General features: G+C 37.8%; 1 protein-coding gene across 1 annotated transcript; it reads right to left on the bottom strand.

Moving 5' to 3' along the window:
* Positions 1-14187: 14187 nt before the first annotated feature.
* LOC135084807 (uncharacterized) lies at positions 14188-58963 on the bottom strand. Its single transcript, XM_063979546.1, has 5 exons — positions 58545-58963; positions 16639-17134; positions 16473-16551; positions 15384-15608; positions 14188-14334 (listed from the first exon to the last, which is right to left on the bottom strand). The coding sequence occupies exons 3-5, from the start codon at positions 16533-16535 to the stop codon at positions 14188-14190; spliced, it is 435 nt and encodes a 144-aa protein (XP_063835616.1). The 5' UTR covers positions 16536-16551; positions 16639-17134; positions 58545-58963.
* Between the last annotated feature and the right edge of the window lie 5281 nt (positions 58964-64244).

The following is a 64244-nucleotide window of genomic DNA, read 5'->3' as shown; positions in this document are numbered from 1 at the left end:
TTAGTATTAGTTATTTTAATAAGTAACTAACCTTAAAGAAATTTATTTCAGCATAAAGTAAAGTATATAAAAACCATGCCTTTTTGTACGGCTTGTTCAGCACGTGTAGACAATACGCATTGGGTAGGGCATTTGCGGAGTAACGCGCATAAGAACAAATGCGCAGCTCCGGTAGAGGACGGCGTAGTTAAGATCTCCTCTGCCTTCAGAGGCCGTATCGCTTCGTATAGGATACTAGCGAACGCGGGAAACGAGTCGACTTTACCTGAGATATTCTTAAATAGTATACGTTCTAAGTTGCTCGTTCTTATAGAAAAATCTTTAAAGCAATACATTAGTTTAAAAATTAATTTAGAGTATTTTGGTAATTTTATTTTGTTAAAAAGCGATACGCAAGATATAAAATCATTCGCGACTAAGAATATGATTATTCATCGCAACTTTAATTACGACCAAGTATTTAACTCCGTCGTCCGTACATTGTGTAAAAAAGTCGAAGAGTTTCAGGATCGTGACAGTGGCTGGGGATTTTTAAATAACATATATGTTGAAATCAATATTAACAAGTTTGATCCGTTAAGTGGAGCAGGTTCAACCTATGTGGATTTACCACTTCATTTAAAAAGGAAAAAAGCTTGTATCAACGTTAAAAACGCTGATAACTTTTGCTTTTTGTGGAGCATCATTGCAGCGCTTTATCCAGCTAAACGCAATACTGATCGTACAGGTTCGTACCCTCCTTTTGAAGACGTGTTAAACGTGCATGGGTTAAACTTTCCTGTCACTTTTACAGATATTAAAACATTTGAAAATAATAATAGATTTTTAAGCATCAATGTATATTCCGTAAAGAATAAGCGCATTGTGGGGCCAATTTATAGATCAGAATTTAAAAGGAAAACTAGGATTAATTTATTACTTCTTGAAAATGGAAACAAATCACACTATGTTTTGATAAAGAATTTGTCACGTCTTGTACGAGCTCAAATAACAAAACACCATAATAAGATATACTTCTGTGACGATTGTTTACTTTTCTTTGCATCTGAAGAAAAACTTGATGGTCACGTTTGTAGCGGCGTAACCACTGTGCTACCGGAACAAGGTAGTTATCTTAATTTTAAAAATTTTAATCGGAAACAAGATATTCCTTTCGTTGTGTATGCTGATTTTGAAACTCTTCTTAAACCGATAGCAACTTGTGAACCGAGTCCCTCTTGTAGTTTTACTTTAAATCAAAAACAACACATTCCAGCGGCGTTTGCTTATAACGTAGTGTGCTCGTTTGACGAAAATCTTAATAGTTTTGTTTCGTATCGCGGACTTGACTGTGTTCATAAATTTCTTAAAAGTCTTTACAAAGATATAGAAAAGATTTATGACATTTTGAGTGTCGATGTGCCAATGGTGTTCGATGAAAACGATGCTAAAATACATGCTGAAGCTGATGTGTGTCACATTTGTAATGGTTTAATACTGTTTGATAAAGTAAGGGACCACTGTCACTTGACAGGCCGCTACCGGGGTGCCGCTCACCAACACTGTAATTTACAGTACAGCCTGCCTAAATTAATTCCCGTCTTTTTTCATAACCTAGCGGGCTATGACTGTCATCTATTCATTAAAGAATTGGCTGAAAGTTCGGGTCCCATAAAAGTAATACCGAAGAACAAAGAGAATTACATTTCTTTTACAAAATTTTTAAAGATGTCTGATAGTAAATTTGCCCAAATAAGATTTGTAGACTCTTTTAAGTTTTTAGGGACAAGCTTAGAAAAATTGGGAAACGGTCTACACAAATCCGATTTTGTTCACTTAAAACGTTGTTTTACCGAAGATAGAGAATTTGAATTATTAACCCGTAAGGGTGTTTATCCTTACGATTATATGAAATCTTGGAAATCGTATTCTAAGAAACATCTGCCCTCTAAGGAAAGTTTTTATAATACTTTGACTGATGAGGGCATTAGCGATGAAGATTACATGCACGCGAAATTGGTCTGGAATACTTTTAATATTTCTAATTTGGGAGAATATACTGATCTTTATCTTAAAACCGATGTTTATTTGTTGACAGATATCTTTGAAAATTTTAGAGCGGTATGTAAAAGAAATTATCATCTAGATCCAGCTTTTTACTTAACAGCACCAAGTTTATCATTTGACGCGATGTTATTGAAAACGGGCGTAGAGTTGGAGCTACTGTCTGACTTAGAAATTATACGCCTCGTACAGAAAGGCGTGCGGGGTGGGATTTGTCTTTGTTCTACCAGGCTAGCTAGCGCGAACAACATTTACATGGATAATTACGATGAAACTAAACCAGATTCTTTTCTCTTATACATCGACTGTAATAATCTATACGGTTACAGCATGTGTCAGTCCTTGCCAGTAGCTAATTTTAAATTTCTTGAACAACACGAAATTGATAGATTACATATTACAAACGTTTCAGACGATGCAGAATATGGATTTATACTAGAAGTTGATTTGTTGTACCCCGAAGAGTTGCACTGTACTCATAACGACTATCCATTTTGCGCGGAGAAATTTATACCTCCAGGAGGTACAACTTCTAAATTAGTGCCGAATTTATACTCAAAATACAATTATGTAATTCATTACGTACATTTAAAAACGTGTTTAAATCATGGTTTGATTTTGAAAAAAATACATCGGGTAGTTACATTCAAGCAAAGTAAATTCTTAGCGGAATATATTAATCTTAACACCGAATTGAGAAAGAAAGCAGAAACACCATTTCAACAAGACTTATTTAAGCTCATGAATAATTCTGTCTTTGGAAAAACCTTAGAAGATACTGAGCGTAGAGTAAACGTAAAATTAGTGAATCAATGGCAGGACGATACCAATCGAACGAATCGATCTATCTCTGCGGCAAAGTTAATTTCACGACCAAATTTTCACAGCGCTACCATTTTTACTGAAAACTTAGTAGCCGTTCAAATGAAACCGGAAAGAATTATACTCGACAAGCCGATTTACGTAGGTTTTGCTGTTTTAGAGCTTTCAAAAAGCCATATGTATCAGTTTCATTACTCTGTCATAAAGCCTCACTACGGTCATAAAGTGCAATTATGTTACACGGACACTGATAGTTTTATCTATGAAATACAGACTAAAGATGTATACAGAGACATAAAACAAAGGACAATGGGCAAAATGGTACCCGGCTCCAATAGATATGTGTCTAGTATCGTTTGAAAGGTCTTACCAAGATGAACAACTTTTACTATGACCACCAAGCTCAGATCTGGTTGTATACGAAGATATACATACTTTTTTGCAGAATGGTACCCGGCTCCAATAGTTATGTTTGTAGTGTCATTTGAAAGGTCTTACCAAGACGAACAACATTTACTATGGCCACCAGCCTCAGATCTGGTTGCGTTCGAAGATAAAGATACTTTTTGTGTAACCTAAGTATCATACAGTATGAAGGGGGACGCGCTCGGGGCAGGGCACCGACGAGATGGTCGGACGCGGTGAGGAAGACGGTGGGCGGGAGTTTACATCGTGCGGTCCACACAGCTTATGACCGCAGTCTGTGGAGGAACACTATCTGTGGTCGCGATCCTCATCAGTGAGGGACCGAGGATGAAGAAGAAGAAGTATCATACGTGTCCATCGTATGGTACTTAGGTTATGCGAGGCAGGAAGGGTTTACTGCTCCAGCATCCTTCCTTAACTCTATAATTATTGATGGGGATAATTGTGAAATAAATATTTTTATTTACAGAAGTACAACCCCCTTATTAATAAAAAGTTACACCTAGGAAGAACCTTGGATTAAAATGACATTTCCATACCAAATGACAATTTAAGCCAGAGTTCAACTAGGGTGTAACTTTTATTAATAAAGGGGTTAAAGTTTTATTGCTTCTTAATGGTTTTATTATGGGTTGCTAAAGCGAATAAACCCACAAGACCCAATAAGTCCACCCACAAGATGGACCGACGACCTCATAAAGGTAGCGGGAAGGTGCTGGATGCAGGCCGCCACCAACCGGCCATTGTGGAAATCATTGGGGGAGGCCTATGTTCAACTGGACGTCCTATGGCTAAAATGATCATGATGATGATGATGAAAGCGAATAAAGGGCTAATAGCTCGGGTAGTTCATCGTAGGTATAATCCTTTCCTTTTCAATGCTTCTTTTAGTTATATTAATAGATTGTAGTTATAATACATACTAGGTATACATGGATGATTGTGTTATACTTTCATTATAATACTTAGTGGAATTACTGCTTTCAAAACGTGAATTAGAACTGGCCCCATAGCAGACATTTTCCTACATCTAAAGGCCTTTTAAAATATATATTGGTTATGGCTATTGGAGCGGGTACCACTTTCCATACATTTGTGCCCATCATCCTTTCTTGCGATATTTCGACACCAGTAATTACGCTTCGCAAAACCAGCACGATCTTCCGATTATGAACAAAAAAGTACCGGGTTTGTTCAAAGATGAACTTGGCGGACGTATTATGACTGAATTTGTAGGGCTAAGATCAAAACTGTACTGCATTAAAACTGAAACTGATGTAATCAAAAAGGCAAAAGGCATTAGAAAGAATGTTATCAAACATTTGAACGCATCCGATTACAATGATGTATTACTCAATGATAAAATAGTGCGCAGAAAAAATATTCTGTTTAAATGTATTAAGCATAATATTTTCACCCAGACAGTAAATAAAATTGCTTTATCAAATGCTGATGACAAACGTTTCATAATGCCCGACAAAGTTTCCACAAAGGCATGGGGTCATAGTTCCTTAATTTAATGCTTTACATTATGCTGAAATATATTATAATAATCATTTAGGCTAAACTAACTAACTATAGGTGTAAGGTTAATTTTAATTTATTTCATAAATATTGTAATTATTTATAAGTTAATAGAAATAAACATTTAATAATTTACACAATTTATGGTTTTATTTAAACTCATAAAAATCGTCAAATAAGCGTAATCACGCAATATTGTAATTTGCAATACGCTGATACAATACATCCGTTCAGTTTTGCAAATTCAGCGATTTCGTAATAAAGTATCTGTACTAAACATAATTTTTAATAAATATTTCAACACCACGAGAGCTCATTCACTCCATATTATTCCACACCTCCAGACAAGCGAGAGAATACATTTTCGGTAAGTATACAATTTCTAAGGTTTATTGGTATAGGTATTATTGTATTATAATACGAACACTAACAATTGTTTTACTTTTCAGATCATGGAAAACTCTGATGACACCAACATCATGCTGTCCCAGTACACCTGTGATCCCTGGGAAGGGCTCACTCAAGCCTGTCAGGAACTAATGGACAGGCCTGAGACGACCGAGCCCCAAGCCTTGCGGGAAAAGAAGGTTCGGCGGAAGGCTGAGGCCAAGAAAAAGCGACGTAGTTCTGCAAAGTCCTACGTTATCAACAGGGAACGCTCGAGAGGCATTCGACTCATACAAATACGGGTGAGTGACCTAACCAGCGAGCCTTCCTGTTCGACGGCGCGGGACCCGGAGCACAGTGACAGTGAGGACAATGTGGTGCTGAGTGCGCAGTATGTGGTGACAGAACACAATGACGAAATAATGGATATGACTGATAGTGTTATAAGAAAAATTTCAAAAAAGTTGTGTAGTGATAATCTTTAGTTTTAAGTATAAATATGTACTTAGGTTAAATAATAGTTTTATAAGAAAGTAGCAATAAAGTCTAGAAACTAAACGTGTTTATTTTTTCACCACCTCAAATAGGAAACAATTACTTTTACTATTTAGACTTAATTATTTTTTACTTGAAGGATCGATAAATTAAAGACGGTAATGCCTTTTAATAAGTATAGTTTATTTAAAAATCATAAATTAACTTTATTTTCAACACACCATTTCTTTATGCATACTACATTTTTTAATGCACAAATTTTCTTATGATAAATACAATTATATAATGCAGTATTATCTGAACAATACATTTTATGAAGAGTATTTAAGTTAGGAGCACTTAAATTACTTATATCTACAATATTATTTTCTTTTCCACATAGATCCTGCACCCAATTGATCTTTTCGTCTCCTTTTACAAAAATCTTTTTGTCTTTTAAGTAAGGTTTAATAATTCTTTGAAATTCTCTATAGTCTACATATCCTTCACTCCAGCGGTAGCCTCTGTTTCTTTCGATCCAGCGAACCTGCTTTTTCTCTTCAGCGGTTAATGAATTGAACGGATATGGTGGTTTTACCAAAAATATGTAAGTATGCTCTTGGGTAGCCATAGCAAGTTCTTTAACTATAAATTCATTAACACTATTTTTGAACCCTTGAATATCCACAATTGCTGTGTTGATATTCATGATAATTTCTTTACTATATTGCTCAAAGGTTTGTACTCAAATATACAATCGTTTAAAATCAAACAGTAAGCAGCGGTCTGATCGGGTATTTCTTGATCTGTTTCGATTTCAACTCTTACATCGATCGATCCTTTCAAAGTTTCGTGTTGCCTCGAACAGTCGATAACAAATAAGGGAGCCACGTCTCTGAATTCCTTCAAGCTCATCAACGGCTCTGGTCGACGTCCGTGATACGACTGTTGAAATCTTGTGTACTGCTCATATAATAAAGTAATCTTGTCTTCGGAAAAACTAACATTTAGTCCTTCGTATGGGTAATATGACGAATTTAGAAAGACTCTTACATCACGTACATGACAGTGGTCAAACTCAGCCATTGACGAGTGAGCGTTATGTTTGCGGTTAGTTTGTAACGCGATTACAACAAATCGTGGTTTCTCTATTTGCGATGAAGTTTTAATAGACCACGTATGTTTACGAGTTTTAGGTAGTAGTGGATATTCATATAGGTCCCAATTACGATATGCTAATGGAATAGGTCGATCTTTTTCTAAATGTTTTAATAGATTAATTCTTTCTCTATCTGATACTTTAATGTGTGGAACTCGCCAAACTATTTTATTAATTATAATGTCATCTACTATTTCACCTGTATTAAGTTTGATTGCATTGAGATTAGTATTGCTTCTCAGCAATACTAACTCGTGTTTACAGTTAATGATAATTTTATCATAATCTTCTGCAAATCCTAATATCTTGTTTAGCGGAATAGATGCGGAAAATGATCCACCAGCTGCATTGTTTGTGCCCGTGGGCGACCAACCCCAAACTTTTGCACACTTAGACTCATTATCATTTAAGGATAGATAAGATTTTATTGTCGTCGTAATACCTGCATTCTTAACTTTATCTATTTCTACCCCATTTAGTTCGTATCGTATGTCTTGAAATAGAAACAACGCTGGATTATTGACAAAATGTACATTTGATACTTTTTCTTTAGTCGTGCTATTAAAGACGTTCACTTTACCCTCGATGTATAAACTACTGAGTGAAGGCAGCACGTACAGGTCCTGTTGATTGATAGGTATCCGTATTTCATCGTTCTTGTTGAAACTGGTTACGTATGGTTTGTATGAATGGTATTCAAAACTTTCAATACTATTATCGTATGGTGTTTGTTGAGATATATTTAAAATATTCATTTTATTAAACCAACTAGCTTAAGAAATGCTTTATTATTCTTGGTTAGCTTCTTTTTTACTTGAAGGGATGTGTCTTTATGAGGTGTTCTTTTAGAACTGACTTGAGTACTCGAGGTGATTGGGTTTTTATTGAAATTCAACATTTTTTTCTGAAGTGTAAGTACAGTTGAACTTCTTCTCCACGTAAATTTATTTCTTTATTTTCAGCGTCCAACAATCTTATGTTAATAGCACTTATGGAATCTTTGTTAACAGGAAAATAAATTAAGTTTTTAGGTATTTCAATTATTCGATAACCAGGTGGTACATTAGGTACAAACTCGTAAATAATATGACTTGCTTTCCCATTTACAAAAGAACCACTAACTACATCGCATTCGATCCGCACGATGGTTGTTGATACAATGCTGACGGGATACTCAGACTCAGTACTTATATTAGCATTTATCGTCCCCATACCAAATCCTAATATTTTACCAATTGATTCTTTCTTATTGAAGTGAACATCTTTGGAACAACATATATTTGTCTTCAAGGTATTGTTGTTGCAGGTTAGTTTTAATACGGTGTTCTTTATGTTACTTTTTAAATAATCACATATATCCTGAAGCTCGTAAGACCCTTCAGGAATTTTAATGACTTCGCTATCACCATAATAAAATTTATTGTTTCTTTCATCTATGTTAGGAATAGAATTGAAAGTTGAAAAATATATAAGACCGCATTCGTAGTCTCCTCGTAATTCCAACGTTGGTGAATAGTTTGTAATTAAACAGGCTCCTACCCCGGTTATGGACACAGTGAAAGACATTTTTATACTGACAATTTTATTTATTACATTTGTTATATAAATGCTTTATCCAATAGTTTCTTAAAAATTTTAGACATAAGTGACCACAGTTTGTGGTTCCAAACCTTTGATGTTGTACATAATTATAGTTTATTGGTAAGTTATGTAAATACTTAACTAATTCCAACGGCGGTTTTAAATTTCCAAAACTATCATAATATTCTGCGTAATCGTTTTGCTTTACAAAGGCTACCCAATGCGTTCCAGGATTTTTGCTGCTATCCAAATTTAGTATACCACACTCAATCTTTTTGGCCTTCAAAGGTAATTTATCTCTCATAAATACACCGCGAAAGAATGGTATATCACTAGCGTGTTCTAATATATCAAAATTTGTGAGAGCACGTCTGGGTAGCCGTTTGATTAGTTTTTTGAAGGATTTAAGTATAAACCAGCTCCTTTTTTATGCGGTTTTATATACAATCCTTTTCCAAGAGCTACCGCTTCCATCATTCTATTATGGCGTTCAGACTCCTGAAGACTCTTCTGTGCAGCTTTAGAATCATTAACAGCTTTCGCAATACCTGCTGCACCTCCCGCTAGAGAACCCAAGGCTGATAATCCCGCAAATATGGGAATGAGAGGTAAGAGTCCGCCATATTTTGGAATGGGAATACACCGTGGTAATTTTATTCCTTTTTTATTTGAAAATAGTTTTTTTGCAGCAGCATATGCATATTGTATAGTAGAATGTTTGTCCTTCGATTTTAGTTTTTTAATTTGTGTTCGTATTTTTTTAATACCCGACATAAATGATTTTAAACCAGAGCCCGCCCTAATTTTAGCCTTCATTGCATTTTTTACTATCCACGATGCTATCTTTTCTCCGGTTCTGGCATCCTTCGATTTCATTCTCTTCTTAGCCATGTTTAAAAGTTCTACGTCAGCGTTGTGTCGAGCACTAGAATCTTTATTGTTGTAAGCAATATCGTGATACATGCAAGCTTCATCCAATTTGTTTACTCCTCTTTCGCCTCTAAGTAACCGTTTCTGAAGTTTTGTTCCAGGACCACAAAATTGATATCCAGGTAAATGTAACTCGAACGGTAAATTATCTATCAAAGTATTAATAATACCACTGCCTTCCTTCATCGATAAGCACAGAGTGATATGAGATAATAATTATCATCAGGTTTTATATACCTAGACTACTAATTCACTTTTGTCCACCCAGCTGTTCTCCTCATCACTTAAACCTAACCATTTTACCAATAGCTTATTTCCTTTCTTTTTTATTACCTTTTCAATGAGATAAATATCTGGAAGCTTGGTTTTCTGTAATTCAAATCCGTAAAAAGAACCCAGAATATTTAGATTGTGTTTGTCTTCTATTTGATAAGTTTGAGGATTGGTTTTATTTACTTTAATAATGCGAAATATTTCGGTAGACCAATTAGGGGTATAACCTTTATAAAAATCTCCTTTGAATTTACTTATACGAACATAATCACCGACTTGAAACGATGACCTTTGACGTACATTCCGCTTTTGGGATTTAACAATGTTACACCTGACTAATGTCTCATTATTATTGTTAACATCAACCGGCTTGAATTTCGTGATTCGATGTAAAGTATTGTTATAGTAATGCACAGCTGAATTTAAATTATTATGGAACCATTCATATCGTCCGCACAAACTAAACATCTTGTAAAGGTGTGATTTTAAAGTTCTTATTACTCGTTCTACAATAGAAGCTTTTTTAACAGAGTATGTGGAATAATGATTTACGCCATGTTTTTTCATTAACTGCTTAAAAGAAGTATTATAAAACTCTGTCCCCAGGTCTGTTTGCAAGTTTGTAGGCTTTCTTGTCGATTTAGATAATATATTTTGCATTGCACTCGTAACACAATTTTTTGATTTGGATTTCAAAGGTCTAACCCATACATATTTTGAAAAAGCGTCAATAACTACTAAAACATATTTATATCCTTTATTAAATGACGAATATTTCTGTAAATCAATAAGATCAGCTTGCCATAAGTCGTCTATTCCTTTTATAATCGTGTGTCTACGAGAGAAATTTCTTCGTGCTGCTTTGTGAATCTCGTTTACTATATCTTGTTTACTCATTCTTATCAGGTTTAGCTCCAACCATGACATCAATTTCTTGTTTTGTGTAATACAATGTACTTAAATGGTTAGTAGTCAGTTTTTCCAAATTGTTTAAGTACTTTTTGACATTATTTTGTATTGTTTTCATTTCATTTTTCAGTTCTTGAACACACTTATCAACATAATCTTTATTCACAGCTTCATCGCTTTTTTCAGGAGATTGTACACCCAGTAATCTTGATGATTTTAAATCAAAATCACCAGAATTTGTTCTTACTAATGTATCGGTAAGAATGTCAGTAAATTCAGTTAGTCGTAAACGCTTATGAACGTGATGCCCGAATTTATCAATATTCATTGCCGTCTTGTCGGCTTCTGCAATGTAATGGTACTGCTCAATTTTCCTAAGGGAAGCTTATTATATTTGATGTCTTTTATGATACCAGCTTCGTGCAACTCTTCGATAATTGCATAAATTTCATTATGTACTCCAGTGTTACCAGCAGCCCATGATCCAAGTAGCAGTTTCAATCGTTCTACTAACTCATTTGGATCGTTCCAGTAAACTAAATCAGTATCCGTCTTCACTTTTTTTAGAATATCAATACCTTCTCCCTGATGAAGACTTTCTACACTACTTGTATGATTTCTTGAGAACTTAAATAGTGGTTTAATCACTCGCATATATTTTAATCCCTTGTTACTATTGATTGGTTTTGTTGGGTCGAAATTACGTTTATGTGCATTGGTATCGATAAGTAATAATTTATAATGTTGTAAGTCTTCCTGCGTAATAACATCTAAATCTGGTGTCTTGTTATACAATAATTGTTTTAAGCCTGGAGTTTTTTTCAAGGTCCGGTTTCCAATTTTCAGAATCCTATCGTCGTCATAAACACGGGTATTGCCTAGCAAAAGTTTTTTATTAACATGTCTTACACCGTAAGGTACATCTTTTATTGCTTCAGACGATACGGACCATGATAATGAATCGTTGGCAACACTTGGAGAAGACTGCAGAGATTTGAATGAGTTTTCGTGAACATCTTGAACATCAGATGGTAACGAAACGAGGGTTTCGTTAGGTGTTTTGCGATCATCATCATCTGAGACTGCTTCACTATCAATAGGTTCTTCGTAATCTCCAATAGACGTATTTGATGACTCGCTTTCACTGTATTTAGCTCTTTTTACTGTTTCAGTTTGCCTTGATTCATCATTTATTTGACGTTTTTTGTCTGATTCACTGGTTAACAACTTCAGTGGGTTAACGATAGGTTTAAATATAGTTTCTAATGCCATATCATTTTCATTTCTGAAATCTTTTATCATTTCTACTTTTCTTTTCACAGCCGCTGCAGATTTAATAATTTGCTCCTTGAGGTTTCGTTCCATTGTAAAGGATTCCACTCAGTTTGGCTTCCCTGGTGTGATTAATTCGTAAGTAACTCAACAGCTACTTTTATAAAAACTTAGTCCATTATTATGAATGTATCAAACTTCATTCTATAACAACCGTTGTTACGTTCACAGTCCTTATTAATAATAACATAATTATACGGCTTACTCCAAACAGTAGAACACATTTCACGGAACTGAGACCACGTCATGTCAGACCCTACATGTTCTTCGTAAACGTGTTTTAGATTAATGTCGTCTTGCTTAAACAATATTATAAGGTTCGCATTATCTCTTACAAGTTGTTTGGGTATTTTAGTGTAAGTTTGATTGATATAAAAACAATCAATATTCTTATGTCGACCCATCGCAAAATAGTCACGTATATTGTTTTGATTTTCACAAGCAACATCGTCAAATATAATAATCGAGTTAGGCAAAGCCTCTTGTGGACTTAGAACTTCACTATTATGGTTATACTTGTTATAGGTAGTGCCGGCAACGTTTTCTAATACCTTTTCTAAAAAAACGTATTTAGGTTGATATAATGACTTTGAATACACATACAAGTTGCGAAAACGCGGTCCCTTCTGGTGTAGCAGCAGGCTGATAACTAAGTTGGTCTTCCCGCAGTTCGAGGGACCGCAAACAATACTACGTATAGTATTTGGCAACAAGTTTCCATGACGCTTAACCATGTTCGGTGATGTTGGGCAGATACATTCTAATTTCAGAGATTCTTTTTGTTTAAGAAATTTCATATCAGATTTGAACTTGACCGCTGTGGTTGATGTATTACAACTAAATGACGATAATTCTGTCGTTCGATTAAATTAAAAGCTCAAAAATATTTCCTTATGGAATTGGGTCGTTCTAGATCATCTGGAGCGAGCAGCGCTAGCTGCGACGAGCGACGGATGATCTAGAATGCCCAATTCCATACTACTCTCGTAGCGAATGTAGTGGTTTGCAGAAGTCAAAATATGGGTCGGTTTTTTTGTAATTCGCCTGTAAGAAGAATTCGCGTGATGCGAGCTACGTTCACTTTAACCTGACCGCAGAACGCATAAAGTATGGTAAATCCTTTAGACTATTCCTCTCCTGAATCCCCCTTCACATACTCCCGCGAATATCATATGGCGATTAAGGGACAAATATGCGAACATCAGGCCATAGTCGTCCATTCTAGTAAGTTAAAGAAGACCGTGCTCCTGCAATGGAGACTAAATGACCCGATGATGGAAAGGAACGAGCAAAGTATAGGGTAAGGGAAAAAGAGGCAAGACGTAGTATCTACGTGCTCCCCAAGATCCACTTCGTATGCCTCGGACAAATAGAACCTTCATCATCATCATCATTATTTCAGCCATAGGACGTTCACTGCTGAACATAGGCCTCCCCCAATGCTTTCCATGTTGATCGATTGGTAGCGGCCTGCGTCCAGCGCTTCTCTGCTACCTTTACGATGTCGTCGGTCCACCTTGTAGGTGGACGTCCCACGCTGCATAGAACCTTGGATGGGAATAATTGAATGAATGAATGAATGTATTTGAAGCTGTTGCAGGTAGCACGCTAGTGATGACGTTAGGCTCGCTAGGTCGCTGGTGGTGACGTCACGTACCTGCAGTGCGGACACTGTGCGCAGGCGCCGCACACGCAGTGCACGCGCGGGTTGTGCGACAACAGGTCACGTGCTGGCTCCCCCCGCCCGCTAGTGATGACGTCAGCCGGTGACGTCACGTACCTGCAGTGTGCGCAGGCCATCGATGATGTGAGGCTCACTAGTAAGGCCGCACGTACCTGAAGTGCCTCCATGTCTTGTACTTGTGCTATTTCGGTACGGACGGCTGGCGATGACGTACCTATAAGACTCGTTCATAAATGTCTTGTGTTTTGTACTATATTTCACCTTCTTCTTGTCGTGTCGACAACAAACCTACACAGCGTCAGCGCAAAATTCCACCACAAGAGTGGCGTTGTCAGTAGCCTTCATTAAATCTTCCTGCGTGCAGTTGTTTGGGCACGCAGGGCACGACATCATGACCTAATGTCTGGTGTCCCTTCTTTGCTCACCCCTTTTGAGAGATATCGAAGGGATGCACGAAGCCACAACAAGGGCTCTCGCGGAAGACCAGTTTCTTGACATGCCCTTACGAGCATGTCAAGATAAATGCTGAGCGGGAGCCTATTGACACAGTGGCCCACTATTTAACTATATTCGTTTTGTGTTATTATTGTATATAATTTGTGCTTACTGTGTTCATAAAGTCTATTTCTTTCTTTCTTATATCTCACCTGCAGTGCGGGCACTGTGCGCAGGCGCCGCAAACGCAGTGCACGCGCGGGTTGTGCGACAACAGGTCACGTGCTGGCTCCCCCCCACCCCCTCCTGTGCGACGCCTAGCGGGGCTAGCTTCGTCCCAGTGGCCGCTGGTGATCTAGGAAAGAAGATTAGATAGATAACGTTATTTTCCCACCAATATTAACAAAATATAATATTAACCTACTTAATGGCAAATAAAATGATTGAGTTTGAGTTTGAATCCAAGACGAATTCATAAAGTTATCAGTTTTTATAGACAAACATACCGTAAAGTTTTTTTTTTTTTTGAAGGGACGCGTGCTGGTAGCTTGAGGAGCTTTTCCAGCTTCACCCGGCAGAGTGGCAGTACAGAAGGTACTCTAGCCGTTTGGCGATCGTCGGTCGCAGACCGAGTGGCGAACCCAACTAGAGGGTTGCCCTCCGCGGTGTTGGACTAAAGTCCAGCCTACGGCGGGCTCACTCTAGTGGGCCCGATCGAGGGGACTACGGACGCGGCCTGAGGGCGCCACGGTAGGCTCGGACCTCGGCTCAGGCCGTGTCCGGGGGACGGATTGGGGATACCGTAAAGCATCCTGCGTAAAAGCTATAATATTAGCTAAGCTATAATATTATAGTCTTAAATTCTCTATGAATCCTAGACTGAAGACCTCATAAAGGTAGGAAGGCGCTGGATGTAGGCCGCTACCAACCGGTCATTACGGAAATCATTGAGGGAAGCCTATGTTCAGCAGTGGACAGCCTATGGCTGAATGATGATGAGGAAACTCATTATGCTATGTTAACAGAAAGACGCTCACTGATGGGAAAAGGCTTCCACAACGATCGGCCCTAAGCTACCTGCATCCAGGCGCTTTCTGCAACCTTCTCCAGATCTTCGATTCACCGAGAGGTTTGTCCAGTGGCGGATTTACCAGCAGGCTGAGTAGGCTAAAGCCTAGGGCGGCAAATTTTAAGAGGCGGCAGATTTGTCTACAACTACATTTACTTTTCCAATCCGCGATTACCACTCAAGACCTACCCTAGCGGTTATCAGTTCTAGGAGCTGACTCAAAAAGTTTTATGATCCTTTAAGTCAATATTTGGAATTCTGGAGTAATTTGTCGTGCAAAATTAATTAAATCCTCTTATTTTTTATGTCAATTGAAATCAGATTAAGTGCCTTGCCTGTATTTCCACCGGTTGTTTCTTCAGCTCATCACCGTCGCAGCTCGCCACGCTGCAGTCGTCCTTCGCGCGCTCCGCACCGTTATTAATAACGTTATTAGTAACGGTATCGGTACCGGTAACGTTATTCGTTATTTCGACGGGGCACGCGGGTGAGATGGTGCGCGGCGGGGAGGCGGACTCGCGGATCGCTTGGCTGCGCACGAGTTGCTTTGTTTTGAAACTCTGGAATGGGAAAAATTAAAAAGAAAATGAGATTTTGGACCTTAGGTGGAATTGTGTAAAGCAATCGTAATCATTTGACAGTTCATAACGTACGATAAAGTCAGTTAAACAAAGCGTTTGACAGAATAATCGTACGTTATGAACTGTCAAATGATAACGATTGCTTTACACAATTCCACCTCTTATTTGGTACCAATATAGTTTAAAATATGATAGCAAATATTTAGCTAAAACAGATAAAAGTGACGATTTTTTTTTAAATTATGTACCTAGTTGATCTAGAACGATATAAATAAGGCAAGAATCTCAATAAGAAGTCTCAATAAACAAGTGAAGGTAAAGGATAATTTTTGCACCATTTTCTATTGCATTGAGAACGTATTTTTCAACTGAAAGATGAAGAAAAAAATATAGAAGAAAAAAATATGAGAGGGAAATAGTGGAAAATCCAACTCACACTTAGTTGATATTAATTTGACTAAAAATAACTGAAGAATTTTAATGTAAGGTAGTTTTCCATTATGTGTATACTTCCATTTAACATCTGCTGCATCAGATTTTAGTGATACTAAACTATGCTGTAAAATGTGATGGGGATATGGTGTATCTTATAAATAATTTTATAGTTTTGTTTGTTTAGTACATGCTAGCGCTTCCAGTATCAAATGCCATTATCTATAAGATACTAGATAACACCCGTGGCTTCTCTTGCGTGTATTTTTACCTCTCATCTTATCTCACCACGTAGACACAATATCGTATCTTTAAAATAGTGCCTCCTCTGTACTGGTTAATAAATTATTCTGTGGTATTTCACATCACTTAATTTAATGAATTCACTAAAATAGAACTAAAAATACTTACTCTATTTCTATTGAGTTGGCTCCCTTCCTCAGAAGTCGGTTTTTCAGCTTCAGATCGCTCCATTTTTTCTGTTTATGCTCTGAAAAATAACGGTATTTTTAACGTTAGTTAAAATAATATTGCTATAAATATACCGGTATTTTTGTTTAGATAAAATAATACCAACCTTCTTTTCTTACGCCAAATATTTCTTCTAAGTATATCGTATAGATTCTTAACATCAATTTAAAAAAAATGAAAGGGAAAGATTCTTAACAAATTACAAGAATTGGACCAATCACGGTATACTACGACTACAAATAGAAGGCAATTATATTTTTTATAATTACTTGTATCTTAAAAAGAGGTTTTCGTCGAAAAACTTTTTAAAGCTGCAATTGTTTTTTTTTTCTAAAAAGAAAAAATTAAAACCCCGCGCGCGGGTGTTCAGAATAGTCCCCGTTTCAAATTTGAAATATAGAACACATGGTATTCTGTAAGCTCGATGTTTTTTTCTTTTTTTTTGTTGTTTATGGTTTTCGCGTTGGGCTGTATGGATTGAGACAGTGGACGGCGTGCGACGGAGTGCATGTTTCTGACGTTAATCCAAGATGGCGGCGGATGGGGAGGGGGCGTGATATGGTTTGATCCGGTGTTTCTTCACTATGTTGGACGCCATAAATCTGTAACAAGGAAAATAAGACGTTAATTTGAATGAATAAATTAAATTCACAAAAAGGTTCTAGGACCTTTTTGTGAATTCCAAGTATCCAGTAATGAAGGAAAAAATTAACAATGCACCAGATGTCGCTTTCTAATGTATGCTTTTTAACATGAGTTTTAGGGTCAGGCTCAGATATTGGGTAGAATTCTCAGTTAAGAAATAAAAAAATACTTTGCCACGCAATAAATGTCCTTAGTCAGGCTCAGGCATGAAGATTTTCTGAATTAATCTGTCAGTATTGTCAAAGATAGGATAGAAACGGTGGAAATTATTACTCCTATTGGTAGACGGTTTTTATTAATTTCTTCTTAATGCACCTCCCTAGAAACTGCACTGTTAACAGTTCAAATTGCGTTCAAACCTGCCTCTAATAAAGCACAAGACACGTTTAAAGTCAGATCAATTGATACAAACGCAAGCACCTAATCAATTTTAAATTATTTTTTTACTGTAAATTCAAAGTTTAAACCACTGCACGACCACGACTGTTAGCAGTTAGCACACTACCACTCTTGCCGAAGAACTGATAAATGGTTTTAGATATTTTAAATCCCATCTGCATTTCTAAAGCTTTATCGATGGGAACCCCATATAAAATCCCAAGTGAATTCTGCTGTGACTCATGCATGGCGCTTATGTTGTTGCCTTACGAGGTTTGGGGAAAAACTACACATTTAATAATACATAATATGAAATAAAGTAAGATTTACATAATCATTATGTATTAATCACTAAAATAAATAAATAAATCACTATGTATAATATGATGGATTTACAAAAAAAAGTATTTAAGTAAGTTTAAATATCCGTTGTCTAGTACCCATAGTACAAGCTTTGCTTAGTTTGGGACTAGAAGCGTAGTGTAAAATGTCCAAGGATATTTTATCAATAAAAGTATAGTAGGTATGTATATGAATTTTTTGGTGTATAATAGCCAACAAGTAACTGAGTAAGATGCTACAATTTACCTTGTTATGCCATGTATAGGAACAATGTATGTGACTATGTGTATACTAATATTATAAAGAGGAAAGATTTAATTGTTTGTTTTATTGATAAACTAAACAATATTAAATGATGTCAGTGTAGTAAATGATGTTAAATATTTTTTTTATTTTTATTAACTTGATTATTTTCCTTTATAATTTGAAGGAAGTTAACAAAAACTGTACAAGAAAAAAAAGATAATTCATTGAGCAATTAAAACAATATTTGACTTCTTTATCGATATAAATTATTATGATTGATTTGAATTACACACTGCACAGAAAATGCAATAATTTACAGTAAATTAATTCAAAAATAGCCCCAATTACAACTACACAAGAGACAGTGTTTACCTTCATGCGTTCAAAGCCTTATCAATATTAATTAATTGTTTAAGCCCGTTCATTAAATGTCTATGTTAATTTATAGCCAACGCATTATTATCAAATAATTAAAATGCTAATACAATTGGCTGGGCCAATTTGAATTAAAATAACATTTGTAGTATTTCACAGAATAAATATGCAGTGCGTATAGTTTAGTAAGTACTCAATACTCAATAGTTTATTGCTTCCATAAAGTTTAACATCATCATCATCATCATCATCAGATCATTTAATCTCCACTGCAGGAGCATGACCCTCTCTTATTTACCAGAGGCAAATGTATCATCTTTTTGTCCAAAATACCTCAGTGCCTAAAGACGAGTCTTCAATCAGTGTGTTTTACCAGCGATGATATACGGCTCGGAAATGTGGCCTCTCAATATAGTCCTTATAAATATTAAGCTCAAAATTGCACAGCGTGCTATGGAGAGGGCTATGCTTGGTGTTTCTTTACGAGATCGAATCATAAATAAGGAGATCCGTACACGAATTAAAGTCGCTGACATAGCCTAACGGATTAGTAAGCTGAAGTGGCAATGGGCAGGGCATATTGTACGCAGAACTGACGGCCGATGGGGCAGCAAGGTTCTGGAGTGGAGGCCTCGTACCGGGAAGGCACTGGATGCAGGCCGCCACCAACCGGCCATTGTGGAAATCATTGGGGGAGGCCTATGTTCAGCAGTGGACGAGCTATGGCTGAAATGATGATGATGATGATGATGAATTGGAGGATTTGGCCTACACTCCCAACGCTGGCTAGACGGGTTGGGAAGCCAGTTTACAGAATAAATAGGCAGTATAATTTTAAAATCATCATCATCAGGACATTTAGTCTCCACTGCAGAAGCACGACCCTCTCTAATTTACCAGAGGCAAATGGAGGATTTGGCCTACACTCCCCACGCTGGCCAGACGGGTTGGGGAGGCCTGTGTAAAAACAGATTTTGTTTACATAAGAATGTTTACATGTAATACATCAATTATTTCGATGTATACCAATACTAATTATTACGATTTTAATTAATATCCTTAATAATTGATATTACAAAAAAACAAACTTTTTCTTCATTGCCTAATTTCCAAACAAAATAAACAACACATATTTACTAGAGTTACCAAGTCTTAGAAGTGTGTTTCCATTGTAAAACACGTCAAGATTAGAATAATCCCTACCACCAGCCAAACCAGGGATCTCTTAATAAAAAGAAGAGTAAGAGAAAAAAAAAAGAAAGATAAAGAAAAGAAAAGGCGGCTGAATCACTAAGGCCCGATTCGACCAAACTTTTATCGGAGAATAACTCCAGGTATAACTGGCACATTGACAGTTTCAGTACGGGAAATAATATGTCAAAATGACAAGTTTTTATTTACTCTTGTTTGTATTCTGAGATTAATATTTACTCTTGTTTGGTCGAATCCAACCTTAAATAGAGAAACAAAACATACCTACCTACTTAGTAAAAAAATATTACTGTTTCGGATATCGTGTACAGGAGTTTAATAGTCAACGGAAACGCGCGTAGGCGCCATGACCCAATGCCCTTGCAAGTTCAAAGTCTATGTACACAAACGCTTGCATTTCCAACTCTATCACTAACAACGTAAGGTTAGATTTACATTTGCGATGGCTTGTTAGGCCTATGTAATCGGACGCTTGTATTTTCAACTCTATTTTTAGAGTGGTAAGGTTTACTTTGGAATTGGGGGTCAGTGCTAGGGTTTTAGGTAAGGGCATAAAAATTAGGCTAGATTTTTATCGCATGGGTCTGAATGGAAAAGGTTAATCGTTAGGAATGAGTCACTTTACGTGATTGGGGATAATTCTCAATGTATTTTACTTGTTTGATGTTTCTTCAAAGCTTTGGTTTAGTCCTTTAAAAGACAGTGGGAATATATTTCCCACTATATTTTGAACCTTATTCGCTTGTCTTAAGGTCCAGGTACCGTAGTGTCTCAAGACAAAAGATTTTGACCAGTGTGTGTTGCCAGTGATGGTAGGTATATGGATCTGAAACGTGGTCGCTTAATATGGGCCTCATAAGAAGGCTCAAGTTCACCCAAAGAGCGACGGAGCGGGCTATGCTCGGAGTTTCCCTGCGTGATCGAATCAGAAATGAGGAGATCCGGAGGAGAACCAAAGTGACCGACATAGCTCGCAGAATTGCTAAAATCAAGTAGCAGTGGGTGGGGCACATAGCTCGTAGAGACGATGGCCGTTGGGGCAGAAAAGTTATCGAGTGGCGACCACGGGCTGGAAGACGTAGCGTGGTGCCTCCTACTAGGTGGACCGACGATCTGGTAAAGGTCGCGGGAAGAGCCTGGACCGTCAATTTGTGGAAAACCTTGGGGGAGGCCTTTGTCCAGCAGTGGACGTCATTTGGCTGAAACAAACGAACGAAGGTCCAAAAACGATGAAAAAGAGCTTTCTCGTTGTAGATAAAAAAATAAGTTGGAAAACAACTCAACAAGGACTAAGGTGACAACACACCTCGGTCAAATATCTGCATTCTGGAAAACCTAGGGTTTTTTAAATAATTTGCAAAATGGGAAATCCTGCGTGGATTTTCAATTGGTTTTTTAAAGTTTCTGCTACGACGTAAAATACACCAATTTTTATGGAATATGCGAGTATAATAATAAGAAAAGTAGAATCCATCCTTTTTGTTCGATCAACTATGCATAAAAAAACATCCCGTATTCTACGTTATTTATGTAGGTACTTCATCGTCGATATACGATTATTTCCTTATGGTGATAATACATATAATAATTTGTTACATAAGCACAGGCATACCACATAATGTTGTGTGAAGGAAATAAAACAGTTATGTGTTATTGAATTATAAGTATATCTATGTTTTGTATCTACAGTCAGCGTCGAATAGTTTGTGACACCCGAAGTGGCCAAAAATTGACAACACAACCTTATTCCAATTGTAACAAGGACGTGTTGCGAGCTTTGACGCTGACTGTACAGTGTACAGTCGACAGCATGTCAAGTTGAACACTGTGACATATTTATTATGTAATGGTAATAACATGACACATGAATATGAACAATGTGAGCATTTATTATGATCATGAAATCACGTTATTAATAAATAATGTTTTACATTCTACGATAATGCTAATAATATTGCTAATATCGTACGAGTACGAAAAGGATTTAGTAAGAAAAAGAAAGAAGTAAGAAGAAAGAAGCACATTGAAAACATAGTTAGCAACCTAAAATCTTTCAACAATTAAAATTCTAAATCACGTAGGAGAGATCTGATAATCAAAATGCCCAAATTAAAAAAAAAAAAAAAAGAAGAAAGAAGAAAGAAAAAATATTTATTTGACAACTAATAAAAAAAAGTACAAAAACAATGGAGAGAAAAGAGGACAAAAAAACTAAAACATTTAGACTTTTTGCCCGATATAGGAGATAAAATTAATAAAGTTATTATTTTACTATTGACACAGAATACATAAACTATTGATTAGTTAAGTAAGATTGAGGTAAAAAACGCACTACTAAAAAAAAACAACATACCATTCCACCAGGTCCTATGAGGAAAATTCCTCGCAAATCTCCAGTAGCTATAGCTAAGCCTCTAATAACTCCATCATCATACCAGTTCCTTATTTTACTCTAATCTAGGAAAAACAGCCAGTAAATACTTATAATTACGTCTGAAAATGTCAAGAAAACTAGTCAAGAGTCTTCTAGCGACTTGGCCCACTTTTGGCTTGGTCCACGGGCCAAGTCGCGGTTTAAATTTTTAAATATTTTTTCTTCCATGAACTGGGACCACCTTCAATGTTTTATTAATACAGAACCAGCACTGGCGCATTTATTGTCCTGAAGCAGTGGTAGGGTTAATACTGGGTCGTGTAAAAGTACTTTTTAAAAGCCTACTTGCATAAATAAATGAGTTTTATGAGTGGGCCATCTCGCTGGAAATCTCCTGGTCAATGGGGACGGCCAGTGGGCCAGTGGGTTATGTGGGACTCTCCCAGGCTGGTCAGTTTGCTCACTAAAGGCGGGGCCTACCCACTGAAACCCGACGGTGTCCACCGGAGACCAATGAAACGGAGCCGTGAGTTATTGCCTAACTTGGACATTCGTCCGCAGCTCCGTCTCAGGCTAGAGTCTCGCTCTCCAGCGAGCCTCTCCAACAGTCAGAACCCAGAACAGTAAATTATTCTTCAGTGATTCATTGTCCAAGCTAGGACAATAACTCGCGGCTAACGGAGCCAGCTTTGGGCACCGGTGGACACTGTCGGGTTTTAGTGGGTAGGTGGGTAGAGTCCCACATAACCCACTGGCCGTCTCCAACGACCAGTGGGTATGCGCAAAGCATTTTCAGACGTTAAAAAAAGGCCTAATCTTTCATTTGCCTCGGGAACACCGAAAAATCGATAAAAATTATAAAGCAAATGTATAAAACTTAAGTTCAAAACGAAAATCTGAAATGAGCTGTTCGTTACACCCGGGCTGTGAGCAATCTGAACCTGTCTAACAATCATCATGATTGCATACATCTGGATGATTACTATAATAATTAGCTGACTGAACTGACCACAGTTACCATAGTCTGTAATACAATAATTTTGTACTGATGATGGTACAAAGCAAACTCAACACTATGGCACTACGTAAGTGTAGTATCAAAGTCAAAATGTGTTTATTGAATTTCCTGAATATTTACAAGATGAGGTTATCAAAATATCCAGTTATCCTTTTTAGATGCAGTTTTGCAGCAAAAATGTGTAGTTTGACTAAATTCCTGTCGACTGTGCCTTATTAAATGATAGCGCAATCTACTTTAAAATTAAGGTACGGTATGCTCATTACTAGCACGAAAGCATGCCACTATTGAGTTTAGTAGCATCTGCGCCGAAACATTGCTAATAAATAAGCATGCTATTTTGAGTTGTTCGAGCACGCTTGTTTAAAGCAATGCTAATTGTAACTGTACCTTTAGATTAGATGCACTGCTGTTGTTACAACAACGTTAAGTAAACAGTCTTTTGGGTAACGTGATTCGGACTTCTATAGTTCGAATTATGTTTCAAATGTGCTCTGATTTCCAAGCATCAGCACATTAGGGCGTGGTGCATCCCAGTGACCTAGATAGCTGGCCCGGCCTTTGCCCTAGGTAGGGAATAGGGATGAGGGAATGTGACGTCATCATGATCTGTTCGTTCGTTTCAGCCGAATGTTCATGATCTTGTACCACAGTTAAATATCGGCCAAAAGATACTAAGGTTGGAGCTATTTCGCAACAAAATGTTTAGTTTCTGACCTATTTTAATCATTACGAACAAGTTTTATTGCAAACGCTTGGAACTCTAAAAATGAAATGGAAAAAATTATTCATAGGAGAAGGGGAAAGGGAGTCAACACGGACGTAACAGGTACAGACAGAGTATTCAGGACTAATCCTACTTCTCGTTCCAACCACTGCAAGTCCTGTTAGAAAGGATCTACATCTACAGCTTGGCTACTAACAAAACCAAATCAAGAACGTCGGAAAGATCCGAGGATAGCTATTTTAGTACCCACAAGACTGTAGAACGAGTTCGAAATACAACATCGACTTTCTTCTGTTGTAAAGAGGAGAGATGGCTGAAAATGTATTAAACCTTTCTAAGAATGCAATGATTTATAGATCACTTACAAATGATAGCATCTGAGGGCGTGGTTATCAGTGCATCCTAGTGACCTAGATAGCTGAGGTCCCCAACCTCTGCCCTAGCAAGGGCTGGGAAACTATGACGTCATAGCAATCTACCTCCTATCCTAAAATCCTTGAAGTAAATTGTTTCAATAACAAAATAGTTACTTTTTCGACGTGTAGTTTTGTGATTTGGTTAGGTTAGTACTTCCAATTTGTTTGAGGAATCGCCCAATACCAAATCAGTGCAGTATACTAATAAACAGCCAGACTGAACTACCGGCCGATTGTAGTGTATGGGAATCGGAAACTGTAATTAAAACCACATAATAATAATCGCTAAAACACCAAATAAGTATACCTATTGATAAAAAAACCTAGGTTCCGTAGTTTCAATAGATCCTCATTTAACCGCTTGAGTCCCAGACGGAATTAATTAATGTCATAACAATTGATTTTATCTATTGTGTCTAGATTCGCGGAGCTTGAAGGATTAATCGCTGAATGCAGTCATCATCATCATCAGCCCTTTACAGTCCACTGCTGGACTATGAGCCTCCTCCACTATAGTGGAGGGTTTTGCCATAATCTCCACGCTAGGCAGGCGGGTTGGAGATCGCAGTTTAAAAGATTGATGTTTTTCAGAGAGCGCTGCTGCCCATTCTCTGTTTGATGTGTAGTCCCTAAGTCGCCTCTTACGACACCCGCGGGAAGAGTAGGGGTTGGTGACAAATGTATTCTACTCTGCCGTCACCACACGGCTTATTGCATGCAGTGCAGTTTGAATGCAGTGCTTCTATAATATTTTATTTAAAATTATAGTTTGGAACAACTTTCGTCGTTGCAAATGTGCACGCTTCGTTCGTTCTTTTCAGCCAAATGACGTCCACTGCTGGACAAAGGCATCCCCCAAGGATTTCCGTAACGACCTGCGCTGCCCGCATCCAGGTTTTTCCATATTTTACAAATCATATATTTTTGCCTCTTTATAAAGATTACCCAAAAGGGTTTAAATAGTCCAATCAATGATAATATGTCCGACAATGCAATTGTTGAAGTAGGTTAGGCATAAATACACTGTATCGACCCATAGACAAGTTTGTACTGAGGCTGTGCATCCCGGTGACCCGGTTACCCGGGTCGATGACCCCGCTCCCGGGGTGAACTTACGGATCCCTGGACTTGGAGCTTTGTTTGGGTTTAAGGCCTTGTGGAAGGCTGTATTAATAAAATAGCTGAACGCCACTTCCACAGCATGGAAATGGGTCTGTCACATTCATCCCCATTTGTACAAAAAAACTGTAATAGTTCGCTGAAACTTTTGCCAATTAGTTTTAAAATCTGTAACATTCCATTTTAGGGGCTTTGAAAACAATAATAGAAAGTCCAGTAGGTAAGAGAAAAATAGCTGACAGTGGCTAAATAAAAAAGGAGGACATCGTGTTTTGTGGTGTTCCTTGGAGAAGGTCCAGCATTGGACTGCGACGTTTGAAATGACGATCTTTATTCCGGATAATCGCATATTTTTCCCTTAGTCCCCTTTTACGACATCCACGGAAAAAGTGGATATGATGGTCAGAACCACAAGGGAAATGCCAACTAAGAATAATTTGACTTTACGTGCACTTAATAACGCAGAGTTATCGATGCACACAGCGGATGGGATGGGAACTTGGGCCTTAACTGAACAACAACAAAATAAATTTAATATATGTCAGAACGGGATAGAGAGAAGCGTTCTAGGAGTGAGAAGAAAGGATAAAATGCAATTAAAAAAGATCAAAGGGAAGACAAAGTTTGGAAAAGTACAATCATTATGCAGGAACTTAAAATGGCGCTGGACAGGACATATGTTAAGAGAAATGAAGAGAATAATATATATGTTGTTGGTATGCCATATAAATAAATAAATAAATAAATAAAAAGAAAGAGAAATGGACCAGAATAATTACGGAATGGTACCCTAGAGAAAGCAGAAGAAGTAGAGGAAGACAACCAAAGCGATGGGAAGACGATTTGAAGCAAGTAGCTGGGCCAGAATGGTTACGTACAGCAAAGGACAGAAACAAATGGAAATCCTTAGAGGAGGCCTTTGTCGAAAGAAAAGCTGTTAAGAGGAGAGATAAGCCGAATGCCGAAAATACTATTTTAGTTTAAATGAATTTTTTCTTACCTCTAGTTATAATTTGTAATATTATGTATAGTGAAATAAGTTAAAAAAATTAACAGCAAAAAGGCTTATTTTATTTTTATACCTAACGCAGAGTATCGACGTAAGGTGCGCACATCTTCGCGCTATTGTATTAGTGGCGGTCTCTGATTTACCAGACTTGTGGGGTCTGCCTGCTATTCGCATATTTGTCCCTTAGTCGCTTCTATCTCATCCACGGGGAGATGGTGACCTTATTGTCTCCTGTGGGAAATTCTCTATCCAAACCATCTCCACTCTTCAGATGGTCAGAACTCAGAACCCGACAAAAGGGAACTCACTGAGAGTAATTGATTTTACGTGCAACAACGCAGAGTATCGACGCACGGAGCGCGCATCCCCCGCGCCTGTACCTGTGACCCAGTGAACTCATTCCGGACGACCTGTTACCCGTTTTGTGTTTTTGGCTCGAAATGGATGCATCCAGTCCATGGTAAGGCTTTGGAAATTAGAATAGTAGGTAGGCTATCGAACTCGATCCGTGAATCTCTATCCCGTAAAACTGAAAATAGTTAATAATAACCATCGAGACAATAAGACGATATTAGAAATCCTCAGGGGCCAGCTTCACCGTATGCTGATAGATAATCTGCAATCAGTATCCGACTGTCTATATCTGAGATCAATGTCTCTCTGACACCAAGTCTCCGGTAAATAGATTTTAACCTGTCTATGTAAGTTAGTATGCTTCTGTTAGGAGTAAGTTCACCATAATACCTACCTCAACGGTCGACATGGATCGAACTACCGGTTTTCGAATCGGTTAGCTGAGGTTGTAAGGATATTGACTGGGTGTTTTCTATATAATAAGTATGTATTTACAAAAAAAAAGTATTTAAGTATGTTTATATCCGTTGTCTAGTACCCATAGTACAAGCTTTGCTTAGTTTGGGACTAGAAGCGCAGTGTAAAATGTCTAAGGAAAATTATTTATTTATTGTCGCGTAACCATTCTCTTTAATCACAACGAGGAAGCTCTTAGCCTGGATCTCATTGGATGGAGGATCTGGAAAATTTTGCCCGGAATCTCAACACAGATAAGGTCTATATTTTCAACTGCCGAAACACAATAATGCTGCTAACATTTATTAGATTAAACTGCCAAAAACCTGTAAAACTGCTCCTAAACCTTCCCTCCACGTGTACCACCATAGCTGACTAATCTCACTCACCCTGTACATCAATCACCGTTATCAAACACCATGCAGCATTACTCACCCCATCATCAAGCCATAAGTCTTGGCAGAAGGCTGAGCTAATAGCACCTTTAATACCTACGCTGGAAGGTCTAGGCTGGCTGGTGGTATCCAGGAAGTGGCCAAGCTAATGCCGGCTTTATTGCCTAGGCTACAAGGCCTAGGCTGATGGTATCAGCCAAGGTCGGTGGTGAAGGTCACTGCGGTAGTGGTATAAATCTTGTGCGGACAGACGGGATGCTTTTGTTGGGGTGACTCATCGTTTTTTGGTGGGCAAGAAATGCAGAAATCCTTGGTATGGAGGTAGCATTTTTTTCAGTTTACTTGAAACTTTATTCGCCTGATTTACGTTTCGTGCCACGATAATCTTGTTTTGATTACGTTATGGCGGTGCATCTTCTACAATCTTTTTGCATGATAACCGAACGATGAAAGGGGACTAGCCGACTCGAAATCCGAGGAACGCGGGTTCGAATTCCGAAGCCGCTCGACTATTGTGGTGAGCCCACTTGTAACACAAGCATATTTTGATTAGTACAGGGGGGTAACGGGATTATTAATTTGTGCAATAAAATCTACTAAAGCTTCTTCAAATATTAGAATTGGGGTAGTTTTTTTTTCATATTCCCTAACAAAAGTTTTCAGGAGCTTTAGCTGTTTTTATACTCAGGATGCGTCACCAGTTTTCTAATTATGTATTTATTTATTTGCATCTTGGAACAGTTGCAATCAATGCATTCATCATGGGTAACATCGGCCACAGTGTTAACTATCCATTTCGGTTTTGCTCTCGCTCTCATCAAATGATGATTCTTTGCGATAGAACGAGACAACAATACCGGCAATGGGTAGTTAACACGGTTGCCGATAGTACATAGAAAAAAACCGAATTGTCAACCTCCTCCTTTTGTAAAAGTCGGTTAAAGAGGCAAGCAATAAGTAGTATGAAGAAATATTATATCCCACCTGAGCCATGCAACATAAATGTTTCTCTAACACATGCTACTTGAAAACCATATCCTGTCTTCAAAAATAGAGTTATTTCGTTCAGTACTTTATATACTGATCAATCGCAGATACAGTCCTTATTTTAAAACCAGAGGCATTTGCCGGCTCAAAAATAGCTAGTGACGTAAAAGTCGCTCGTCTGCACCGCACGCTTGTCTGTTCACCGGCGCATTTGTAGGGGCGTCTGCGATTCGTCTACGGTGGTAACGTGATGTAGGCCGAAGAGAACAGCGAATCAACTTTTTTTTTGCCTTTTTTGTTATCTTGGTGTTTTTCTTTGGTACCTATAAATTAATGTTTTTTTTTTAATTTGAATAAAATAAAAATGAAATTTCATTGGAAGAAATAAAAATCATCCATTAAAAACTAAAAAGTTTAAAAAGAAAACAACCAGAGTAGGCGATGCACAAAGGCAAAATAATAAAAAAACTATTCATCATTACTATCATAGTTGACAGAAAATTGGACATAAAAAGCTTTTTGCTCTAATTGAAATCTGTGCCTCTATCTTCGCGCTTTTTATGCCTGTTTTCACTATCAATCCCTAATTTTTAAGTGACGCATTTGAAAACAAAATTCCTGTTATGTTTTACCACCACATTTAAAAATTAAGGATTGATGGTGAAAACGGACATTAGCCAACCAAAATTTGGACTGCATTGTCTGAGAATAAAAAATAATTTTTATTTATTTAGCATTTCTGTACGAAGTGAGCTGTCTGTTCTCTCTGAACTATGCCGAGGTGGTCGATCTAGCTCGCGTAATCACGTTAGTAATCACGTTCCTTCGCAAATTATTTACTTAAACCTGAAAAATGGCCGAATCACTGAAAGCAAGATTTTCATGTAACTTCTTAAAATCTTCTTATAGACTTCAAAAATATGGTTTTTAAATGACTTTGTTAGATTGTTTTCAGTTTGGTTGGTGACATTGCAGTTTGAATGAATCCCTAATTTTTAAGTGACCCCTATGGTAACACATAACAGGAATTTTGTTTTCATAGGGGTCACTTAAAAAATAAATATTGATGGTGAAAACGGGCATTAATGTCCTATTATTTAAGTTTCCTATTACAATGTACCAACAATGAAAAATCACGAAAAATGTTGCGTGTAACAGGAAAAATATTCACGCGTATGAAGTCACGGGCACATGATAAAACAAATACATAATAGGAACCTACTAAGCGAACTGCGAAGCTATGGGACCGCAGTATAGTCGTAATAGGGGACCGTTACGTCGAATTAGACCAAATGACCACCTCTTTATGGCTGGACAATCTCGATCTGAACTAGGAAGTGGGAAAAGTGGATGCGGCAAATTACATTTCAAACATAAACTTACAAGGAGCTCAGACTCATATTCGGCTTATTCCACTATTCCCCGTTGGATTAACACCAATTGGAGCTTATTTTTAACGTAATGGGGATTAATGAAATAGTTCACTAATATAGTACTAGGGAATAGTGGAATAAGCCTCATATCATATTCTACGTTTTTCCCATATTATTTGTCACGTCTTCGATTTACGTTCACCAATAAGAATAAGAATAGCTTTATATTAACTGTTTTTACTTGGAATAATTTTCGATTGGTTATTGAAACACCAGCTCTCCTCTCCGCTTTGGTGGAAAATGGGCTTCAACCCATATAATTATATGCCCAGAACTATTTATGTCTCAGATTTTAATGTACTTTGGCATATTTACAGTTTTTTATAGGCATAAGAAAACATGTAACATTGGGTCGTTTTCGTGCCTCTGCCTGGGCATTTATGGAGCACATTTTTTGCATCAGCTTTCCAGTCCAATGCCCAAACGCCGCGTCCAATTTTCGCACATCTGTTAACCCCTGACCGCCCTTGGAACTAAAAATACCCTTACATCATCCGTATACCTAAAGTACTTCTTATGTAGCTATATTAGGGTTCATTTTGCAACGACAATGTATAGTCTGATAGAATACCGTTGAAGGGTTGGAGCGGACAAGAGCGAGTCAGCCCTTGGTTGACGGTTGGACCGGGACCAGTTTTAAAGGTAAACCAGGCTCGTAAGGATAACCAGATGGGGTGGCTATGGGAAAGGATGTTGGTAATCCCATAATTAATTATGAATGCGATAGTAACTGTCTCAGTTGCCTTGCACGACTAAACTACTGACGATTTTGATGTTTGGATGAATTTGAGATCCAGCTAAAAACATGAGCTTTTATCTCATAAACAATAGAAATGTTATGGCGCTTCTTCTCAGCACTTGCCAAATGGTTGTCTCTAAGCACAGGTAGGCAAAAGAATATTCAAAAGCTCCTTATGAGCTTCCTTTTAGATTTTGTCTTAAAGCTTTGGCGATTTGTAATCGATTAGTTCACTTTGATTATAAATCGTGTAATCTGCGTTGCCCGCATCCAGGTTCTTCCCGCGACCTTTACCAGATCGTCAGTCCACCTAGTAGGCTTGCCCACGCTACGTCTTCCAGCCCGTGGTCGCCACTCGACCGTTCATTATGGAAAACCTTGGGGGAGGCCTTTGTCCAGCAGTGGACGTCTTTTGGGTGAAACGACGTGTAATCTGAGCTTTTCAGTTTGATCTTGCATTTAGTCTTAGTGGTTTTATTGTCCATTTGCCTGCGGATCCCCAAAAACCCCTATTAAATCTAGCCTACCAACCCTTTGTAGGTCATTATAAAGGTCAGACTGGCCTGGCTGACGGTGGAGGCTCGTATTTATAGATTGAGACGATGCATTGTGTGAATTTTATATGTTACCAGTGTCTGGGATAGAGTTAGGTTGCAAACTTTGAAGCCACGATAGCCGAACGGTGAAGGGATCGAATTGAGATCAGAAGAACACGGGTTCGAACCTCACCGACGCTGATAAGTATAATTAGCTTACTTCTAGGAACGAAACTAGTATTTTTTAAAGAATATACCCGTTATAGATCGTTTCATCCACTCGGACGCGCCCCACCATTCTTCCGCTAATGTTTGAGTGTTATCGGTGCACGCTAAATTATCCATGAGTGCACACGCACACTACAATAATAACGCTCGGATTGCTCGGATCGAACTCCCCGCACCCCGCGCTTCCATCGACCAAAAATTGGTGGGGCGCGGCTTCGTGGATGAAACGATCTAATATGGAATACTATGGATGAACCGCGGGCAGGATCAAATATTAAATTAAAGTTATGGAGTATACAAAATGATACCTGAATAAATCAGATCGGCGATATTTGAGGCACAGGTGTCATTTTGCTATCTACAATTTGTTTTTACTAATGGACAAAACTGATTAGCCAGTGATAAGCTTTACTACAGAACTTAGTCCAATATTGGATACAACTATTATCAATAAACAAACGAGATTGATCCTTATCAACCTCACAATTAAGCTAAAATCCCAATTCACGAAAGCGGTGTTAATGTCAAAATGTTAAACGGTATTCAATATCAAACAAAAATGAGCCGTATCTTCAAAATAACAAAGCTGAAACTTCAGCTGAAACTGAATCATCCAGCACCCCGTGACCTAGTGACCGGTCCGGGAACAGAGGGCTACTCCAAAACGCTGTTTACGTTGTTTCGAGTCTATCTGCCACTGTCGCTCTTGCTGGCATCTCGCATTGCGTGAGAGGGATGGCAACATTCGGAACTTCGGATAACGTTTTTCGGAATAACCCCTTACCCCACTGTTGTAAACTTGCAATGTAAATGCTGATGTTCAGAGAATAAGCTTTCGTTGGTCTAGTTAGGATGGACCACAAGAGTAGTATGTATTCATGTTGTGAGATCCTTGTTTTAGGTTTGATGCCCTAATGGGACACACTAGTCGTTCACTGAATGTCTGCCTGAAGTGTTGTAGATAGATGGATATTCTGAGGTTTAAAGGGTAACAGAAAATTTAAATTAGGGTCCGGGGTTTAAAGGGGCTAAGAGACTGTTGAAAAACCACAATCTAGCTTGAGTTTGAGTCTACCTTGACTTGACTGACTGACGTAAAACACGATTCCGTGCTTACTGCTTCGAAGGGAAAACTTATAGCCGATTGAGCCATTTCAAACGTATATGAAAGCTCATTTCGACGAAGGTTGTTTTTTAATTTTTTTATTGACGTTCAAATGAAATTCATATTGGTGATATATCATCATCAGGATAGTCTCCACTGCAGGAACATCATGATGACCCTCTCTAACTGACGCAAATGGAGGATTTACCCTACACGCTGGTCGGACGGGTTGCGGAGACATTACCCCAATAATCTTTGAAGATACGTAGGACGAAAACTTTCAGCTTTGGTCCAATCTTCCGCAGCCGAAATGTGCTCGATTTAATACTAGAAGATTTATAAATCAATACAAAATAAATGTATCCACAATGTGTACAATCATAAATCACTGCAACAGATGCAACTGTATTAGTTGTCCCGTGACGTCATGCGACCTTGCGCGGGCGCTGCGTTTCCTAATCCACGCAATCCACTTTGCTGACGTCACTGGCCACGTGTCAGGTCATTCATGATATTACACAACATGTAAAACAAAGTGACACTCGCGCGATGCGTTGCGTTCTTTTCAAAATTTAGATTTTTGGCAATACCTACTGTTTTTCATTTAGGAAAGCCATAATGGGGCTATGGGAATATACACTTACACCCTTTTCTTAATGTCAAAGAGGTAAGATAGCCAGTTCTTCCGTGGTTGAGGATTCCGGGTGAAGCTCGCTTCCACCTTCGGCCTGATCATCACTTACCATCAAGTGAGATTCAGGCCAAGAGCTTCCTCGTTGTAGATAAAAAAAAAAACCGGCCAAGTGCGAGTCGGACTCGCGCACCGAGGGTTCCGTACAAACCTGCAAGGTTTACAAAGTTCGTTCATTACAACAATCGAGTCATAACTATGGTATTTTTATTGCAAAATGAAATTCATAACATTACAATGGGGAAAGATGGAGGAGCATAAATTTAAGACAAAGATCTCTTTATCGTTTAAGTAATCCTTTATTTTATAGTATTTGATATGAATTTCAAGTTGATAGCTCTACGCGTTCATGAGGAAAAAAGTAATAAGTTTATATTTATTAAAAAATATATATTTTGTAATGTAACTAAAAATTTAAGGTTCTCGGAATTTTTCCTTTATGTGTGCTATAAAACGTTGCTTCATGCCAAATTTCAAGATTCTAGGTCGACTGGAAGTACCCTTTAGGTTTTGATTCCCTTGCGAGTACTTGCGAGTTTCAAAATATGCAGCTTAAATTGCTGTTTCTTTTGATTGCGTTGACATAGAAGTTTGATTTTGTTACAGCTTAAAGGTATTATAGACCTGAGTATTTGGTAAGAATTTCAATTTAATACCTCTACGCGTTTATGAGGAAATGGGTAGTAAGTTTAAAATTATTAAAAAAATATATATTATGTGATGTAACTAAAAATTTATGGTTTTCGTAATTTTTCCTTTATCTATGCTATAAGACGTTGCTTCGTACCAAATTTCAAGATTCTGAGTTCACGGGAAGCACCCTGTAGGTTTTGATTCCCTTGCAAGTGTCGAAAATTTGCGGCATAAACGGCTGTATCTTTTGATTGCGTTGGCTTAGAAGTTTGATTTTTTCACAGCTTCAAGGGACAGTAGACCTGAGTAATTGATATAAATTTCAGCTTCATACCTCCACGCGTTCCTGAGAAAAAGGGTCTTGACAGACGGACGGACAGACGGACAACAAAGTGATCCTATAAGGGTTCCGTTTTTTCCTTTTGAGGTACGGAACCCTAAAAACAATGAAAAATTTGGACTGGGCTTAGCTGTTTTTTGGTTAATTATACCCTCAATAAATCTAATCGCAATTTGTTTTTGTGACGAATGTAAAGTGATTTTTTTCCCAGGATGCGAAGTATCTTTTGCTTTGATCATTGAGCTACTGAGACATTGAAATGAAATTAAATAGTTTATTCAGTACATTAGGCCCTTTCCAGGGCACATAAACACGTCCCAATATAGCTTGCCCTACCACCACTTCGGGACAACATATGGGCTGGTGCTGAAAAGAAGTGGCGAAAGAAACTCAGTCACCATTGGCCATTGGTTAGGTATACTTTCGCTTCATATCGTCTATTAATCTATTTTATGAAAGACCTATTACATTTTTTTCTGAATACCATAGCATATCACATACTCATGTGGATTCTAAACTCTTTTTAGTGAATCTTAAACGTTCATAAGTTATTTGATTGATGTTACATAGTTTTATTCTACAAAATATTTAGCACCAATTCCATACGTTACTTTGACCGAACATTTTATTACTTGTTTCAGAAACAGCAAGTTATTTATAAAACTAGCTTTCCGCCCGCGGCTTCGCCCGCGTGGAATTTTGTCTGTCACAGAAAAACTTTATCGCGCGCGTCCCTGTTTCAAAAACCGGGATAAAAACTATCCTATGTTCTTTCCCGGGACTCAAACTATCTCTATGCCAAATTTCATCAAAATCGGTTGCGAGGTTTAAGCGGGAAAGCGTAACAGACAGACAGACAGACAGAGTTACTTTCGCATTTATAATATTAGTTGGGATTTAACGTGTGAACAAAAAAACGCCTTGTAAATGCTAAACGGAGCCGGAGGTCTACTACAAAACGCTGTTTATGTAGGTAGTTTCGGATCTATCTATCACCTTCGCTCGTGCTAGGATCTCGCTTTGCGTAAGAAGGATGGCAATATTCGAAGCTTCGGATAACGTTTTTTCGAGTAGCCCCGCAGGCCCGAAAGTGAAAAGTTCATACATTTGGCAAGCGGCGCGCGCGCAGCCGACGTATTATTAGCGAGCACGCTGCGCCGTGACGTCATCAGATGTTTCAACTAACAGGAACTGAGAAAAACTGCTGGAACGCGCGGGGGAAACGCTGAATGGGAATTACAAGCGGGGAAAAATCCACTAGCGTGCGAAGGTGGGTGAAATAAGGTTAACTGGACTTCGCTACCTGCTGCTGTCCTTCCCGAACACTATAATCCGGGCCTTTGCAAGGCTAGAGTGAATAGGCACTTACAGGGCAGATATGTACCATCCTAGACTGCATCTCACTTAACTCCAGGTGTGATACCTGCTTTGTTATGCATAAAAAAAAAACTTAAATCCTTAGATGTTCCAGTAAAGGTAAAAAGTTATAGGACTTGAGGCCTCCTTTTTTCTTTCTTTCCACGCCATTGCATTTTCATCTGATTTACATAAGCATGAAAACTTCAGGTTTGTTCGGAAAGTGGGTCAAACACCACTTGTAAAGATATTATTGCCCGCAGGCTGACACAGAAAGATATTAAGCTGAATAAAAGCTCGTAAAAGTCGCAAGAAGGAGAGGGAAAACACGCTGACGTGAGAAAAGCGCGAGCGAAAAACCCTCAAGAGTTCGTTCGTTTCAGTCAAATGACGTTCACTGCTGGACAAAAGCCACTTCCAAGGATTTCCACAACGACCGGTCCACATCCAGGTACTAAGCTACTAAAGCCTGGTCCGTGAGCACGTAGAATTTTGTCCAATGACCCCAAGCTACCCATCCTTATCTGTGGGTGCGCGTCGTACAGTCGCGACAGCAATATAATTACGCGCGAGCGATAAAGATGAGTAGCTTGGGGTCATTGGACAAAATTCTACGTGCTCACGGACCAGGCTTTACTAGGTCCCGCGACCTAAGTAAATAAGCGAGTAAGAGAATGAAAAATCCCTACATTTCAGGCACTTATGTTTTAAAAGGCAAATCTTCTTGTGATGTTTTTATCCGTTGTCTTGTACCTATAGTAGGTACAAACTTTGCTTAGTTTGGGACTGGAGGCGCAGTGTAAAATGTCCAAGGACATTTATTATTATTATTTATTATAAAAAAACTTAAATCCTTAGATGGGCGGGCGGGGCACATAGCTCGAAGCGCTGATGGCCGCTGGGGCAGGAAAGTTCTTGAGTGGCGACCACGAGCCGGAAGACGTAACGTGGGCAGGCCTTCCACTAGGTGGACCGACGATCTGGTGAAGGTCGTGGGAGGTACCTGGATGCGAGCCGCGCAGGACCGGTCTTTGTGGAAATCCTTGGGGGAGGCCTTTGTCCAGCAGTGGACGTCTTTCGGCTGAAACGAACGAACGATTATTTATTTGCACCCTGGCAAGTAAAATTGCTTAGTTTTATAGTTTTCAGCGAAAATAAACTTATGTCAAGCTTACCGGTGCGCAAGAATAGACACAAATGCACTGAAAGGAAAAGCTCGCTGTAAAAGGCTTGCAATTAAGTTGAGTGAAAGGCTTCTGCGCGCAAAGATACTTTTAGGCTGGGTTGCACCATCTTACTTTAACTTTGACAAACGTCTAAAATCTGTCAAACTCCATACAAAATGCACCGGTTATCGTCATATAGTTACCGTTAAAGTTAGGTGATGCAACTCAGCCTTAGAGTGTAGCCAGTGACGTCACTATCAGTAATATACGATTCTTTTTCAGGACTTAGTCAATTCAATTTTATTTATGACGATAGCTTTGACTGATTACGTCGAGGGTAGTTTTAAAAGGGTAAAAACAATTGCTAAAGATACAAAAAAAAAGTTGAAAGACGGTACCTATGGTATGCAGGTAGTCAATGTAGTCATGCCACTTGTCGTTTGGTTGTGGAAATATTGCTTTTTAAACTAAATAGCTTCTTGAAACCTGCTTATACTGGAAGATTTATCTTCAAGGGTAAAGAAGCAACTTGAAAAAGTTCCTCTATCATAGAAGTTTCTTTTTAACACGCTTTTATTAGGTCGACTTGTTAGTGGAATGCCAACCTAATCTTTCTGGGAGTTAACATAGAAAAAGTTATATTCCATGCACGAAAAAAAAAAGTTTAAAGATATTGGAATTTTCCAAACTATAGTAAAACTATGTAAAATCATTGAAAACTAGCTAGGGCAACGTTATAAGATCAGTTTATCACTCGCCACCTTCTCAAAAACAACAATAACTTTTCTCATAATCTAGCAGATTCTATTAATTTCCATAACAATCTGATAGGTTAAACGGAGCGTGATGCGGTCGCTCGGGAGGTTCGATCCAGGCGAGTTGACCTAATTCCTAGGTCATAGCCTGGAGCCCTATAGGTGCCCAATGGAAGAGGAACAATGTCTCTTACGGGCGAAGAGGATATTTTGTACTTGAAGGAATATACTTGATAAACAGAAGACACAGCACAATTGTTTAGCTTTAACACTGCGGTATACTGTGTTGTAAGTTGTAATTAATTAGGTGCAATTTTGCATCTAAAATGGATAGTCTGCTATACTCTTTCTATCAATCTATTCAGTTCTTTCTATTTTCTTCTGATTAATTTCGTTGCGGGTCCAATAACAATTTAACTTTCCAGGTAAAACTTGACCTGCACTGGTTGGGTTTTAATTGGCGGTCAAGCTGTAGATCCTGGCTACACAGGAGTTGAAGCGGTGGGAACGACAGATGGGATTTGGGAATAGTCCCGTCGACGTCTGTACATAAAGATCAAAGCACATCATGGATTTACATTCGGAATACATCAACATAAGGCAAAGGTCACACGTGGCGCTGCGGAATGCGGAGAGAATCGTTTTATGCAGGTTAACATTCACTGCATTGGACACCGCATTTTTTAACGGAAGATTTCAGAGTACTGTTCCTTCCTTCCTATTACACAAAAACATCACTTTCATCAGATTTTTTTTTCTTTATAAGAACTCCTGTAGGTATAGGAGTTGCAGCAGTGGCTTAATGTGAAAGTATGATGGGATAAGTCCCGTTAATGTTCCGATCACACAGATATCTTTTTCATCGGATTATTTTTAATATCTGGTATTGTTTGTGTCGGTACTTTTTTTTAAAGGGTATTTCGGATTTAAATAAGTAAACCAGCATCCAAATCGGTTCACCAGTTTAAGAGATACGGTGCAACAGATACCCTCACATAGCGGTAAACATAACACCCTTCTTTTTGCGTTGGGGGTTAAAAATAAACTGACAATATTATGTCGTATTAAAAGAGATTTTTTACCTCCTCCCACATTTGGTTACCGTGAAGGTTGTCTGGAGATCGCAAATTTGTGCTACCTCAAATATTATCGATCTGTTTACGTCTTTAACAGACTTCAAAAAACGAGGTAGGTAATATGTACCTACAGGGGAATTGAAACCTCGTTTTTTTTGTATGTTGTCACAGAATTTCGTCGACTATGGACCGATTTCAAAAATCCTTTTTTTGTTTGGCAGGATATGAAATAATTATGATCCCGAACTGGGTCCATTTCAATTTTATCAAAATAGGTTCAGTAGATAGGTTTTAACTTTAAGGTCAAAGTAACTGGGAACTTGAAACCTGGAAACATGTCATGCATAAATGAAAATTATTGAAGCCTTTTTTTCATTCATTTTCGGAGTGAAAAGACTAGGTGTGGCCGCAGCCTTACACGAATATCGCGCATGTTTCGGAGTCCTAATTATAGCGGCACGTCATTAGCTATCGCGTTTTGACGCGTTACATCACTGGCCTGCGACGGTCAATGTCGGATAGTGCTGCCAGTATTCATAATATCGATGACTTTCTATCTTTTTCTTCTTCTGTGTCTTTTTCTTTTTCCTTTGGGGTCGGCCTTTCTTGTTCTAAGTCAGGCAGATGTCTTGGTGTCTTGTATCAATATTTTTGTCGGATCCTTAAACCCGTCAGATCAAAAAGCATCTATTCGAGACTTTTCCTAGAATCAGTGGAACTTTTTATGGTCTGTGTTCGAGTCCAGTCCAGTCAATTTTTATATCAGATACGCGACATAAATTGATAAGATTCTCATTCTTTTTAAATCTAGTCGTGTTGACTTACCTACAACACAGTGTCAAAATATTTTATTCCCAGAAAGAATACAATTTGAATAAGAAAAAGAAATAAATTGAAAAAGAAAACTTAAATACCCAGCCTATTGTACATATTTGAATTAAATCTTACGCAATTAAGTACATCCATGACGCACTCTATCGACAGTCGACACTTGATGTCGGTTTATCATTCAGCACATCACTAGAAAAACGGACGGAAATGCCTTCTAAAAAGCCGTCAATCGGCACGCGCCAATCGGTGGGCAGGAAACAGCAGAAAACCGATGTTTTCTCATTTGCGGTAGTTCGTCAAGCTGTGAAGGCCATGGGAACATGCGACCTTGAAGAATTATAAATTGACCCAGTTTTGATCAAAAATGTTAGATTAGCGACCTACTCTTTCCCACCCTGGGCGAAAGAAACTTTCGCGTACGGCGTGTAGCGATAAGGAAACAGATCCTTTTCTTGTTTTTGCAAAGCTTTATTTTCCTGATCGTTTACTAAGAAGCAGAACATAAGCATTACCACTTCTTTCTAACCAAAAGAAAGACGTCCAGTGCTTCGATAACGGCTTCCCCAAGAATTTCTACAACGAACTATCCTGAGTTGAACCAGGTTCCAAACCATGCACTAAGTTTTCGGCTCTACGAGTAGACTGCCAGACTACCTACTCTACATTACGTTCAGAAAACGGCTAGACATTTTACTTCTACGCCAGCAGTATTAATATTTGAGAAGTTTCAGATCCTCAGGCCTTTTTCAGGTCATTACCAATTACAGCTCGCTCTTCCACTACTCAGTGAACAAGGTATCACTATACGCCCGGTAATATCATCATCATCATTTCAGCCATAGGACGTCCACAGCTGAAAGAACATAGGAGTTCAGTAATATAGGAGAGAGGAATTTCAAACTTGTCATGTCCGACGTCACACGTGCTTTTTGGCTGACGTAGGAGTGACATACGTGAATGTATCGACTGTAGCTCCACAACATAGTAGTGTTCTTATGTTATGGCAAGAATGACGTGCCAAATGCGGACTGCTATCGTGTGGGTGGCAACAACTGAGGAATCTACCCTGGTGTCTTGACTTTATGGGCTCTAGATGAAGGTTCTATTGACCCATGGATCAAATAACATGGTATCTGAGGTGGAATTGTGTAAATCAATCGTAATCGTTTGACAGTTCATATCGTACGATAAAGTCAGTTAAACAAAGCGTTTGACAGAAAAATCATACGATATGAACTGTCAAATGATTACGATTGCTTTACATAATTCCACCTCAGATCTAAGCAGTCATTTTCGGTACAAAAAGGGGTTTAAAATTCAAGCTAGGTTTTTTATGCAGAACAAGGCAGGTATTTGACCGCAATCGCACCTGATGTTATGTGAGATGCTGTCTAAGATGGTACCCTGTTTTGGAATAATTACACGCAGTGATTATTTATTTGTGTTCTTCTGCGAATCGATCCTAGGCAAACAGTCTCTCACCACTAGACTTAGGTACCAAAAGGTCTACTTACGCAAACAATGACGTCTGACAACTGAGTTGGCAAATACACTCTCGAAATGGGACTAAAAATAATCGACTTGCTTCAGGAAAAACAATAAACGAAGGGTTCGCTATAAAAAGCGAGCGTTTTGAAATAGACAAACTTTGCGATACCTTACGTTGTCCGTCCTTTCTGACCGCGAATAGTATTTCGAAGGTTTCCCTTTACGAAACAATTTCACTCAAAGCTTTCCTTTTTTCTCCTAAATAAGTGCTATATTTAACATCTTTATTTCTCCATTTCTAAAATGACAAAAAAGGTGTACGGTATCCAACAATTGTACAGTACGCCATTTATGAAATAGCGTAGAAATTTTGACTCTGTTACTGTAAAAACCTTTGGCATTTACCCAAAATAGATCTGGAAAGTTAAAAAATGGCGGTGTAGTAGTTCATTTGGCCTGCTCGACTTCTCAATGGCATAATACGTGGGACTGGTAAACAAAAAACTTGAATAACATGCCAAAAATTGTTGGGTGGTGATGATTTTTACAATATTTCTCTTCGTCAGTCAGTATGTGGAATGAATGGAATGTTAAGAGTATATTACTGCTAAATCTGGAAGATTGGATTTTAGTTGGGTGCTCTTATCATCATTATATCATCGTCAGGTCATTTAGTCTTCACTGCAGGAGCACAACCGTCTATAATTTACCAAAGGCAAATGGAGGATTTGGCTTACACTCCACGCGCTGGCCGGACGGTTGGTACGGTTGGTATGTGATGGTAATTTTGGAGAATTAATAGCAAAATATTGACCAGGTGACTGACAAATAGCTCAGTCTCAGGTAAAAATGTTCAAACAAGATACCGGACTCCAATTAAGGGGGATGACGGATAGGAAAAAAACGGTCAAGCGCGAGTCAAAAAAGATGAAGGTTCCGCAGCGAAGTAAATTACAACCTCATTGACATTTAAAATCGACAAAATCGCAAAATGATTCTTATCTTAGTTCTAGAAATCTGAGATTTCACTTAGCTCGTAGAGTTTATGGCCGTTGGGGCAGAAAAGTTCTCAAGTGGGTAAAACTTTAGGGGACACCTTTGTCCAGCAGTGGACGTCCTTTGGTTGAGACGTTAGCATTTGACCCCATAAAGTTCGCTGCTAATCAACCAGATTAACAGGCGTGTGTACAACATTAAATCTATTCCGAGTTTGTTTGCACGCGTTTTATACCTAGATCTTACGGAGCTCGCTGTAAACAGAAAATAATGGATACTAAACATACAGAAATACTGTGCAGACGGCATATCCAGCTAAATAGAGCATTTTATGTTGTTAATGTTTTGTTTCTGATAGTTTATTCTCATCATTTCAGCCACAGGACGTCCACTGCTGAACATAGGCCTCCCCCAATGATTTCAACATCGTCCGGTTGGTAGCGATAAGTTTTTTCTTTGTGGTGTCATTCAAAAATTATAGTACTGTTTGGGGAGATTCTTATTCCAGCTGCCTCCATCAGAGAAGACTTTAAACAAGACGCTTGGTTAGATGGAACTTCAACGATATTGGCTGATACTATTCAAGGGTGTGAGGATTGGTGGAATATGCCCATTGCCCATGTTGTATTCTCTTTTAAATAATCTATCCAGAGCTTCTCAAACTGTGGATACCGCACCTACTTTTATTTGATCGATTGCACGCATTCATGCATCTTTAATAGCCTCGTAAAAAAAGAAAATTGGGTACTTGATACTGGTAATATTACTTACTGTACCCAAATATTAACCAAGAGTTCTCTTGGAAGGTGCTCAAGCAGCTCAAGTCATGGGGATTGAAAGGAAATAAAACCCCTTACCCTACTTTAAAAGACCATAACATTATTTGCCATAACCCTTAATGAAACAAAATCACCTTGGATTTGCCATGCAGCCTGCCGTTAAGCAGCGCTACAGGATGTGGTGATTCATAAATAATGTCGCCCTACCGTGGATTTGGGGTACGTAATGATGACCTTTCTTTGCCCTAAAAAACGCGGGCACTATTGCCACAGTTGAGGTGGAATGAGTTGCCTCAGATACAATACAACACGATACGTTATTATTTCTTTAAATTATATCCTCTTAACTAACAAAACTACAGAGTTGAATAGATCATGCCCTACCAAGCGTTCCGTGGATGTCGTATGAGGCGAGACGACTAAGAGAGAAATATGCGAACAGGCTTCCCTAACCCATCTGGCCAGTATCGGGAGTGTAGCCCAAATTCTGCATTTGCCTCTGGTAAAATAGAGAGGGTCGTGCTCCTGCAGTGCAACTAAATGACCTAATGATGATGATGCAGAATTGTAATAGCAAATGTTCAGGAATAAGTACAGAGTCCAGCAACAATTAAGTACAATAGTGACTGAGTTTCTTGCGCTGCTTCTTCTCAGCACTGGGCACTGGCCAGTTTATTGTCCCAAAGCAGCGGCACGGTTAATACTGGGACGTGTAAAAGTGTTTTTTAAAAGCCTATTTGCAAAAATAAATGAGTTTTTATGAGTTTTACTCTTCTGCGGATATAGGTAGTCCACTTTCGTATACAGATAGGTTTTTCATTAGATCTGTGAAAGACTCGAGCGCTGTGTGATCCTACTGACCACACCTAGCATTACAATGGCCATAACATTAAACTAACGTTTGTTATCAGCAGATCAAGTTCTAGTTCGCAATGGGATCGAGGGCGTGCTGTAATTTGCTTAGGGCTGTATAAGAATTTGTTTCGAGACCTATCATTTCTTGGGTTAGAATAAAAGTTCATTAAAATTATGCGCCATATATCGTATAGCCATTGTAGTCTATCCATAGTCACAGTCGAAGGGAGTGTAGGTCAAATCCTCCATTTTCTTCTGAAGTTCTGTTAATTTAGAGAGGGTCGTCCTCCTACAGTGGTTAAAAGACTATGACAAAATGCCGCCCCAAGCCGTATGGCCAGCATGGGGATTAGGGAATATAGGTCAAATCCTCAATATTTTACTTTTAGTAAATTAGAGGGTGATCTTTCTTCATTGATGACTAAATGATCTGAGTCAGAAAACCACACGGAAACCAAATGTCTATCGCCAATAAAACAACCGTATCTTCTATCAATGTTTTGAGACAAATAAATACTTTCTATTCTATTCTATTCAATGCCCATAACTTATCGCTCCACCCTTCTTCTGCGAACTCTAGCCCAATTTGTTGGGTAGATAACCTTCCAATCCCACTCGCCCTACACATAATGGATGGTGCAAGGTCACCCCGAAAAGGGCGGAAAGTCAAGGCTGCTGAGTCAGCATGATGGTGAAAGAAGGGCTCGATTATGGGCATCTTATCGTAATGATGGGATGAGATAAGCAAATAATGTAGTCCACCATATAGAAGCTATAATGTATTAATTTTCTATGAGTGGCTAGTATCAAAAGTTAAGCCCTTTATGAGCCTAGTGACTGACTTTCTTGCGCTGCTTCTTCTCAGCACTGGCCACTGGCCCATTTATTGTCCTGAAGCAGTGGTAGGGTTAATACTGAGACGAAAAATAAATGAGTTTATGAGTTCTAGGTACATAGTCTGACTTGGCTATTAATTTACTCAGAGTGATTCATGCCTGCAAATTATTGGTTTGGAACAATCACACCATGTGCTTGTCAAGTAAGTAGGTACTACTTTTTTCCCGTTTGGAAATCAGACCCAGTAGCAGTTACGGTCATATTAGGTACCTAAATGTAAGACAATGATTTGAATTTCATTTTTGCGAAAAAATTTTGGGAGTTAAATTTTGGAAGAGGGTAGAAAAGGGATACCTCATATCTTCCCACTTCTTGCATGAGGATAATTTTGACGATATGACAACGAGGTATTTGAGTGACGATCACTTGATAATTAGAAGACGCCAAACCTACTCCAGAATATGTATGACCACTTTCAAACGTATGCATCCCTATTGATGTGCCGTTCCCGAGAACGCTCTCCTCACTGAGAATATTCTCGGGAGCGCTCCCGGGAGCGTTCTCCTAAGTGAGAAAGGTTGAGAATCATGTTTATCAAATGGAAATAAACAAACTTTCTTAAGTTAAATAGTTTTAAATTAAGTCGACAGATAAGTGTATATTAAACAATACACTCTATTTGCAGAGAAAGGCTATATTCTCAGTGTTCCCGAGAATATTCTCAGGAACTTTCTCGGCAATATTCTCGGCAACTGTTCCTTTATTATATTTTATTTTTTTCGTCGTGAAATGTCGCTTTAATGATATGTAAGATGACAGAAATTTCTTTTTACATGCAATTAAATAATATAAATGTCAATTTTTCAACCGACTTCAAAAAAAGGAGGAGGTTCTCAATTCGACCCGTATGTTTTTTTTTTCTATGTTTGTTACGCGATAACTCCGCCAATTATGAACCGATTTGAACAAATCTTTTTTCGGCGTATAGGTAATACCTCAAGGGTGGTCCCATTTAAATTTAATAATAAAAAAAACAACCCCCAACGGTGGAAAATTGGGGATGAACTTTTTTATACGCAATATCTCCGCCGATTATGAACCAATTTGAACGATTTTTTTTTGTTGAATAGGTATTATTTGTGTTCACGCATTTGAAGTCGGTTTTATTTTTTAAAAAAAGTTATATTATTCGTTTTTAACACGCTTTTATTAGGTCGTCGTGTATGTAACTAACTATGTAATGGAATCTTAGAATCTGAATTACATGCATTTCTAAGTCTTGTATCATCATGAAACTTTATGCAGATTAGATGACAATACAATATTGTGGTACCAGCTGGTCTGATGATGGGACTGGAAGGTGGCCAAAGGAACTCCTAAACGAAACGGTGGAATCACATCGAATTTGGGTTCATTGGATTTGTCTTTTCGATATCTTTAACTGCTAGATAATGTCCAGGGTCCTAATGATGGAGTCAGGACGTGGCCATAGGAACTCCTAAACGAAACGGCGGAAACTCATCGAGTTTGGGTTCGTTGGTTTTGTCTTTTCGAGCACTTTAATGCTAGATGATGTCCAGGGTCCTGATGATTCCTGTTAGTAATTAAAAGCGTGTTTTTAGTTTTTTAAACTATTCTTTACATTTGACATTAAGGGCATATTTCACAATCGCTTAGTAAGGGCCTGTTTCGCCACGTCTGGATAAGTTGTGGATAGCCTGTCTGACGGATCATTTGACACATTTTTATATAAAATACGTGCTAGCTAGATTGAACTTAGTCTGTACGAGATTAGAATGGTTCTTAAACAGTTGAAAAACAACAAGGCACCGTAATCACGGCTGAGCTTCTGAAAGCAGGTGGAACGCCGGTACTAAAGGCTTTTCAGAAGCTGTTCGATTCCGTCATCCTCAAGGGAATTACGCCTACGGCATGGCAAAGAAGTATGGTGATACTCCTCGTTAAAAAGGCGACAAAACCTTGTTGAAGAATTATAGACCCATTTCGCTTCTGAGCCATATCTATAAGCTGTTTTTGATAGTCATTACGAATTGTCACGCTAGCTGGCTTGACAACTTTCAGCCCCCCGAACAAGCCGGTTTCTGAAAAGGCTTTAGTACCATAGACCATAATAATATACGCTACGGCAGATTATATGGAAGATCAAGGAGTATAATCAGCCACTTTGCGTTTGTGAACTATGAGAAAGCCTTCGATTCGATTGAGACATGGGCACTATGGGCAGTGCTGCAGTCTCTCCAACTGTGCCAAATTGACTATCGATACATTGAAGTGTTGAAAGGCTTGTACAAACACGCCATAGTAACAGTCCGAAACCTATCCAGTTGCAGCGAGGGGTGAGACAGGGACACGTCATCACCACCGCCCTAGAAGATGTTTTCAAGCTTCTGGGCTGGAGCGGATTTAGCAGGAAGATCTAGGCACAATGCTCGATGGCCTCAATAGAGTCTCTCAACAAGTGGGTCTCAAAATGACCATGGACAAGATTTAAAAATCATGTATAAAAACCGTGTTGCACCCACTCCTCTAAAAGTTGGAGACTCTACACTCGAAGTTGTTGACAACAATGTATACCTGGGACAAACAGTCCAACTTCAAAAAAAAAAAGTCAATCATCGAATCCAGCTCGGTTGGACAGCCTTCGGGAAGATTCACGAAATTTTCACGCGGCGTCTCCGTCGCGTCGCCGCTCCGCTTTAAATCCGCTTTGAATCCGCTTGAAATCTGCCAGAGTGGCAAGGGCCTTAAAACTCAGAGGCACACTCATGTTCAAATACCGTAGCCGAGTCCTAAAGCCGCGGTACGCGTTCGCCACGAAAAGAGTGAGCAAGACAGCAATATTTCACTCACACGTTTCATGCCTTGTTTATAACGACTAGTCTTAACGCCCAGTTAATAAAACATCGAAGCATTACAAATAATACCACATATAAACAACAAAATTAAAATTAAAACTAAATGTATTCTGTCGAGAACACTGAGAATATTCCCGGGAGCGTTCTCGGTTCTCGAGAATATTCTCACTGGGAATATTGCCGGGAACGAGAACTTTCTCAGCGGCACATCTCTATGCATCCCCACTTCCCACCAATATTAGCACCATTTAAAAGCCTAGTTCTAAACTTCTTTTCATTAAAGGAAAGGTTTTTACCCCAAAAATGTGTCTGTAGAAGAATCCAGAGTCACTTCTTCAAAAAATAGGTAGTTTACGCTTGAGCCAACTTTTATGGCTATAAAACTGTTAAGTTGGGATTAATCGCTATCTATCTGTTAAAGAGGACACGTGAGATCATTATTTGGTTTTATAACCATAAAAATTGGTCTAATTGACCCCAGAGGTGAGCTCAAAGTGAGGTCTTTTTTCAAGTCACATTAATATGGAAATTTATTTTTCTTTAAGGATATTTATTGGGCTTTCAAATAACACCAATATTGTTGGAGTACCATGATTGTGTCAGAAGAAAATCTTTAAAGTTCGCGTCGCGGGAGGGTCAATTTATTTGATGACGAGTGTACTTAAGGTGTAAAAGGAAAGGATCATAGTTACATCAATTCAAACAAAGACATAAATCGTACAAGGAATATCTGTGCTATACTCTACAGTGTAATAAGGCCCCCCTAAGTGTTTATCTTCCACTTTATCGACAACCCTTACAGCCAAGGTCGTGGTGGAAGGTCAGAGACGCTGACTCACAACTGGGTACGCTAGGGTTGTCAGTTTTCATATACTTGATATTGTGATTTAGTCAGAAAACGTACGTGGACACATATTTTAGTAAAATTACATTAAAACTTATGATAGTGTTTGATTGATTGGAGTAGTCTTAGTCAGAGTGCTTAAGCCTAGGCGCAGACCATCGATTTTTCGTCGGCCGATAGTTTAGTCGGACAGTTCAGTATGGGCATGTATGGAAGTGCGCACATTACACCGATTTGATTTGGCCGACTCTTCATACAATTTAAAATAGGGCACAACTATCGGCCAACTAAAAATCGGTGGTCTGCGCCTAGTCTAACGATATCGTAAAAAGACAGGTGAAGTGTAATACTAAAGATGAATCTACTACAGACTACAATTAATTACAGTCTCTTAGCGACCTCCTTTTACTACATCTATTGCCACTCTATGGAGTCTTGGGATAACGAAAAATAACTGGAAGCTCTTGGGAAGAATGGGAGTCCACAACAGTGATCTGGATTCTTCTATGAGTGCTGGAAACCTGGATTTGGAATATCGTAACATTGATGGAGGAATTCTTAAAATTCTTAAGAATCTCAGGCAGGGGAGGGTGGAGAGTGTAGAGACAGCACAATACTCGTATATCCTAGCCAGTAGATCTAACTTCATCGTCATGACCAGGTAACTTAGAATCCTCTCGTACATGGAGGATTTCGTTGGTCTACTCTCCCCACGTTGGCCAGTCCAGTTGGGGAGGCTTGATGTTCGCATTTTGTCCCTTAGTCATCTCTTACGACATCTACGGGAAGAGTCAGGGTGGTGCTATTATAGAGGGCCACACTGAAGGGGTCTATTAGAGTGAGGCTGGGGCCGTCGCTGCGTCTTTCCATTCTATACATAGCCAGAACGCAAGGGTGTGAAACTAATCGAGTATAGTTTGGATGTGACTTTTTTTACTAAGCTCCTCCAAACTATACACGACCAGTACGCATACGCTGCGTACTGCTCGCGTATACTTTGTAGTGACTTAGGTCAATTATCTTACTCCAAAATATACATCGTCAGTACGCATACGGACTAATCATGTATGTATTGTAATAAGTTCGCGATTACAATGTATGGGCATTTCTCCACTAAATGGAAAATCGCTGTCCCAAGCTAAATTTATGTAGTAAACCTTAAAATTTCTCAGGTTTTTGTATCAATACCGACATAGAATTAGGTATTCTTAGCATGACATAGCATATTTAGTAATTTAATCATGGAATATTCGAATAAATAACCTCAAACGTCTCAAATCACAGTCCCCTGGTACGTCCCTTTTCCAGAATTACACATATTGTTACAAATGTTTATTATATTGCTGTTGATATTTGAATAAAAAATATCCAAATACATTAACAATAACAGTTAGCATCTTAATACATCACAAACAATGTTTACAATATAATTTTAATCAAAATATCCTTCTGAGAATGCTGTCCTCAAATTATTAAAACATTCCCCTGTTAAAATTTTAAAACCGGTTTAAAGTCATATTTAGTTTTGGCGCAAAGCACTTAGATCGCGAAACGGAACGCAATAGGTGTTAAGGTTGTTCAGTTGTGTAGCTAGTGGGCAGCCGCTATTTTGTTTAATGCTACTACTGCGTCATCTGGTGAACCACGCGTCTCAGCCGTCAGTGAAAACATTCCCCTGGTGAGCCTTTTTTTTACTATTTTAAGAGTTTTAATAACGACAATTTGTTTAAATTAATTAATCTTCTAGTATGTAGCCACATAAGTTGCGTTTATTTTAATGTTTTTAAATGATATTGTTTTATGAAGTATTCACGTAAAAATAACATTCCCCTGGCGAACATTCCCCTGTCATTTCATAGCACAGGGTACTGTTCATACCACAGGGGACTGTTCATACTACTGTTTTCCTAGGTTTTGACCACTAAAATAACGTCTTTTTAGTAGGTATTATCTCAAAATTTCACCGAAAAAGAAGCTACGCGAAACATGAGAAGAATTTCTAGAACAAAAACGTATAGCTGTGCAATTATGATATCATCGACTTGAAACATTACCCTAAAAGAAAAATTGAAAAAAAGAAGAAAAAAGAAAAACTTTAATTAAAATCAGTTAAAGATATGAGTTGTCGTGAGCATAAGGCTGTAAAAAAGGTTTGGAGGGAGCACTGTGCTAAGTTTCGTGCAAAAAAGAAAGTCATAACAAATAATTTGTGTTTCTTTACGAGATCGAATCAGAAATGAGGAGATCCGTAAACGAACTAAAGTCGGTGACATAGCCCGACGGATTAGCAAGCAGAAGTGGCAATAGGAAGGCACATAGTACGCAGAACTATGGCCCATCGGCAGCAAGGTTCTGTAGTGGAGGCCGCGTGGACGTCCCACGCTGCGTTTTACGGTACACAAGGTGGACCGACGACATTATAAAGGTAGTAGGAAGGCGCTGGACGCAGGCCGCTACGAATCGATCAACATGGAAGTCTTTGAGGGAGGCCTATGTTCAGCAGTGGACGTCCTATGGCTGAAATGATGATGATGATAATGAACAAATAATTTCGGAAGAGAAAATACCTACATCTGATTCAGAAGATTTCGCAGAAGAACATCAGGCGCCTTTAAGATCATCTGACCCAACACGAAATAACAAGAATAGCGTTTCAATATTACATTCACCAGAAACGGGGTCAAAAAACAAAAATTAGCAGTAATAATGTTTTTTGTTTATTACTTTTTGTATTTTTTTGGTTGTGTTTTAAAAGGCAGGATACTACATTTTTGATTATTATAAAGACTGACTTTAGTGTCATACAATTTAAGTCTTAAAACTTAATTGTTCGTTAAGTTTAATGCTACTGTTATTAGGCTTAAGAAAAGTCATTATAAATTAGTAATATTTGTTTTAATAATAATATTTTTTGTTTCAAAAACTTACATATTTTTATAATGGCAAAGAAAAATAAAGAGTTTGTTTACTTAAAAAAAAAATACTAATTGTTTTTGTCCATAAAACATTCCCCTGGGTGGTTGCAACAGTCCCCTGTCGCAGTTTTGCGAAAAATCGCCAATAACTCAAAAACTAAGGGGAAAATGTGTGGGCTTTTTTAGATATGTATTTAAATTACTATTGCCCTGAATTTCATTAGCAAAGGACAATGTTCGTTCTCCATACATTGTTCGCCTAAAGAACCAACAATTTTGACATATTACTACCCGAAAGCGAAATAATACGATTCTGTGTGTAAGAACAATGATTCCTGATGGACACTTGCCATAAAATTAATGATTAAGAATATTAAATCACAGCGATTTTATAATATGTCGTTTATGACAACATGGCGTCTAATGTATTGTGTGAATGTATGAACACCGATTCGCGAAAAATGTTTTGTATTGTCGTCACGCCGAATCGCAGCCAAATAGTATAAAATAATAGAACAAGTTTTAGAAATACAACTCGGCATTCCACTTTTACAATATGCCCACATATTGCACGTAAATAAACAACATGAATCGTAGGTTGTTTCCACCCTTGTCATCTGACACATGAAATAAACTCCTATTGTATTATAGATATCGAAGCCGAATCGTATATAATAATAGAATGGGTTTTGGAGATCACTCGGGGTTCCACTTTTATAAAATACCTACATATTACATAAAAATACCACGAATCATGAGTTTTCTTTTCACCATTTACATCTGACACGAGATAACAAACTCCTATCTCCATGACTACCATCGTAGTCTATGCCAAAGACTACAATATTTTAAGCAAGAAGTTTCAAACCTTAGCGGCTACGGTAACCCCTGGGCCACATACATCATGATAACATTCGGTCGACACCGGAACGAAGTCTTGCGATTATGCAAAAAAGCATCGTATTCTAGTGCGGCTATATCACGTTCAACCGGGGTTTTAATTCGACTAAAGTCCTGACTAAAGACTGGAAGAAAATACGCCGCATTGTATGAGCACTTCGTGTTCGTTAAAGCGGCTTCAGATCTAGAGCCCACATAGTTTTCTTTCCAATAATATCCGCAAGTAGCGCTGCATGATCTTTACAACAAAAACGGCAATAGTTATTAAGGTGCCAAAATTATATGATTACTTTGGCACGGTATTATACACGTGCGAAGATTTGTCATTTTCATTCATTTCTTCATCATCATCATCATTTCAGCCACAGGACGTCCACTACTGAACATAGGCCTCCCCCAATGACTTCCACATCGCACGGTTCGTAGCGGCCTGCATCCAGCGCCTTCCCGCTACCTTTATCAGGTCGTCGGTCCACCTTGTGGTGGGTTGACATTGCAGAATATGACTTTTGATAGGTTCATCATAGAATTCGGCGGGGATATCCTCACGGAGGAAGTTCGTAAAAGGGCGGAACAAGATCTTATAATAATGCAAGGCCGAAGCTGTTACGCGCGTGCTCCTACGTGTAATCCGGCGAGTATGCAATAAATAGTAATGTCTGGTAAATAGTGGTAATACGTATCGTTCGTTCGTTCGTTTCAGCCGAAAAGACGTCCACTGCTGGACAAAGGCCTCCCCCAAGGATTTCCACGAAGACCGATCCTGCACCGCTCGCATACAGGCACCTCCCGCGACCTTCACCAGATCGTCGGTCCACCTAGTGGGAGGCCTGCCCACGCTACGTCTTTCGGCTCGTGGTCGCCACTCAAGAACTTTCCTGCCCCAGCGGCCATCAGCTCTACGAGCTATGTGCCCCGCCCAGTCTATGTCTGTATGCGCTACGATTACAGGGTATCATTTTGCATAGTCGCAAGACTTCACTCCGCTGCTGTCAAATCAATGTCGCATAATGTTATCGCAATGTGTGTGGCCCTTGGCCAAATCACAGAAGCCTATGCGAAGAAAGAGCACTTGAATGACAATAAAAATCAGGGTTACCATTTTATAAGATTTCCTCACTATTGAGGGTAACAAAGTAACATTAATAATCTAGCCATTAATTACATTTATTACCTATACGAGAAAGTAAAGCAACATGCGGTACAAATATTAAACCCCTCATATTTGTAACAGTTTGTTCCAAGTTTAGTTTTACTGTTTTGTTAACAGTATTGCTGTTTCAGCTGTCACTGTGAAGCTTTGGGAAAATAAATAAATAGAAAAAATATTAACATAAATATTTATTTAAGTTTTTATGTTCATTATCATAATATGCCAATTTAAGTTACACTGTGTGACAGTCTTTGACACTAAACAAACTCTTCAGCTTAATAATACCTACCTACAGGGCGTTTTTATAGTTACTCTTGCTGATGAAACAAGAAGGGTTGATTCTACTACTGAAATACAACTACTTTTCTTACAGGACCAATATCAAATTCTCAAAAAAATTCACATCCTCGTGATGGTGATAATTTCTATGGAGAGGTTTTTTTTATATTCGGTCTCTTGGGATAAGTTATTCCATTTGAGCAGTAGAATTAATCCTTTTTATTCGATCACATATAAAAACAACACAAGTGTTTAGGAAAACTTCTTCTTTGGTATGGTATCACTACGGAGTTATAATGTCGGCAACTCTGTATCACTGACTTGTAACTTTCAAACAGCATGAATAATAAGGGCACCACATTGGTTTTCTTTCTGAAAAAAGGCTTTCAGTTTTAGTACTAACCCTTTAGCACTATTTCATTGAAATAAAAATACAATAAACGCACAGAAGACTGAAATTGAGTCAACTGACGTGACATTTATAATTTGTTGACATTATGACAGTTTGACAAGACTAGGGATTGAAAAAGTTTTAATTGAAAAAGTAAAATGACAATTTATTAAAACGATTCACATGGATATAATCGATTAAAAATATTTATAAAATGTTCTGATACTTGCCTGTAGCGATTATCCAATCCTGGTTTCTACTGAAAAACTACCTCGTGGCAAGATTTTAATAAAATAATAAAATCTTTATCTTCTCTTTCACAATCTATAAAAGTTCATTTGGTCTATTATTATACATGTGCTATGAATGAGGGTTTTCGCGATTGAAAAATCCGCGAGATGGCAATACGTAGACGCGAGGTCCAAATTCTGCATGATTGGTGGATATCTGTCAATGTCATGTCAAAAATAACCAATCATGCAGCATTTGGACCTCACGTCTACGTATTGCCATCTGGCGGATTTTTCAATCGCGAAAACCCTCATTGGCATAGATTATGAGAGACTGGCAACTATACTAGGTTGATATCAGGTGATCCGTCTGCTCATTTGCCTCCTGTCACATAAAAAAAAAATATATATGTTTCTCACACTTCAACTGGCATTGGATTCAACATCGGATTCTGACACTTTTACAGTTATGATACCATGAATATCAGTTTATGGTCCTAATTATTTTTATTTTATTTACGACCTTCGACCAGTTGGACACTTTAGATATCTTCTTGTAATAGTGTCAAACTGTCAATATCTTTTTAGCTTTTAACGCAAATCTAGTCTTCAAAGCAGTTTAATCGATTTATTTTATTTTCAAAATCGATATTTTATTGTCTATGATGGCCGCAGGAACATCACTATACATGGACTCCCAGCAATAAAGTACGGTAATGCCTCGTACAGATTTTATCGGCAAAAATTATGGAACTTGATAGGTTTTAGACCATGCCACGCACCAAAACGTCCGGAAGTTGTAATAGTATTATAGAATAAACGTTAAAAGACTTATTTATTTAATTTTTCAATGCTTAAGTGTCCATTAGAATGAAAGGGTGCTTAATGTATTAAAAAAAATAGAAAATAATTATGATGGGTTAATGTTTTTGGGCGGTTTTTTAGGCGGTTTCTGACAATGTCCTTTCTCAACAATTAATAAAATTACTTCAGGACAGTCTTGTATGGACGATTTTCCAAATAGCAGAGAAACACCCGTATACGCGAGTACTTAGTTGCATGCTCGTCATTTTGAGTTATTTACCTCTCTTTCTATTACATATTAATTCATAACTGCGTGTCTACTTTAAACATTGAATCAATTTCGACACGTGCCATTGTTTTGATAAAGAGCTTTTTGGTGTTTCATATTCTGCCATAGAAAAGATATTTGTTTTGGGGCTGAATAACTCTGAAATTAAGAATTATGTATGTGAAAATGATTTTTGTTCTTGAGATAAAAGCTTATAAATAAAAATGAATATCCCTGGACATTTTACACTGCGCTTCTAGTCCCAAACTAAGCAAAGCTTGTACTATGGGTACTAGATAACGGATATAAACATACTTAAATACTTTTTTTGTAAATACATACTTATTATACATAGAAGACACCCAGTCCAATACAAACAAATATCAAAATATGTTCATGCACACAAATTAATGTTTGTACTGTGCGGGAATCGAACCCGCTACCTCCGGAACAGTTATCCGTTTCGAACCACTACACCGAACGGTCGACAATTTTAGTTAATAATGCACGTTTAACTTTCTTCATTCACTCTCACTAATAAATAATTGTTATTTAATTTGAAATCTACCTAATCAATTTAATTTCAGAAACCACTTACATTAGTGTTATAAATCTAGATTTATTATAATAATATGTAGATTCAGTAAAATAATAATATTTTATGTAAAAATTAATGAATTTAAAAATGGCATCACCGTACGTGATCTACATAGGTAGTTCTTATTTCTAATCTCGAGGACAAAGCACGAGCATAATATCTAATAAATGTAATAATTTTAAATATAATTCCATATTTTATTAAATCAAATAAACTAAACACACTCTAGTCAACTGTAAGTGGTGTAGTATAGTTTGGAGCGAAGACGGAATCCATCCACGACACAAACTATACACGATCAGTACGCAAAATTCGTATATAGTTTGTAGTGACCGACTTACAAAGAGACACTCCAAAATATACACGAGCAGTTTCCTATGGGTGCGTTCTGGCCATGTATAGAACGGAAAGACGCGCCGTCGCTTGGGCATGCATGCGATCGATTCGCCGATTCGTATGCCCCACTAAGCGCGACCAGAGGGACCCGACTGGTTTTTAGTGGGTAGGCCTTACCCTTCTGGCGAGGAGAGCCCCACATAACTCATCAGCTCCCCCGGGCTGGCGAGTACGCAGTTTTATGCATTTTCCAGTCGTAAAAAAAAGGGCGGTGCTATTATACTATAGTCTCTGCCACAACCAGACGGCTAAGCCTAAGCTAGAATTTTAGTTGGCCGATAGTTGGGCCCGATTCTAATTTGTATGAAGAATCGGCCGATGATACCAAATCGGTGTGATGTGCGCACTTTCATACATCTCCATACTGATAAACAGCCCGACCCAACTATCGGCCAACGAAAAGTCGGTGGTCTGCGCCTAGGCTTTTTAAAGCTAAGGCCCTAGGAAAGTCAACACAAACAAACTACTTTTCTTGCCACTCTAGTTAGGAAAATCGGCATTTTACTGTATGTGACAAGGAACTGACGAGCAAGGTCACAAATTAATAAGTAAAACTTGCGGGACAGTGGGTTTTATGATGTACAGTCAGCGACAAATACTTCGTGACACCCATAGTAGCCAAAAAGTTCGCAACACGTCTTTGTTACAATTGGATTAAGGTTGTTGTCAACTTTATGGCCACTTTGAGCGTCACGAAATATTTGACGCTGACTGTATATTACAGCAAGCCGCGGGCGTCGACAAATAATATGTGATTTATTTGAAACATTATTATTTTCAGGGGCAGATAAGAACTAGATTAAGTAACATTTAATTTAATTTTAAATGAGCATATAAAATTATTTTTTTAACTTACTTTTGATGCTAATACAAAAACTTGATAGAAATCAATCAATCAAATCAATCAAGTAATTTCATAAGTAATTAATGTTACTAAATTACAGTTAATTACTGAGTATCATAGTTATGTGATGCTTAATTTGATTTTTGATATTATGACAGTGTAAAAAAATGAAGAATAATTTTACAAATAGTTTTAATTAAAGTATTATTGTATTAATTTTGTTAACTTCAAAGATAATTTATTTTAATAAAATATCTAGTAACTAGTTATAATTATTAATTGTAAATGATATTGTTGCTGAATTTAATAAATTTTACAAGTTTTAACTGTTTCAAAATAGAAAATCTTTATTTAAAACAAAAATACACAATACAACAACAAATCCATTGTTCAAACTATTTTCTCCTATAGTACCCGGACCGATCAAAACAAAATATTGTTTGCATCGGCTTCAATAACAACAACAATTTAATTATTTTCGGTGATTTGGCCTGTTTTCGCACTTCAATTGATTTATTAACAATCATTTATGTAATGATACCTAATTACTGAGTTAAAAATAATAAGTTTAAAGGTCACTATCTCATCAAATTTTAATTAGATAGGTATGGTTAGTTACACTGATGTGGTAGGTATATTATGTACTGTTATTTACAGAAAAATATGTTTCCAAAGCTATTTTTTTAACGATTTTATAATCAGTACCTAATTGAAGAAATAGAGAAAAAGTGAAGGTATCATAATTCTAGCTAGACATTAAATAAAGGTATATGCTCCAAAAGGTTTGATAATGGAGCAGTATTACTACGTCTGTACTTAACTGACTTAAGGTCAGCTGAATTCCAAAAGGAAAGTTCTATCTCATTTCATATTCTTTTGATTTTCTTTTACCTACCAACAGAAAAAGTAATAGAATTATGGAATTGTTATAAATGCACACAATATCAGAAATCTAGAGATTTAATCCAGATGCAGAGAAAAAATCACAGCAAAATGATAAGATAAGATTGGGGCTCAAAAAATTCAATTTTCAAATAAATATTTGGTGTATGATTGATTTGGTTACTTTATTTTATCAATTAAAAACAATTAACTAGATCAATAAACCAGTTAAAGCATAGTTGGTTAGATTTTTAATAAGGTAATTTTCATATTATGGTGGTAGATCGGAACTTACTAACAAAAGTAAAAATTCTAAACCAAGATATCTAAACGTGTTTTGTACTAATAATTAAATACAAAGTAGAGCATTTATTATAAATTGGAGTATTAACAAATTGAAAGAAAAGAATGTATCTAATTAATTATAAATTAATGTTTGTATCAATTTGTAGGTGAAAATTGATAGGTGCAAACGTTAGTTAAATAATAATTGCCTTTTATTTTTAATTAATAGGTACTTTGTTGATATTCTTTTTAGTAGGTTGAATTTATTTTATTTTTTCCAATAAGAATCTTGTTAGAATTGACGGTAGGTAAATAATATGATCCTATATGTTGACTGAACGGTTTGGAGTCGCAAAACAAAGGTTAAAAATAATCATGACCAACTCTTTTAGGCACAGGGCAAAGCTTCCGAATTGTTTGTAGCTGAAACATAGAAATGTGTGTACTTACGCAATTTATACGGCTTGTGTCCGAAGTAATTCATCAACACGGCTTTACACTTTATAATTAGAAAAGCGAACGTCAAAAATAGAAAACCATACACTGAACACTAGGAAACTTAAAACACAGTCACATCATCCTCGGAATGTATCATGCGAAACCCGCAACCATCGCTGAACACCGCGGGAGATGAAAAACCAAGGGAGATTCAGGAAAAAAATATTTTTCTTTCATGAAACCACAACCACCGTCCACCGCCAGACTTCAGGGTCCACACTAATGTTCCAACCCCGAATTAACAGGCGAAATAGTCCGCGGACACTGGACACACATACCCCGAACGACCACGTCCGTGTATTTTCGCAAAATCAACTCGTTTTTACGATATCACAAAATAAAATGATGTGTGAATGACATGTATTTTTGACATGCGCAGTCGGTCTATTGTATTTGTAGCTAGCGACCTCTGCATCCATGTGGGTACTAAGTCTTTTAAGCTTAAAGCATGCTTTTCGTAGTAGCTATTCTGGTACGTACTACTAGATGGCGCTACGATAGACATGCCTTGGAAACTTGTTTGGAGATTTATCTACTCAACACTAGATGGCATTGGCAACACACTGGCGTCTTGCTCTACCAAAATGTAAGATGATTGTCAAGTTAGTTCATTGTTCACCTCATTTTCTAATACGATACAATAAAAAATGGGTACCGCTGTATATCAATGGAATTTTTGAAATTATTTACCATAATATGAAAATTACATGCATCGAAAATTAGGCAGGAATCGAACCGTGGAACGAAGGATTAGTGGTTAGCCACTAAACCACAGATGCGTTTCATTTCATACTATTGTAGATGGAAATGTCCTTGTTTGGGTCTAAAAACCCTCAAAGATAACCAGTCAGGTCACATTGAACATTTATTAGTCAATTTAACTGAGTAGAGAATGTGGCTTAGAAAAAGCAGAAACTACGAAAGACTTATCAACAAATTCCAGCTATCTTAGCTTTTAGACAGCAGTTATGTATCTAAAAGCTATAGTACCTATCCATTCAAATTAGGTATGAGTTTAGATTCAGGTAAGCTACCTTGCTCGGAGCCAGGTACTCATGACGTCACCGGCGCAGCATTCTAAGAGGATGACGTCATGTAGAGGCGGGCCGCGGTGACACACCATCAAAGTTGGTTGATTATGCAATGGTAGGTTCTAGTTAGGATGGTTTAACTACAGAATATATAATAGTTTTACTTTAGGGTACTAAACATATCATCTCTAAATACCTATTTCAGAATACTGATATAGATGTAACCTAGTAGGCAGGCAGTAGTACCTACCTTTATTGCACGCCATACAAAACTGAACTACATACTACATATTACCCCCAATAAAAAGTTACACCTAGGATGAACCTTGGATTAAATGACATTTCCATTCTAAATGACAATTTAATCCAGAGTTCAACTAGGGTGTAACTTTTTTAAATAAGGGGGTAGAAAAATAGATACGACACAATTTAGGCTTGGAAGCTCTCTTCCAGACAACGCAACCTTCTTAAAGTCGTCTGTCCATCGAGCAGTTCTACACTAGGTACGCGGTCTCTACGAGAATCCACGTATGCCTATTATACTTATTCTTAAAGTCTAATATTGTAAAATCGTTTATGTATAACATAAACAAAAGGTAAAAACTCTAACTATTATAATGTCAGTTGACCTAACTGTTTCAACGGTCATTAGATAAAACAAATAAGAATAACATCGTTAGTTCATAGCTGAGTTTTTGCTTGACAACGATCGACACGCTATAGTCATAGAGATAGGTTCGTTTATGTTTTACTTTGCTGTCTTTGGTGCAATCAGTTTCAAAATGAAAAATAGGTACCTGTAATTACAGCATTCACAGTCCACTGCTGAACTTCGCTCTAACCCAATTTTTGGCAATTCTTTCCTAACAGTTTCAAGACTTGCATGTGTCGTCGCTCTATCATGCAGTTTGACATAAGTTTACCATTGGGCCTAAGATGCGCGCCGCGATAAGCGGTTATCACGCCATTTTATCGATTTTGCCCATACATTTTGACGTCGATAAAAGTTATCACGGCGCGCATCTTAGGCCTACATGACAGCATTGGAGCTCCGGCTGGCATCTCGCTTTGAGTGAAAGAGAAACATTCGATAGTAGTTAGAGTTTAGATCACAGAGATATAGAGGCCAACTAATGCGCTGAGTTCGAAACTGCTGTCGCGAGCAATGTGTTCTGTTTTTGGGCATGTTGCTGCGACACTGGCCCCGCCCCCTTGTCACATCTCCCTTTAGCAGTCAGCTGCTGGACATAGTATGTCTTTCCTAAGGAAAGCGACAAAACACGACCTAGTTTTAACCTAGTTGTCTACCGCTGCTAATTATCTTCTCGAAGTCATCTGTCCATCGCGCAATTACCTTTGCCTAGGAAGGTCAACTTGAACTCTATCTCGCAGATGCCATGAACTCAGCCCCTGTACTAGCATCCGGGTCGCATGCATATGGATGAGCCAACCAGCTGATTTGATGTCATACTAGATGTGCTTTATACTGCCATTTAGAGGTTCATACTTGACATTTCTCATAACTAAACTAATATTACAAATGCGGAAGTTATACTGATTGTGTGTTGACTTTACGTCTAGACCACTGAAATATTTTATAGTTAATTATGTTTTTTGTATGATGTAGAGACGTTGAAACGCAAAAATACTTTAATCAGGGCCTTTTCAAGACGAGAGTGAATAGGCACTTATAGGAATATGTGTGTGTTTATAATTTTGTTAAGAACGGGCAATATTAAATATATGTACCATCCTAGACTGCATCTCGCTTAACATCAGGTGCGATTGCGATCAAATACCTGACTTGTTATTTATTATTTATTTATTTATTTATTGACAAAGATCTACCAACAACACAACTTTACATAAACAAGTAATGCATGCAATGATGACAAGACCAAAAGATGTGTCTTTATAGGTAAATACAGCTTACTTGTTCTGCATAATATAAACTAGAGAGTGAATTAAATTAAAGAAACACTGGTCATAATAACGCGCCATTTTTATATGAGTCAACATGTAGAGAGTGAAGTTAAGAGAAAACCATGGTTTCTCAAGTACTTAAGTAGGTAACTGTTTAGTTACGTAGGTATACGTCTATTCAGCATATTTTTGACACAGCACCTTTGTAGACTTTTTCCTTATAAATATGTATAAAAACTGTAACTCGAGTTGAATAGTATGGTTAAATCATTTTAAACCAGTGTTCATCCCGGGTTTAACTTTTTTGTAACAAGGCCAAGGTGTGTGTGACAGACAAAAATTCACGTGGCCCAAGTCGCGGGTAGAACCTAGTTGTTTCTCACGGTCATATTTTAAAGCAATATTTGATTACCATTTTTCAGGCAGTAAAACAAGCGTATCTACTTTTAATTAAAATTAACTGTCAGTAAAATTTTTTATCACACAATTTGAACACTAGACTATTTTTAAATCTAACGCCATCAAGCCATGACCCCTGCGAAAAAATCAGCTGTTAGCCATCCGCCATTTTGTTTTTTTTCTAACGTCCAATATGGAATGCAAGGTTACCTACCGCTCACCACACGTCTATCGCGAAATGTGTGTGTGTCGTGACATCACGGTTAACAAAGATATAGCAATAAAATATGAATTTACAATTTACATGTATTTTAATTATTTTATGTAAAGCCAGCGAGAGAATATTAAACTTCAACAGGTTAGGTGGTTTTAATTTTTCTACAAAACTGGTGTGTTGGCGACTGTTGTTTTAATTTTTGCTCAACTTACGAGTAACTCAAAAGTTCTCAGGAAAAGAATGCCAGCAATAAGTCTGCCTTTTCGACTGATTTTCTCTGTTATAAGAAAATAAATAGGCATAGAAATTGCGGCTAACAATGCTCGGCAGCTAGTATATTCAAATACGCTGCACGTTTTTGGTAACTAGATGGCGCTGTCTTAAATTAGAACGCGGTGGTGAAGTTTTGTTATTGTCTAAATGGTTTTTTAGACAGTTTTTAACGTTGTTACTTGAATTAAATCCACGTTATTTATATAACAAACAAGTTCTCAAAGATTCGGTCTACACAGACAATCCACAAGCCCGGCAGGTACGAAACTACGAAAGGTTAGGCTGTAGGTCACCCCGCGCGTGGGTGAGACCTGCCTCGTATGCTTAATCTTTATTATTTATATTTCTGCTTTTTGCTCTTTGTTTTGTTGTCTGATACATCTAGCTTGGGAGTTATAAACATAAGTTGCAAAAAACTCAATAAAAGTGTTGTTTTTCACTGTATTTTTTAAGTTGCGAATAAATTAAATACACAATAAAACAGAACTTATTATTTCTTCAAGATTTACTGTATTCTCAGTATGGAAATATTTGATTTTTCACTAACTAGGTATGAGGTACGAGTACTTACCTACTTAAACAGTTACTATAGTATCAGACTCTACATTTTTGTAAATTATTTCGCGCTGGCGACTTCGTACGCGTGGATCCCGTTTTACCCCCTTAGGGGTTTGCAAAATCCAGCACCTACGTTCTAAAAGGAACCCTCATGAAAAATTTAAGACTTCTAGCACTTGTAGTTTCTAAGATTTCATGATCAGTCGATCGAGTCAGTCAATCAGTGACCATTCGCTTTTATAGATATACGTAGATTTCTAAAATTGTGTAAATAAACTTTAGATTTTATTTAATTGTGATGCATCTGGAATCCATAAAGTCCAATCTCGTACGTACCTCCACGTAGATTGGACGCGAACTCTTTGTAAAGTTCTTCGTTATTTCTATCTTTATAACGACATGTACCTAAGAATTCTTTAAAGGACTGCATCAAATGAGGTTTAATTTAATCAAAGCCGTTCCCAAAATAAACTTACCTGTAAGTAACGGTTACATTCAAACCGGCGCGGGCGCCGGTCGCGCATTCTTAGGGAGGTAGGGTTCCTTAGGCAGTACGGAACACCAAGCTACTGTGGTAAGTAAGTGGAGTTTAGGTCGTCAAAATCCTCTAGTTTTCTCAGTTTTCGCCTTTAACACAACGGGTTTTCCAAACAGATTTGTCTTTTTACTTACTTCACATAATATTTTAATAGAATTTCCTACGGAACCCACTCTAAACTTCTCACTCACCCATAGCCATTTTTTCGGCAGCTAACTCAACGGCCATCGGGCGTTTAGTGGTTAATATTCTTCCCGCGTAGTCTGAACGAGCGGCAGAACAAGCTTCACACTGTTGAACCTTAAGCAATTGTAATAAGAGTGACTTTGGAATGGAAAATGTAAAGTTTGATCTGCTGTTTGTAACATTTGACTGGTCTATACTAGACTCAAGGTGATGAAGTGGAAGTCTATACTAATATTATTAATGCGATATTAGAGTTGTGTGCCGGGTGAGACAATTTTGATGATTTTTGATATAGAAGTGATAGGGGGGAGACCTAGGAAAAGGACTTAAACTAAATACTTGTATCTTATATTAAAAAAATCCTTACAGGAATACACTTTGTATCATTTTTTAAATGTTAAATACATAAACTTACATTTTAAAGACTTTCTGGGATAGTTTAAAATTAAAGTAAATATTAAAGAGGCTTATTACCAAAACTTAACTAAACATCCGTTAAACACTTGTTTCAATTGTCATATAGTTAC

Source organism: Ostrinia nubilalis, chromosome 27 (assembly GCF_963855985.1).
Source record: "Ostrinia nubilalis chromosome 27, ilOstNubi1.1, whole genome shotgun sequence".
Taxonomy (NCBI): Eukaryota; Metazoa; Arthropoda; class Insecta; order Lepidoptera; family Crambidae; genus Ostrinia; species Ostrinia nubilalis.
This window is presented reverse-complemented; position numbering and strand designations above follow the sequence as displayed.

Excerpts from the sequence above, each read along its gene's own strand:
- LOC135084807 (XM_063979546.1), bottom strand. The coding sequence starts at position 16,535 with ATGGAGCGATCTGAAGCTGAAAAACCGACTTCTGAGGAAGGGAGCCAA. Across the intron at positions 15,609-16,472 it reads GCCAACTCAATAGAAATAGA|AGTTTCAAAACAAAGCAACT; the intron begins GTAAGTATTTTT and ends TTCCCATTCCAG. Across the intron at positions 14,335-15,383 it reads AACAACCGGTGGAAATACAG|ATCACCAGCGGCCACTGGGA; the intron begins GCAAGGCACTTA and ends CTTCTTTCCTAG.